General features: G+C 37.4%; 3 protein-coding genes, 1 long non-coding RNA gene and 1 other non-coding gene across 6 annotated transcripts; 1 reads left to right on the top strand and 4 right to left on the bottom strand.

Moving 5' to 3' along the window:
• Positions 1 to 21,677: 21,677 nt before the first annotated feature.
• On the bottom strand, positions 21,678 to 29,957 carry LOC139734156 (uncharacterized). Its single transcript, XM_071644961.1, has 6 exons — positions 29,929 to 29,957; positions 28,977 to 29,177; positions 27,757 to 27,972; positions 24,653 to 24,868; positions 23,949 to 24,060; positions 21,678 to 23,211 (listed from the first exon to the last, which is right to left on the bottom strand). The coding sequence occupies exons 2-6, from the start codon at positions 29,098 to 29,100 to the stop codon at positions 21,678 to 21,680; spliced, it is 2,202 nt and encodes a 733-aa protein (XP_071501062.1). The 5' UTR covers positions 29,101 to 29,177; positions 29,929 to 29,957.
• Positions 29,958 to 30,072: 115 nt separating this feature from the next.
• Positions 30,073 to 37,372, bottom strand: LOC139734123 (uncharacterized). Of its 2 annotated transcripts, XM_071644939.1 has the most exons (7): positions 37,149 to 37,372; positions 36,054 to 36,378; positions 35,407 to 35,649; positions 33,246 to 33,323; positions 31,333 to 31,617; positions 30,649 to 30,858; positions 30,073 to 30,144 (listed from the first exon to the last, which is right to left on the bottom strand). In XM_071644939.1, exons 1-3 carry the CDS (start codon positions 37,246 to 37,248, stop codon positions 35,559 to 35,561), a joined length of 516 nt encoding a protein of 171 aa, XP_071501040.1. In that variant the 5' UTR covers positions 37,249 to 37,372; the 3' UTR covers positions 30,073 to 30,144; positions 30,649 to 30,858; positions 31,333 to 31,617; positions 33,246 to 33,323; positions 35,407 to 35,558. The 2 variants fall into 2 exon arrangements, with proteins under 2 accessions (XP_071501040.1, XP_071501039.1); XM_071644938.1 differs by lacking the exon at positions 30,073 to 30,144 and having other exon boundaries at positions 30,258 to 30,858.
• A 7,254-nt stretch (positions 37,373 to 44,626) lies between these two features.
• Positions 44,627 to 47,434, bottom strand: LOC139734189 (uncharacterized). The gene is made up of 2 exons (XM_071644993.1): positions 47,374 to 47,434; positions 44,627 to 46,213 (listed from the first exon to the last, which is right to left on the bottom strand). The coding sequence occupies exon 2, from the start codon at positions 46,114 to 46,116 to the stop codon at positions 44,863 to 44,865; it is 1,254 nt and encodes a 417-aa protein (XP_071501094.1). The 5' UTR covers positions 46,117 to 46,213; positions 47,374 to 47,434; the 3' UTR covers positions 44,627 to 44,862.
• Positions 47,435 to 51,796: 4,362 nt separating this feature from the next.
• Positions 51,797 to 51,869, top strand: Trnas-gga (transfer RNA serine (anticodon GGA)). Its single transcript has one exon. It is a non-coding gene; the product is annotated as a tRNA-Ser (tRNA).
• A 2,258-nt stretch (positions 51,870 to 54,127) lies between these two features.
• LOC139734124 (uncharacterized) lies at positions 54,128 to 57,825 on the bottom strand. The gene is made up of 3 exons (XR_011711137.1): positions 57,753 to 57,825; positions 57,002 to 57,301; positions 54,128 to 54,263 (listed from the first exon to the last, which is right to left on the bottom strand). It is a non-coding gene; the product is annotated as an uncharacterized lncRNA (long non-coding RNA).
• Positions 57,826 to 64,248: the final 6,423 nt, after the last annotated feature.

Below are 64,248 nucleotides of genomic sequence, written 5' to 3' on the forward strand. Positions count from 1 at the left end.
AGATTAAACTGATATTAAGCATGCCTCACTAACACATTCTGTCCATAATTAATGCCAACTTTCAAAGCAGTAGCACTATCCTTTCAAAAGTTATCAGAGTTAAAAGTGAAGAGTGTGGACAAGGTTTTTTAGAAATGAAAAAGGGATTCTAAAGACACACCTAATCACACTATTCTACCAAAAATGTTCGAGATAAACTGCTAAAAAAACACACTTTCCTGCCCGTTTTATGATACCAAATTTTAGCATAATGTAAAAGAAGACCCTCTCTTTCAGAAAATATGAAAAAGTCAAGTTCGGCAAGGTTGACCCATTTCACTTATTTTCAGTCCTCACGCAAAATCAGTGTGTGCGACTTTATGTTCGTTTTGAGGTGCACGGTCACATATGATAATTTCAATATTTTCTTAGTGGCAAGGTAATATCGTTATATTTGCTAACAAAAACAACAGCAACAACAACAACAACAACTACAAAATATCTGTGGAAAGACACCTTCTTATCACGAAAAGTGCTAATGAGATTGAGCATTTACGTTTAACCGGTAGGCAAGATGGAGCTGAAGCGTTCCAAACTGGTGGTCGTGTTATATCTGATGTCGTCACACAGAGCAACGTCGCACTACCATTGGGGGCGTATTCTTTATCACAAGTCAGGGTTACCGTCGATCCAAGCTTCATGGTACTGAAATTCCATACACCGTGCGTTACATTACCAGGGTAACTACATTTCGGCTCGTTAACTAGAAAAGACGGAATGATTATAAAGGATATCAATATGAAATCGAGATAGGCTGGCCTACAAGATAATTAATAGAAATGATAGTACTAACAAATAAATATTTTTTGCATCTGATTGACAAATTGCCCTGCATCGACGTAAATAAGCACTGAATTGATCAGTGTTTTAGTAGTAGCCATGATAAAAATCATGGGCGTACATACTCGAGCAGGATTCGAACCTACGACCTCCTGATCACCGGACAGGCGTCATCTCCACTAGACCACCGAGCTTTCGCCCGACAGCAAGTGTTGGTTCTAATCCTTATAGCATGCAGCGGGTACTGCTTTGTTATTCAAATTCATGAAATTCTTAAGTCGAGATGTTTTCATTGCAACTGATTGACAAATTGCCCTACATTTACGTCGATGTAGGGCAATTTGTCAATCAGATGCAAAGAAAACGTCTCGACGGAAGAATTTCATGAATTTGAATAACAAATAAATACTTGTAATGCTTTTTTTTGGGGGGGGGGGGGAAGGGGAATACCCTGTATCCCTAAAATGTCGCATGTTCAGGAGAGAAAAAAAATGGCAACCAATGCAGAGTAACAAAAGGGATTACTTCCTCTACGTGAAGCGGTGGCTCGAGTCCATTTTCGCTGGCAAGACAGCTAAAATCTCGATAGGACATCTCTTAACTACCAGTAATTACCTGACAAAAGATAAAAGAAAGTGATTTTACAACGTCTTGTCACCCTAACGACAATATAGACCGGTGAACAACCTGCCGTGACTGACTTGTGCAAAGTTCGAGTTGGTAGGCCTACTTCAGATAAGCCCTCTTTTAAAACTATAATTTTATTAGACTGTGAGTGTTATGTTGCTGTGTGTCTCCTATTTTGTTCCGTCTTGTCTTAAATCATACTTGTGCTAAGCATACGCAAATAAGTATTTCGCTAGATTTTTCTTGAGTGGTTCACAATCTACAAGCTTGCTTTTTAGTGGACCTCTCAGTTCTTTTTTTTTTTCAACTGAAACATAACCTTGCATTATTTTGCGTATACCTGCATAATTAATATGTAACTTTATTATTGTATCATTTGATATCATTTGCAAGTTGTATGTATACGATTGTGATATGATTCCTAATTTATACTGTGTTGTGTTCTGTTGGAAAAAAAGGAGAAGAATGAAATAAAATGAAATGAAATGAAATGAAAAGTTTCACAGAACATCGCAATGTGTGCATCATACAGTATGTAATTAAAAGAAGAGGCAAGTACCCTGAGATTTGGTCGGGCCAGCAACGCAAGTTGGAACTGGTGCATTCCATGCAGGTAGATTGGCGTCAGGAGATCTCATACATCGCAATGTGGCACTGCCCTTGATGACGTAACTATCAACGCAACTGAGAGTTACTGAAGATCCCAGTGACGTCACGGTCGAGTTCCATTCTCCGTTAGATACGTTACCAGGCTGATCACAAAACATCGAAGAGGCTGTGAAATGGGAAGTGATGTAGATGAGAGAAAGCAACTGCGTTACATAAGAAATTTAACTGAATTAACTAAATAAGACCATTCACAAAGAGTATGAGGCAGCGATATTCTTTTTCTTTTGTCCACACAAAAATCATTAAAAGCAATACCTCTTCGATTGATCAGATAGGATGGCACCAATAAATGCGAGAGACATCTTCGTCGATTTAAAGAGATAAAAGGAGATTAGTAAACTAGTGTGAAAATTCTGACCGCTAGAAGTTAGGTTGCTATGAGGTAAACTGCTCTATTATCCCATGCTTTTTATGGACAGTAACATAAGTGTTTTCTGAGCATCACCATATCGCTACGTGTCTGTCCGTCTTTTATTTCTTTATTATAGTATCAGATGTCATCGATTGTTCCGAGACAACCGAAGTGTGCGAAAAGTCACGGAGTGATTTTATGGTTTAGATGACATAACTTTCGGTTCTAAAATTGTTCTGCGGCAAGAACTACTCTATTGCATGGAGTCTTTTTCACTCTTACGTCAGCTTTTCTCCTCGAGTTACGCATGACAGTTGTTTGATATAAAGGGAATTAAGTTCCTCGGGCATAATGTATGTATGGATTCAAAGAAATAAGAATATCAATACACTCATTGAAGGACTGAAGGTTGGAAGAAAATCTATAAAGATTTCCTTAAAAGCCTTGAATATCCACAGATTTTGTTTTGTCCCATTTATTTGACAATAGCAACACAGCATCATGTCTATGTGTGCGTGAAATGTGAATACATCACTGTAATCTATAATCATATGTACACCTGTACGTATTTACTGTGAGTTTGATCTGGCAAGCCTGGTATCGGAAGGTTTCTATCACCCTCTTTTTCCTGCTCTTTCTGTCTCTCCTATTATCCCCCTAACCCGCGAGCATCATGTTGGACCCCTTTCTTTTATTGCATTAACGTATTGTATTATCGGTTGCCAAAGGGTCAAGCTTATAGCTTATTATTGGCGACCGTTCTGTATGGTAATTCGTAACACATGTATTGTAATGTTGTCTTAAATGCATTTGTAATCAAAATTGTTGAAATTGTTGAAACTAGCTATAATGAGTTTCATATTTGTATATCATTATGTTTGATTATGTTGAAAAAAATGTAAATGTTGCAATACGGAGAATGAATAAACCAAATCCCATGTGCTTCCTGGTCTACATAGAATCTCTACAATAATGTGTGGTATTGTCTATGAGAGCGATTTCAAATATCCTCAACATCTTTATATTAAATATATGCCTCAAGCTGGACGGTGCTAATAACAGATGACAATGTATATTATCACGATGCCTTTTGATGATCCGGGTATCACAGTCTTTGTGGTGTCCTAAAATATCATTTATATACAAATTATGTATGCATATTTTATAGAATAGGCTTCCAATATAGACAAAAACATGGTTGCGAAAACTTCTCCATGAGACTAAAGTGAAATTGCGACCTTTTTAAAAATCAATAAAGGATTTAGATCCAGGAGAACGTAAGCGTTTAGGGGAAGAGTACTCTGAAACTGAGATCTTACAGCAAGATGGCACCGACGAGTTCCAAACTGGGAAGTACGTCGACCGGCCAGGCAGCGCCACGCACTGGAGTGTGGCGCCACCTTTCATAACGTAACCTTCCTCACAGGTGAGAGTTACCATGGAACTAAACCACGTGACGTTGGAATCCCATTTTCCATTTGGGACAATGTCAAGTTTGTCGCAAAAACCATAGGAAACTAAAAAGATTGGAAGTAAAAAAAAGAGTCAATTTTACTTGCGCTCATAAGACGTTACACAGCCACACGTCACACGTCACACATACCCACAAGCAGAAACACACACACACATGCACACACACACATACGTACGTGCAGACACACAATGGACATCGATGTCCGCAGACTCTAGTTTTCATCGATGATGACTGCGATGATGACATCTGAATTTCAAGAAAAGTTATCACATTATTTTGTTTCAGTCACAGGCATATCTTCACAATCATACGTGTTCCTCGCAGTGATATATTAAAATCATTGGTTAAGATTGCCTGGTGACGTGAGTAATGAGCTGAATACCAGATCTATGAAACAAAGTCGTTAATGACCTTAAGATATAGTGTTAAAAGATGATGGCATTAGCAATTAGATTCCACACCATGTACATCTTGATTATCGAATATAGACCAAATAAAAAAAAAATGGTAGAGGATTCATCTCAACCGTACGTAATTAGAAATTAAAGAAATGTTAACGTTTCATACGTTTAACGGTAAAATTTGAAGAGGCACTGAACTTCTGATAGCCGGAGTTGAATAAATACTGCATCCAACAAATGTTTGCGTATTCTTGACCGGAAAGGTGTCTTCTATACATTTTTTTCCCTGAGTCAAAAAAATTATCCTGTAAGCCCTGGTCACAACTCGCCGTGCGTGCTTTTCGTCCGTACGTTCTTGGCGGAGGCCACGGCGTTCACGTTTTTTCTAAAAACGTGGGGAGGAAGTGACTAGCGTAGGGAGGAAGTACGTCAACGCACGACACTCGCACGGTTGCGCAGGATGTAAGTACGTGGCCCGCGCGCCACGCCTGGCAATGAGGGGTTACGTGCATCGTACGTTGTGCACGTGGTAAGTGAGTTGTACGTGCTTACAACTTACAATCTGCGTGAGATTGCTACGTTCTCTTGCGGAGGCTGTAATTACACGTGCTGCTCACGTAAGGTATCCCTACTCTGTCGCATGTTGTAAGTGCGTGCAAGTGCGATGATTTTTTTTCTTCCCGTCAGATGCTACTAGGGGTAAGCCTAATTATAGGACCACCTTCCAAGGTTCTTCAGATGTATAATCATACTTCTTCTCCATGGATGTGTATGGTAGTTTAACCTTCTGTGTGTCATATTCATTTCATGTCTATAGGTTTTTATATATTCTGTTGAAAGAAATGAGATTGAAATAAATAAACTAAGTGAAATATGTGAAATGTGTGCATATTTGACTCATTGACAGAGAAAGGGTTAATAGGCTATATCAGGTATAGGACCATAGAGCTGTACAGCTCTATGTATAGGACCTAGGTTACATCACGTATAAAATGACATTGTATACTTGATGTAGGCTTATATGCTAATGTCAATATCAGGTATACAATGACATTGTATAACATTATTTGGATTAAAACATCCTAACACATTGGCACTTGAGGTAAGATGCGTATAATTTGCTGTTATTAAGTCTGCCATCTTTATACCCAGTTTCAGAGGTGGTGGCATTTCAGACATGGAAGCATTTTTTAGCTAGATTTATCAGCATATCAATAAAACAATGAATGTAGGCCTATGAGTTTGCAGTTTCATCTGAGACTAAAGGTGTCACGTTTGCAATTAAGGCCCTAAAAAGGTAATACTGTCATAGAAAATTCTTCCTTGCTTAATTTCAAAATATACACATTCTCAATTTCAGAGAATGGTACTGACTTTATCACTGTTCTGCATATACAATGATGATCAATGCCTTTAAACACGCTTGTGCAGATCTTAAATGTAACATTTTTTTTAAACTCCAAAAATCCTGTCACTTCATGCATTGACCATTCAGAGCTCAAGATTTCTATATGTTTTGCTTCTTCAAGAAGTTTTTTACTTTGTCTTATGTGCCACAAAATATGGTACAAGTGTATACAAGTGTGTGTATATACATATATATAAATATATTACTAATCGCCTACCAGGCAGAAGGGTCCTATAACATAATAATTTCGATTTGTGACACAATTCGAAAGAGTTTTGAAAGCCCTTTCAAGTGATATAACAATCATTTTACTGTGTATGCGATTTTTTCGATCCTATAATCCTTACAGGGAATTTCTGCCCGGTAGGTGAAATAGAACAGTATGAATATATGATTGCCATCATCATGACATCTTGGAGACGAAAATGATGATACTCGTCCGTCGGCTCGGTTCGTGTACCTTGCAGAGATCACTGCGCACAACTTACGTTTTAAGTGCGGAGCAGGTGCTTATTCGGCAAGTTCGGTACAGTCTGCGTGCTCTATTGAACAGTTGAACTCAGGGAAGTGTCGAATAAGCACTGGCTGCGCACTTATTACGTGCTCAACACGTACGTGCTACGTGCGCCGTCAGCCGAACAAGTGACGGTGGGAAAATTTAAAAAAACGCACGGAGTCAGTGCGTTGTACGCACGTTCGCTGTAGAGTGCACGTACGTTGCCCGCACTTAGGGTGAATCCGTAGCCCGAACGCAGCGAAAGTTCCTCGGGTCCTAAAAGTGCTACGGCGTGTCTGCGTGCTCGAAAATTCGTGCGGAGGCGGTACTTACTACGTACGGATCCCCAAATTTTGCCCACGTTTTTGTAAGTAGACAGCACGCACTTGCAAGTACGGCGAGTTGTGACCACGGCTTCAGAGTTTGAACAGATTTAAAAGTTGATGAATCACGGAGTTAGGCATGAAATCGTCTTTGGTTTCAGCGACGGGTTGTGAAAACTACACGTGTAAGCCAAATTTTCTGATGAAATGCAACACAAACTGTTAACATTTTGGTGGAATTGATTTGATTGTTATAATTGACTAAAAGAATTATTAATTGTCTTTGAAGTATATGTTCTCAGGTTGCTTTATAGCTTCCCCACAAGTTAACCGCAAACAATGTAGCTTAAGTGATTCATTCAGAAACGTACATACGTAGTTATTATCCTTGCATTTTTGCGCAACACTCACCATTAAATGCACTATTCAAATCATTACTGTTCTTAGGTTCAGTGATGCTTGAACATGACCATTCGTGACGATAAGATTCAGAAGAGGATATAACAGCAAATATCTCTGATGGAACGCACACACATACGCCTTGATGGATAACTGCGATAACATCAGCGACCTCTCCTTGTTGTCGGCATGTGGAGACGCATTCTTTTTCGGTCTCCACGGTTCGATTTGGCAAACCCCAAAGAAGACTGTAGTTTTGCAAGGCGGGTGATTTCACGTAGCATCCAAGAAAACCTGGTTCTGCGATAAGAAATAGATAAATACTCCATGATACACCCCCTGAATATGAATCATGCTTTCGCCATGCTGATGAATGACTATGACTATATGACGCTATTATTTCCTCCATCAGATTGTTTATTCAAACTGGCCTTTTCACTGCATTCATTCGAGAGCCTAAACATGCTAACCAGCACACATACGTACCAGTGTAATCTCTTAAACAATCTTTTTGATTTCATAACTGACACCGATCTTATGAAGACTGGTGTATGATTTGCATTGTGTCCACAAACATCAACTGATTTTCATGTGAAAATGTTCCTAGTTCTACGAGAAAGTTAATGGTCTCTTAATTCATCTTCCCAAAAGGCAGCATGGGTACGACCACTTGTTTCCTTACCTTGGCACTTTAGCTTTACTGTTGTACCAGAATTACATTCGGCATTTGTCCAAGAACAGCTCATCATACTTCGCGAATCTGTGATACGAAAATTCAAATGCATCTCGATGAATTTTATCAATCATCAAGAATGAACATTATACTAGATATTGAATTGATTAAGCTCAAACTGCTTTTCCCAGGGTAACAATGGGCAATACTCTTCCCGACTTTCATGATATGTGAAGTGCATTACGATAGCATCAGCAGAAGCACCATATTAGGAAGTCTAAACATCCTAGAATGCAATTATTGTACAGTTGATATTCCGGTGTCAAAAACAGAAAAATTTGACTTTTTGTAATATTGATGTGACATCTATCAATTTTCAAAATCAGTATTGAACAATTAAAAGAAAATCCAAATTAGCGAGATTAATAGACTGTGCTGGAACAGGGACCATTTTCTTTCCAAAGATACTATGGCTCCTGAATAGATGTGACGTGCTGCTGAAAATATTTTTAAACGAGACAGCCCATTTACAAAGCAGTTCATAGATATCTTACTATAATGCCGCGATTTGAATGGACGTAAATCAGACCATGTCAGTACATTGTCACTTTCGAAAAACTGATTACAAGAGGCATTTGAAATGTGTTATGTAGACTATGAGAGGTGTTTTTTTTTTTAAATCTAGTTACAGTTGTTCAAACATATCATTCTTTATAGTTTTGCATTGCTATTCTTATTTCCTTAATTCTGATTTATGGCAAAAATATGAAATGTATCTCGGCAAAATGTTATGCCACATTCGTGTAAGATCATGATGATCAACTGATAATGTACTCACAAAGTTTAGTATCGAAAATTAGTCTTGAAACAGGAAAGAAAATTGAGAGGACTCAGGAATCAATACGAAGTCATTTTTATTTATAAACATTAAATGCCCACCATACAATTTGTATCTGTTTACAAAGTAACAAGAGAAGTTTTGTCATCGAAACTGCGAGAACATTAAAAAAAAAATTATATCACTAGTCTATTGGAGAGTTTGTAGACTTAGATAGCCTGTCATTTTAGTGGACATAAATAGACTTCCTATACATCATAAACTTAGATTTTAGTTTGATTTCAACAATAAGCGTAAAAAAAGCCTCCTCATTTATTATTTACGCTGGAATGTTGAGGTGAATTCAAAGTTGAATAAGGAAAAAAAATCCCAAATAGTGAGATGACTATAATAAAGTCATCTCACTATTTTGGGATTTTTTCCTTATTCAACTTTAAATTTACCTCATTACATTACATTACATAATATTACGTATTTACATAAGGAATAAAGAAATCAGGTTCCATTATATATTGATTTCAATAGATGTCTTTTTACTTTTATATGACCTCGTGTTTTTCATCATTTTTTTCATTCCATTTTATACTTCTACCTCAAGAAACGCAAAAAAAGCCTCCCATCAATGCCTTGCATCGATTTACTGAATAAAAACATTATCTGTGACATTTTCTTTCGTAATGTATAGGCCTACTGCCTGGTGAGAGAAACAAGGTGATGACCTATATGTGTTGCTTTTCCCTTCAATCACTTTCAGGCCTCGCATATTCGAGGGTACATGGCAAGGGAAAATAAAAGTCTCTCCAGCGTGCAATCAGCTATATTTCTTTTTTCGTATACAATTTTAGAAAGGACGATACATTTTGCCAAGTTTAAAAGATGTTGTGTGTATGCGTGTCCGATATCGCTAGTTATCAGAGTGGAACAATGAACATACATGAAGCAAATAAAGATTTTCCGTACGTGGATGTAAAACAGGCAACATTCATCATTAGCTCACCAATTGCATATTTTTTAACTTCATTTAGATTGTATGACATGTGCATGACTGTAGTCACTAATCCATGTTATATAGTTTGATGCGTGCACGACAGATTTTTAGAGCTATGGGCGGGATAGGGAACTATATGATTATATACGGCAATTTCTGCCAGTAAGAACGCACTATACAATATATCTGTTTTTGTCATGTTATTGTTGAATTACTATTGATAACGGGAAGTCGCAAAATTATGGCTTGTTTGTTTGTTTTTTCTGTTTTAAAATGAACATGAATATTATCTTCTACTTTTATTTTGATAGTTTTTTATGGGTACAGAAACAGGATATCCTTTCCGAATCTATGAATAGTGAAATTGAATTGGTGATAACCAAATAATTATGTTCAAGGCATTATTTGCTGTTGTCGATTGAAGCATAATAGTACAAAAGAAACAGAAACAAACGCCAAATGTTTTCTCTAAATTTACAAAGAAGCGGTGATTATAAGTTTAGGATAAGGTATTAAAGGGTATTCTCTCTTTTTTTAAAACGAAACAATATTCATATTTTGCATTGCACTCAGTTAAAACTACAGGTACTGTAAAATGGGTCACTTACATGGCGAACAATCTTCGACCTTGATCCAGTTTGTTGCATTAAGATGAGAAGGTACAACTGAGGCAGAAAAGGTATGAAATGCTGGGAATCCGAGCTCTCCACAGATGGAATGTGCCATGCGGTCAGTGAAGCCGTCTCTGCAAACAAAGTTGTCCGTAGCTGATCTCAAAACTACAAAACCGCCGAGAGGATATTGTCCGCCAATCAGTTTCATGGCCGGTTCACCTTGTTTTGAAATAAACATAATATAGAATAGAATTTGATTTTAACATAGGAAGCTGAGTCTAACATAGACTCATGGACAAATTCAGTGTAAGGCAATAGCATCCAATATAATTTCTATGTTCTAGATATGTTCATGAAGAAAAGAAAGATACATAAGTACACTCCTTTTAAACGATGGAACTCATTTCTCTTATCCGTAAGAAGGGTACTGTTTGCAAACAGCTTTTTCAACAGCCATTCGGCCTTAACTTTGGAATTTCTCTGAAGCATCATGTTTTAACTAAAAAAAAATCACGTTCTATTCCGCGTATTCAGAAAGTCTGCTAATGGTAGCGTATTCACATATGTAATGCATGCTACTTTCTTACGTATCTTCCATTCTACGGCCCCTTTGCATTATCCTATTCATGGCTTTTTATAGTGGTGTTTTTATTTCGTATCTTATGCTGAAATCGTTACACATTTAATTTGAATTCGTGACTATTTGTTTCATCATACAGCAACTAAATTCACTGCTCGAGTTTACAGCCTGACTACATAAATCCCTAACAAAACACTAAATGTTAATAAGTGCATGGTAATAAAACATACATATTCGCATAGATTTGTTACTCATGAAATTGGTCTTTAATCATTTCGTTTTCTCCTTATAATTTTTCTCCTTTTCTGATGTCCAAAGAAGTTTTAGAGCTACTTATCTACACTTAATTGAATTGCTATAACCATGGGGTATTCCCTTCGTGACTGATCTTAGCAGAAATAGAATTCACATAGAGCTCCAAACTGTTGCTTAAACAATGACTTGGAAACACTCATGATTTACACACTGTAAATGCTGTAAGCACTGAAAACAAAAACGCTTTAAATCAACCTTTTTTAACAATAAAAGCCAAAAATCCTCACACAATTACTTCTGAAGCCTCACCATTGCTTTGTGAATATTCAATCACAACATTCAGTCATACATTATGCCAAGTCCTATACAATGTACTGTCCATGCATGTATAAGGTACATGTCATAAATTTGGACTCCCAGAGTTATGCAACCCACTAGTCATAATAGCCTAAGAGTCATACAGCTTACGAGTCATAACAACTCACGAGTTAGACGCTAAGTGCACAAGGCCCGTGAGCTCGACATCAATGAAAATAGGCCCATGAGCTATACGGTCCACCATCTCGACAAATGAGGCCCATGAGCTCGACACGACCACATTCCAGCACTGGCCTTTATGTACGCAATGTCGGTCTCGTTATATCATAGACCTGTTTGCCTAATGTTGACCTCGTTGGCACTATAGAATGTCTGACTCACGGACCTTTTTTTTTTCGACGTCGAGCTTGTGGGATGAACTATAAATAGCTATCCTTCCCTTAAGTAAGAAGATATTAGCGACATTTGCTCATGAATGCATCTAACGGTCACCATAGTAATCCGCGTAATTCACCTGAAGTCTGCACACTTTGCACATGTATTTGACTTGTTAGTATTATACTGAAGACAAATTACTTCTGACATAAACATAAAACCAGAGCGATCACAAACCTAATCAGTATGACATAATTCATCATTATTTCTGCAATGACATGTCAATATACCTGCAACAGGTTAGGCTATCGATCAAATGACTATACGTGGCCTCGGTTAAGATTGATTTGAATTGAATTGAATTGAATTGAATTGAAAAGATAGTAATTGTTTATGGCAGTAAGTCGTAAACGGCATGCATATCCATTCACATTATGAAAACCAATATGTCATAGTGTCAATTACTTTAAGAACTAAAATCAAAATACCTTTTAAACATGAGGCGGTGACGTTGACTCGCACTGGATATATGTTTCTTGAGATTGTTTTTATATAGTTGAAGTCTCAGCTTGTGTCCAAATGAGAAGATGGGCGGAGATTTTTTATTATTTGTAAGCAGAATCACACTTTTGGTGCTTGCTATTTCATCCTCTGCGGATAATTTCACAAACTCATTGTTTAACGATTGCAGCAATAGAACAATCCTCTGGCCCTCGTATGCTCGTATTTCCCACGTGTTAGCAGCGGAACTGTTCTGATCGTCTACTCTCAACTCGGTGGTTACATACATCGAACAGTTGATGGTAAGACCTAAAATCAGAATAGCAGAAACACAACACAAGTAAATTTAAAATAAAACAAAACAATAACATGATTCATCATGACTTTTATAGTAACCCATCAGTAGACGATAGACGTACTGTACAGAAAGTGGTTGATACAGAATACAATTTTTTGTACACATTGTATGTAACTTCAACACAGTCCTTGGTATTAAAGTGACAATAATTGTGTAAACTCTTGCCTAATATATTTTAGACTAAGTAGATTTCAATGGGTCCATAATTATGATAGTATCCGTTGGGATTCCTCCATCTTAAATCTTTTTTTTCCAAGTGAACTCATGAAACACGAATGAAATAAAGATGGCTATTTTCAATATTCCAATAGTTAGAACTATTGACTTTTAATTTGAACGACGAACTTATCCGTCATTTTATAATCAGATTATCAGAAAACTCTGGTATTTTTTGAAGTTCATTCAATTGAATCAATGATGAATTCTCTGAACTACGGTTGGACTTCGAAGTCTGTACAGAGACACAGTTATTCGAAAATTCTCCCCCTGCCTTCCGGGCTAACAGGTACAATTTTTTTTTCTTCTAGTAGGAATTGTTAGACATCTTAGAAGAAAATAGGGGGAAGATTTTGTTTGAACAAGGAATGACACTTAAGACTACTTACCTATGAGTTCCGATAAGCGTAAAGGAGGAAAAGACAACATGATTATCACCAATATCCACTTGTTTAGCAGGGGCGTCACCAGCTTTTTTTCAAGGGGGGTGCGTTTTGACACTAAATGTTTACGAGATTTTTTTGACAGACATTTGGAATATAGGAAGCTCTCAATCCCTAGACTTTTACTGTTTTTTGAGGGAAACCAAGCGGGGAAAGGGCACCGGCGCGCCGGTAGCTAGGATTTCATCTTAGGGGGGGGGGGGGGGGGGGGGAGGGGTTAGTATGCGAGGGAGCGAGCAAGGGTGGGGGGAGGGTGTGGAAGTGCCGGAGAGGGTTGTACCCCTTATAAATGGATTATGGAATGACGGTGTGAAACGACAAATTACTGGCAGCGATATCAGGAGAACGGCATCACGGCTACATGCGAGCGAGCGGAGCGAGCGAGCTTGAAAAATTTGACATTTTACAGTTCCAAAACTGCCGTTTGTAGCCATATTTTTTGCTTTGTAAATTAAGGGGGCGCACCGGGCGCAACTGCTGGCAATTACTGGCAGCAACATCAGGTGAATGGCATAATAATTAAATGCGAGCGAGCAAAGAGAGCGAGCTTGCAAATTTTGACATTTTACAGTCCAAAAACTGCCATTTGGAGCCATATTTTTTCGCTTTGGAAATAAAGGAGGGGTGGGGGCGCAACGGGCGCAACTGCCGGTAATTACTGGCAGCAACATCAGGAGAATTGCATAACAATTAAATGCGAGCGAGCTTGAAAATTTTGACATTTTACAGTCCAAAAACTGCCGTTTGTAGCCATATTTTTTTTTTGCTTTGTAAATTAAGGGGGGAGGGGCGCAACGGGCGCAACTGCTGGCAATTACTGGCAGCAACATCAGGTGAATGGCATAATAATTAGATGCGAGCGAGCGAGCGAACTTGAAAATTTTCACATTTTACAGTCCAAAAACTGCCATTTGGAGCCATCTTTTTTCGCTTTGGAAATAAAGGAGGGGTGGGGGCGCAACGTGCGCAACTGACGGTAATTACTGGCAGCAACATCAGGAGAATTGCATAACAATCAAATGCGAGCGAGCGAGCGAGCTTGAAAATTTTCACATTTTACAGTCCAAAAACTGCAAAAAAAAATAACTGCCAAAAACTGGCAGCAACATCAGGGGAATGGCATAACAATTAAATGCGAGCGAGCGAAGAGAGCGAGCTTGGAAATTTTGACATTTTACAGTCCAAAAACTGCCATTTGGAGCCATATTTTTTCGCTTTGGAGATAAAGGAAGGGTGGGGGCGCAACGTGCGCAACTGCCGGTAATTAGTGGCAGCAATATCGGGAGAATTGCATAACAATTAAATGCGAGCGAGTGAGCGAGCGAGCTTGAAAATTTTGACATTTTACAGTCCCAAAACTGCATTTTGTAGCCGTATCTTTTTTTTTTTTACTTTGGAAATTAAGGGGGGGGGGGGGGGCGCACCGGGCGCATCTTACTGCTGGCAATTACTGGCAGCAACATCAGGTGAATGGCATAACAATTAAATGCGAGCGAGCGAAGAGAGCGAGCTTGAAAATTTTGACATTTTACAGTCCAAAAACTGCCATTTGGAGCCATATTTTTTCGCTTTGGAGATAAAGGAAGGGTGGGGGCGCAACGTGCGCAACTGCCGGTAATTAGTGGCAGCAACATCGGGAGAATTGCATAACAATTAAATGCGAGCGAGTGAGCGAGCGAGCTTGAAAATTTTGACATTTTACAGTCCCAAAACTGCATTTTGTAGCCGTATCTTTTTTTTTGCTTTGGAAATTAAGGGGGGGGGGGGGGCGCACCGGGCGCATCTTACTGCTGGCAATTACTGGCAGCAACATCAGGTGAATGGCATAACAATTAAATGCGAGCGAGCGAAGAGAGCGAGCTTGAAAATTTTGACATTTTACAGTCCAAAAACTGCCATTTGGAGCCATATTTTTTCGCTTTGGAAATAAAGGAGGTGGGGGGGGGGGGGGGGGGGGCGCACCGGGCGCAACTGCCGGCAATTACTGGCAGCAACATCAGGAGAATTGCGCATAACAATAAAATGCGAGCGAGCGAGCGAGCGAGCTTGAAGATTTTGACATTTTACAGTAAAAAAACAAACAAACAAACAAACTGCCGTTTGTAGCTATATTTCTTCGCTTTAGAATTTATAAGGGGGCGCATCGGGCGCAACTGCTGGCAAATACTGGAAGCAATATCAGGAGAGCATATTGATTACATTCGAGCGAGCGGAACGAGCGAGCTTGAAAATATTACATTTTACAGTCCAAAAACTGCCAGTCTTTTCTTAGCCATATTTTTTCGCTTTGGAAATTAAGGGGGGAGGGGCACCGGGCGCAACTGCTGGCAATTACTGGCAGCAACATCCAGGTGAATTGCATAACAATTAAATGCGAGCGTGCGAAGAGAGCGAGCTTGAAAATTTTACAGTCCCAAAACTGCCGTTCTTAGCCATTTTTTTTTTTTCATTTTGGAAGTTAAGGGGAGGGGGCGCACCGGGCGCACCTGCAGGCAATTACTGGCAGCAACATCAGAAGAATGGCATAAAGATTAAATGCGAGCGAACGGACCGAGCGATCTTGAAAATTTTTACATTTTGACAGTCCCCAAATTGCCGTTTGTAGCTATATTTTTTTGCTTTGGAAATTAAGGGGGGGCGCACCAGGCGCAACTGCCGGCAATTACTGGCAGCAACTTCAGGAGAATGGCATTACGACTAATGCGAGCGAGAGGAACGAGCGAGCTTGAAAATTTTGACATTTTACTGTCCAAAATCTGCCGTTTGAAGCTATATTATTTTTTTTTTCGCTTTGGAAATTAAAGGGGGGGGGGGACGCCCGGTGAGCCCGGTGCGCCCCTCTTCCTGGATCCGCCACTGGTAGTCAAGGGTGTGGGTTTATGTTCATGACTGGGGGAGGTAGGACCAGCGAGGTGGCGTCGAAGTGACCAAGCGGGGAAAGGATGTCCAAAATCTGCACTTTAGAGCATCCCGTAAACTAATTGTGCGTGTTTGTTTGTGTGTGTGTCTTATATGTACAAGGAAAAGTTAGGAATTAGCCCAGGGCAAGTCTTTTTATTGGCAATGCAAGACATTTTTACATAGACTAGTATGTATAAAGCAACACTGCAAAATCAATGATCTAGCTTTGATATAACGAAGAGTAAGGTACAAAAGTATACATTCTACATCACATTGCGCAACATTGTAGCGACTCTTCGTTCGGATGTACTGAGTACACTGCGCACATCCTGCTTATAATTATGCAGAATGCCAACCAGGAATCACGCTGAATCACAATCTTTTGTCGGGTCCGGGCTTTTTGAACAATGTTTCACACTATACCTATCTAATTATGGTTAAAAGGAATCATAGAAAAATATCTTATTTCTTGATCACCCTTTCATTCAAAAGCAGTTTACTAACACTTGAATCACTATTTCGGTAAGTCTTTTATTTTGCCAGCGGATTGGGAGGGGGGGGGGGGGGGCGCACCCCCCTCCGTAGTTACGCCACTGCTTTTGGGTGAACTAATTGGACAGATTTCTTGAATTCTAACAAAAAAGCAAGAAAATCTTTTCATTGCGGGAATTATGATTATGTGGGATGGGGCAAACGTGTATAAGTGCTCCGTATCGTACGGATGTACAGTACGGTCGATAAATAGTAAACACTGTAGAATACTAATAGATATGTACAAAATCAGTGCTGCCAGGTGACCAGGGTGCGAATTATTATTATTGTTATTATTATTATTATTATTTTTTTTTGGGTAGTTGCTTGCAGTTCAACTTTCAACTTTATTTTCACCTCCATCAAAATGAACAAAGAACTTTATGTACATTGCGTATACACGGGATATTTGTGATACAGAACAAAACTTGAAAAGGTACATAAGAAAATTATGAAAGTGAAAAGTAGATGTGATTACATCTTTGTTAAATACATAAAGCGTATAATACAAGTCAACTAAGGATGAGGATGGAAGTGGAGGGTCCCACTAAGAAGCAAAGCTTGTACGATATGGGACCCTCAGAAAAATACACAAAACATCAATATAAAACACAATAAACGAACCGATGTCAACTGACATCAAAATGATTGGGAAGAGGAAAAAGAGAGAAAAGGAAAGGAAAAAGAAGAGGAAAAAAAGAGAGGAAAAAAAGGGAGAAAAAAGAGGGAACTACAGCATGTGCCATCGTGGACGCAAGCAATCTGGATTTCATAATGTAAAATAAGTGATAAAATACAAATACATACAAATATTTGTGTGTGTGTGTGTGTGTGTGTGTGTGTGTGTGTGTGTGTGTGTGTGTGTCCCTGGTGCAAAATATAAAAACAAATTAGAAAAGAGTAATTATTTAGCGTCCGGCGTTGAGGTCGCTCGCAGACTGATTTTTTTTTTTTTTTTTTTTATAGATCTGAAGGGGGGTGCGTCCGCACCCAACGCACCCCCCCTGGTGACGCCCATGTTTAGAGTGACAGTCATGACTTTGGTCTTCATCTCTAGTTGAAGTATATGAAATACCGCGGAATGGCTAGATGATCCCTCAGAGAAACATGTGTTGCACCAATATTAGTGACAAACAAAATGGCGTCAGTAAATGCAGCGCCCAAGTGAAGCTTACGCACCTCAGACAAATCAGAGTGACAGAATCTCTCACAAGCTTCCTTCCCTTCGCGTGATAGATTAATAATAATAATAATAAAACATAACAGCCCCTGGATTGTCACGTATCACGCGATATGAGACAATGGCCAACTATCTCTCTCTCCCTGGCGTGTCCGATGCGAGATGAAAGCGAAAATTAACTCCATGCTCAAGTGGTATGTATACACAATAGAAAGTGAACATTAATGGGGAAGTTATAGAACCAAGAATGACGTTGCTTTACAAGTCTCCCATTAGGCTGCACGTAAAATCTTGAATGGACGGCACTCTTACATTATCGACTTCTTTTCACTTGTCAAGGTAGTCACCTTATTGATAAAAACGTGATACGATATCATACTTAAGCAAGGAATAATGGATGAGTGGAAAGGAGATGACAGCAAAATCACAATTAGTTTCAATTGATGTGATTGTCAGAGTCCTCACTGTAATATGTAAAATGTAAAATCGCAGGTTAATTCAAAAGAATAGAAAAATATCACTATTGTACAGTGACAAGTTTTAGCAACTGTGAGATTCAGTGGGATCTTTCTGTCGCGGTAAAAGAGATAATACAGTCTTGTAATAATTCATTACACAACCATACTTACAATGTACATTATCTGTTATCTGCAGAGTTGATGCTTTTCATAATGGGGCTCTTTGATTGCAGTAATTGAAACTCCAGGGATCTACTGAGACGAATAGCTCATATTCCAGGTGAAAACACAAGCAGGAAGTAAAAAAAAGAGAAAAGAAAAGAAAACGATTTTGAGCTCAATGGTCGCCGTTTAGTCAAGGGTTCAGGAAACTAAATTTTCTACCTCTTAAGCGCTGCATTGACAATAAGTCTCATGAAAACCACATACACGAAACCCATTATAATGCAATTAAGAACCGTGAGAAACGATATATGACATAGGTAGGCATTAAAAAACAATTCAGACAATTCTCAATTGAGCAAACTGCACCTTTTGTCCTGGAAAAAAAAATCCTTTCCAAACGGTCATAGTGCAGACAGTGGAATTGACACTCAATGCTCCGGGTAAAGCTAGATTTATTGATATTCGTCTTGACAGTTCATCTGACAGAAATCTCTCGTCACTTTGCGTGTGAAATTGGGCAACTCGGTGGAAATTGGTGTGACTGTAGTCAAATAGTGGAAGCACTTTTACCAGGAAAAAAAAAAATGTCCTATTGGCGTCTGTTGAGTTGTTCGTGAGATTGAAATATAAAAGAGTAAATGCATTCAATTTCAAAATAGCCGTTCTTTGATGTTTTTGATGAAAACAATCACCATATATATATATATATATATATATATATATATATATGTCTATATAAGTTATTATGATGTAATTAACACACATTGTATTATGAGTTTTATCGCAAAAAAAGTTTACTCCATTCTTGTTTTATTGAGATATTAAGACATATTAGTAAATAAAGCTGCTAAAACAAAGAAGATAATAAGAAAATGCAGGATATCTTTAATCATAACTTCAAAACTATTCCTTGTTATGTTACAAGTGAGTTATTACTGGAAAGGTTTAATTTTGCTCTATCTGATGATGGACTTACTTTAAAATGTTTAAATATGGCGCTTAGCTCATTTTGCAATAAAACTCTTCATAAATATGTGTGTGTTTGTGTGTGTCATTCATCTTATATAGCGCTTTGCTTCATCTTCTAAGAGAGTAATAACACTTTTTTGTGTAAACAAATTTAACATTGTTAGGAGAATTGAATATGCCAAATAGGCTACTTATAGTTCTCCTCTACCCCTCTATTATTTAGTTTCGTTTTATATTTTTACGAGTAAGAGTATATCAAGAGGTGTTTTATAGTAATAATGATCGCCATGTTTAGTATCATTAACCTTATCGAACCTTAGTTGTCAAAATCAAGTTATTCATAGACAGTGTTCATATCCATGTTTCCTTGATGAAATCCCACCATTCAAGGTCGTATGTCCGGTTTTTTTTTCTCTTGTGTGTAATACACGCACACGCACACACACACACACACACACTCATACACATCCACGTGTGTACCCTTTCTCTCTAAATGCAATTTACATTAAAAACTCAGCATCAGGAAAACATCTTCACAGTGAGTGACGGAAAGTGCTTGTACGAAGAGAAATGTGAGAAGTAAGTTGAAAATCACAAAGTTCTCAAATGTAAGATAGAAAGAGACAGAGAGTGGACGGAGAAAAATGAACAGCAAACATTAGTCATTACCGCACTACGCAGAACAGAAACAAATGTGAACATGCTGTCTCGAAAAAGCCTCGTTAATTATGTTCATCATGTAATCAATGATCACACACACTTTATGAAAGATAAACAAATCATACCGATGAATCGTGTTTGGTCAATTCATCGGACATACTAATCACAGGATTGACAGAAAATAAGCCGAGACGAACTTGTCTTACTATACGCAGTGTATTTATTCGCAATGTTGCAACAGTGTTTCATTCTAACTCTGGGGAAATTTTACTCTTAGTAAAAGAATCATAACAGCCTGTCGTGTAACGTCTGTACAAAGAAATTGTAGTTCCATTCAGAGATGAATCTGATAACCACACATTTACAGATTCTTTATTTCATTTCTACTGCTGTAAAATGTCTACATAAATAACGGAATAAGAGCACGTTATGAGGCAAGCAAAAGAAAAATTGAAATCGCAGATCATTGGCATTACAAAATACACATTACAATTACCATCTGGATTACGGTGTATTTTTAAGATCCTCGAAGAAATGAGCACTATATTCAGAAGACTAAAAAATGTTGATTTGATTTTTAAAATGAAAAGCACATGAAGCTCACCCACACATTTCGAGGAAAAAACCCGATTTCTTCTCTTCTTAAAATATTTTTAGACTCACATCTTATGCAGTGATGTTCTCTTTCTTTCTCTTTCTATCTCTCTCCCTCTCTCTCTCTCTCTCTTATGTCAGTGTAGGTTAATTATATCGACTCAGCGGTGGTATTCCGGATGCATTTAAGATCCCTTTTCGAACGCTTCGTGCTTACTTTACAGATACAGTATATACATGAGGATGAGAAACATATATTTATGTTCCTATATGTGCAATGAGACCCATCACAATTCTGCACCTAAATATCATTGTCTCTTTCTCAAGTCAGTATAAAATCGTTTTATTGATTCAGAGGTATTCTCGGGACTCATCTTGATAAGGTTAGTGCTTACATCTACATGCATGTTCTTTTTTTTCACATAATATATGAAATAAAATGTTGTACTTACATAACCGAATACAAACTATGTACAATTATTATACAGTTTTGCAAATCCTTATTTCAGTACAGATAACATGAACATGTGTTAACATTATGAAAGAAAAAATGCTTTTTAAGAAAGATACATATTTACATGATTTTGCGTGTGTATGTGTACTGTACACACTGGTACAAGTATCTCCTAAATAACTATTTTTCTTCTGTCGTTTGATTTCCAATATGTTTAAGCGCGTGCGTTTCCTCCTGTGCTCGCTGAAGTGCGTTTTTAAGGGGGTAAAGGTGTAGCCTCTAGACACTTATTCAATACTGAAACCGATTCTTCAACCAGCTTCAACAAATCAGAGACATGTACACTGTACAATATAAGAAGAAAAACTAAACGCGATGGTCCCGAGAGGGATATTTGAAAAACAAATTAATTATTCATTAGTAGATATTCGCCCTTCCCTTATCCACGTCGGCATAGAATTCAGCAAATGCTGTTTGGAGTTCATTTTCCCTTTCAATAGTACCTTGATGCCCATCAGTGGAACCGATTGCCATTGAACGTCCGAGTGTCTCCTTATTCACATTAATATACAGTTGATCGCGTCTAGGTGCTGACACTGAACTAGCTGCTGCATCGCAGAGCTGCTCTCCTCTCTCATCTATCTCTTCGTAGATTTCAGAGGGTGCATTAGTGTGTCTTTTTCGTCTTCCGTTGTACCTTGGGTCACGTCAGTAGAACCGTTTCCCATAGAGCGTCCATCTCTCTGCTTATCGACTTTGCCATACATTTCCTCGCGCCTACGAACTGACGAAGAACGATTCTCTCTGTCGAAACTTTCCACTCCCTTATTCACCTGCGCATAAAGTGGTACAGGTGCAGCTTCGGCGTCCTTTTCGTCTATTGTGGTACCTTGGTGTTGTTCAATGAATCCGTCTCCGTTCGAGGGCAGATCCCTTTGCTTATTCACTTTGGCGTATAGTTCCTCCTTTGTAGACACAGAACTATCCTCCTTTGAAAACATATCTCCCCTCTTGTCCACCTCTGCGTAGAGTCCCATGGTTGCAGTATTGGTGACATCATCATATTCCGTGGTGCCTTGGAGCTCGTCAAAGGAAGTGATTTCTGTAGAAAATCCATTTCTCTGAATCTCTGCGTTGGTATACAATTCCTCGCAACTCCGCGGTGTAACAACAGAAGTTGCTGAACTATCGTCCACGTATTCATCATCCTTGTAAATTGTCATATCGTCTCGGCGACGAATCAGTAGGCTGCAGTCATCCGAATTAAATGCTGAAGAAAGATTTGGTGTCTGGCTACCAACGGTTTCACGAAACTCACTTGAGTCCACCTGTTCGTAGACAACTTCCCCAGGCGTCAAAGGGTTATGAGCAATGGAGACAGGGAAATTTGCGGTCAGCGAATCCCCCTGTAAGCTGTTATTGGAAGTGGATTGGGTAGACGTCAGCATTTTCGGTTTGTCGTTTGCTGGGCTAGCTGTATCGATGCTGTTGTATTCATTTTCGCCGTAAGAAGCCTTCCATTCTAGAACTTCAGCAGGTTGTCTCGTCATGGTGGAATTCAGTGACCTTTCTTCATTCGTGATGTTAGTGTTTCCAGTGCAGCTGGTGGGCTCTGTGGCTTTGCTCACGTGCGGTCTCATCACATTTCGACCAACGTCAGGACCCACAGTAGATTCAAGCGAGTTGTACTCTGTCTCGTCAAATAGACGGAGTCGCTGCAGCGTTGTGTCTCTGCCGGTTGTGACACTACCGATACCCGCCGTGTGCGCGAGGTTGTCATATTCATATTCCTTAGCTTCCCTGGAAGGCTTCAGATGCGAAGTTTCCAGAAGTGATTGCTCACTTGTTACCAGACGCTGAGAATCGAACGAGTGATGATTGTCTCCGCCTTCTACTGAAATGGCTCGTTCAGATATTCCATGCATCTCTGCAACATCTCTGCGAATCTCTTCAGCATCTTGGTAGATATGATCGTGATCAAATGTAGAATCTTCAGCTCCTACGGGGACCGGGTATCCTCCAGCGGTGATGGAATTGTCGACAGGAGGCACCAAGGTATAAAGTGAGAAAGTACCACTGTTGGTGCCATTTCCAGGAAATCGAGATTGGACTGAAGATTGGACGCCAGCCATACCACTATCGATCTGGTTGGAATTGAGCGAGGTTTTATACCTGCAATAAGTAGAATAGCAGAACTCTGTCTATCAGTTGTCAGATCTTTTCTCATTAAATCAAGCTGAGAATGTCAAATAATTAGTCATCACACAACATACTGCAATCAGTTTATTCACAATGAAAGTCGGACCTCTAAATCAGTTGTTCATATGTATCTACATTCCGGTAGTATTTGACTGCATCTATCCGTATTCGTAGGGATGTTTGTACATACACATAGATATTTATGTATATTCAAATAACAATCCCTATCATATCCACTACGCTTCCACCTTTCTAGAAATCCCTTATAGATAAACTTACATTTAAGAAATAAAGAAGTAATTTTAACTAACAAAAGAGAGAAAAAAACATGTAATGACTGGCGTCTTAATTGTCCATACATTGTATTCAGACGGGATGTCGATGCCCTTTTTTGTCATCAAAGGCAATAGTTTATGAGTGTACTTATTTTTTCTTTCAATTTCTGTGCTATGATTTATGTTAATTCTGATGATGATGTCCCGCGAACTTCAATCCAATGGAATCGAATGGAATCAAGTGCTTTATAATGTACCGACGTATGGCATCAAAATGTGGAAGGATGCTTTTTCATGTGTTGGGTCCTGTTCTAATCGATAAAATTAATGGCTCATCATCTCTACTTTCAAGCTAAACAGTTTGGGCAATGCACTTTAAGACTACAAAAAATGATTTTTTTTTCACTCATATTACCACACCATTCCGAGACCCACCTCTGTCTCCGATAAACGCACCAAACCGCACAAATTAGGGATAGCATTGTGAAGAAAACCGCAAATGAAACTATCGGGTAAATCAGCCAAGGTTTGAATGGATGGATAGCGGCTGTGGATGAAAAGCATGGAAAGATTGTGAAGTTAAGAAAATGCTGCAAAGAACCAGATACAAACTTTGCAAATTTGCAGAGCAAATAAAATCCAGCGTACATCGAATAAGAGTCATACAATACGGGTGATGTTAGGAATGTGATGATCTTCTCTTCTTTAGTTATGTATCCACACACTCATTAACATTATGGTGATAAGATGTGTATAACTTCGCTATGCAAAAACATTTAAGCTCTTGTCTGTCTTCAGAGTCGGCACTGTGTCAATTTCTGGAATTTGTGATATAAACTGTGTAAGAGATGAGCTATTGTCACTCAGTGGATAGTCCTGTGGACTATCAGTCTTAAAGTACTTGTTACCATTCGAAAGCCACTCTGTAGTCATTTCAATTGGTCCCTCGCAGAAAATTCAAAGCTGTAAGTCAACGTGCAAAAACTCAAATTCATAAAGAAGAGCTAGTTTCATGGATGGCAGTTCGGAAATACTATGTTAAAATGCTGACAAGATTTTGAGTGTTTGCCCATAAAAAGCATTACGTAATGAGAAATACCTAGTACTAAAGCATCGTCATTGTAGTCGTTAAAAAATACCTTCGGCTGCTTGGCAAGATGGGGTTGATGCGTTCCAAGATAGTTTGTGTGTCGACGAACCATTGTCGAATGACGTCACACATAACAATGCTGCACTTCCAGTGAGGGTGTAACCATCATCACAATCCAGGGTTATTAGGGATCCAGGTCGTGTGATGTTTGAATCCCATCTTCCATGCAACACGTTACCAGGGCGATCACATTTCGACTCTGGACCTAGAGAGGATAGAATGAGTTCAAAAGACAGGAGGTGCTTTGGGTGATGGGGATAGTCAGACATAGAGTTCAGTCAATTAATATTTTGAAGGCACGAAGATTCGGAGGGAAGATTGGAAATTGGGGGTGGTGTTGCTTTTTTTTAAGAGCACGGTAATGTGTCCTTTCGAAACAAACAAGCGAACGAATATCCAAAGTCTTTTCAATACGTTAAACACCTGAAAGGTATGGAAACACTACTCGTTGATGTACATGACTTTCATAATGTTTTTAATACATTGATGGTAAACCTTTTCTTCACATACGACCGCACACAGTGAGGATTAAGGTGAAGATGAAGACCAAAGCTTTTTTAAATTAACTTGAATTAGACTCCGACGTTTTTAAGTGCTTACGACGACGACTATCTTGAAAGACCACCATTTTTGATACATAGCCAGTGGACGGTGAAGGAAGAATCAGTTTAATGTGAAAACATGTTCACCTTATAATTAAGCAATAGTAGGTTTATTTGTTGATTTTATTATTCTATTATTAGTTTAATTATCAGACAACGAAATTATATATGTATATGCACATACACGTGTATATATATGTGACCCTGCACCTCAAAACAAACAAAAAGTCGCCAGACATGAATTTATAGTTAAGACCATATTCTGAAAGAGCAGACTTTAAGCTTTAAAATGATGTATAACTCAAATCAAATGGACTCTCCTAACCTATCTAAATATTGGAAAGAAAGCACAAACTCATGAAAAGTGTGAACTGAGAAAAGAGGCTCTGCAGTACAGTGTCTTTTCAAGCGCTTAATCTTTACCAAACCGTGCTGGCTGTGCGATGAATGGGACAAAAAACAGGATGTAAACCACCAGAGTAACAACAATGGAGGGATTATCAGATTAAACTGAAATTAAGCATGCCTCATTAACACATTCTGTCCATAATTAATGCCAACTTTCAAAGCAGCATTATCTCTTCAAAAGTTATTAGAGTTGAAAGTGAAGAGTGTGGACAAGGTTTTTCAGAAATGAAAGAGGGATTCTAAAGACAAACCTAATCACACTATTCTACCAAATTTTAGCATAATGTAAAAGAAGAGCCGCTGTTTTAAAAAATATAAAAAGTCAAGTTCGGCTAGGTTGACCCATTTCACTTATTTTCAGTCCTCATGCAAAATCAGTGTGTGCGACTTTATGTTCGTTTTGAGGTGCACGGTCACATATATATATATATATATATATATATAGACACGCACATCTAGAATTATCCCTTATGGTCCTTAAACTTTAGAGAAATGCTTGAAATAAACGTAGTATAAGTATGTATAAGTATAAGGGAAGATATCTCTTTCTCTCGCTATCTGTCCGTTCATCATTTCAAACAATCAGTATATAAACGTTGATGTGGTTTTAGTGAATGATACAAGACACGAAATCCTAAACATTCCAGCCTTTGTTTTCCACCTTATGTCTTTTATTCCAAGTGGTGTGTGTGTTGTATTTTTTCGAAATCAGTGACAATTAACAATAAGTTAGCTTCCTCTCTTTCTTGTATTGTCAGTTTTGGACTCCCAGTCTCGAGAATTGATTTAATTCCAATAAGAACAACAGTGAGAGTCCCGAGATAAGCGCATTATCATATAAAGTACGAAGACCTTGGAATGATCATTGAAGCTACCAGTCCTGTAAGTGTAAATTTATAAGCTCTTCATTTTCTTGTCAGTGGCAACGTAAAATATTTCTTCTCGTTAAGAAAACGAAAGAATCCCTGCCAAGATATGAATGTATATATGCTATTATGCCACTATTTAGTGATATCTAAAAACATCAGATTTATTTAGTTACAACGTCGGCATATTTATGTATAAATTTTCTGTCAAGGAGTTACCCTATGTTTTTTAAATACTCGCATGTTCAGGAAAAACTATTTGATTCATAATTATCCTACCCGCCAAAGTGACGCATTTCACCTTCCACGTACTCGAACAATTTTCGCTAAAAAACCCGATAATGTATACGGGCCCTAGATACTAGAATGACCTCTCCCCCGAAATAACAAGCTGCTCGTCTTTATTATTCCTTTAAACGCAAATTAAAAGAGTCTTTATTGAGTGCATATCTTGCAGAAACTGAATAATTGCAATGTCTTATGTAATATTGTGGTATGTTATTGTCCGATCAAACATTCTTGACAACTCGCTGCAGATTCCATTTTGGGTCTTGCTCTCCGAATTCATCATTAGCAATTCCACATTCTACTTCGTTTCCCTCTCTTCCTCTTTCCCTCTTCCTCTCTCTAACTTTCTATACAGAGCTTGACGGCAGGCACCAAATAGCTTAAGTAGCTGTACATGTTACTTTTTGTGTCTTACTGATCACATCCTGGCGATAGTTTTAATGCAACAACAGTTTATAGTGTATATACCAAAGTAGACTTTACGATTATGCAAATCATGTTGTACTCCTGAAACCAATGATAGCTCGGTCACAGTAATGGTTCACATTCTAGATTTTTTTCTTATTTGGCACCATTACATCATCTGGTCTTATCTTCTATCCTTCTCCGTTTCTTTTTCACAAACCCTGATTACTCGGGGCTTACAGCCAAACAAGCTTGTTTTCATGTAGGTCCCGTCATACTTTTCTTTGATCAACCCCATCTCGATTTCGATTTTGACCATTTATCATTTAATACATAATATATCACTGTGTTATCACCATGTATATTGTTTGTGTTTTGCACATTGTTTACAAGGTAAAAGAACTTGTTTGATTTCTGTTATAATGTCCATAAATGAGAAGTATGGAAATAAATGAATTGAATATCCTTTGGATATGCGCTTGGAAGTTCCTAGAACAGCGTCAGTAATAAGATAAAAGATTTACTTTTGTCCGGTAGGCAAGATGGAGTTGATGAGTTCCAAACTGGTGAATGTGTTGATGAACCATTGTAAGATAGCGTCACACAAAGCAACGTTGCACTTCCGTTAAGGGCGTAGCCTTCATCACAAGCCAGGCTTATTACTGATCCAAGCAGTGTGGTGTTTGAGTCCCATTTTCCGTTTGGTACATTTACAGGGTAAATACATTTCGTCTCATTACCTGGACGCAATGAATAATGAAAATGGTTTCAAGATATGGAAAGACATGAAAGACATGAAGACCATAATATCTGATTTAAGATGTTGGGGAAGAAGGAAAGCCAATGAGAGGGGTAGATAAATTGTGTTTTAATGTAAGAGCACGACACTGTTTCCCTGAAATTTGAATTCGTAAATTAGAGTTAAATTAACCTAAATTACCCAGAATGTTGGGAATAAAGGGTGAGTGAAAAAAAGAATTGAACATGAGCCTCAGATTTAAGAGAAAATCTGTTTAATTGTTGTGCTTTTATAAAAACGCTACCACAAACTTCTTGTCTATTGTCATAGCTACTTCATAAAGGAATACATTTCTAATTGTATCAAAGCTCCATGCTCTTAGGTGTTTTCAAGGCTGTAACAAACTTTTAAATTGTAGTCCGCCATTAAGTTGATGGATAAAGGGTGATTCAATCGAGACAGACATATTTACATCTCAAATAACAGAATCCGATTACCGTTATATCTGCAGTGAAGCTTTCATCGAGTATTCTTGAATAGGTATGTCGTTGTTGTTTTTTCTCGCACTTTGCAGGTAAATGAATACAAGAATAATATGTGGACATAGCGTTGATTGAAAACGACACCACACCTTTAAAGCTTAGTCTAGCATTGCTTTCTGCACGTGAGCTTCAATGTAAGTTATAGTTAACATCATACGTCTGGAATTAAGTTCAATTTAGTCTTGAACTTAACTTCAGTTAACCCATTCCGTACGGGAACCTGGTGGCCTGCATATTAAGTCTATGGGTATTTTAGAATTCAGTATGGAACGGGTTAATTGTCACAGGTTCAATTCCAATGAAATCATGTCATGAAAGGTACTGAGAGTTAAAGACTGCCACAAGCTGTTAGCACTTGACCCTTTCAGTAGTGTGCAGAGAAATCATCATGTACCTACTCATAAACAGAGTTAGCAAGACAAATTATCAGATGGGGACATATTATTTAATGTTGAACACTTACTTTCATCTTCTAGGCAAGATGGGATTGATGTGTTCCAAACTGGACCACCGTTGGATGACGTCTCACATATCAAAGTTGCGTTACCAGTAAGGACGTAGCCTTCGTCACAATCCAAGGTTATCATGGAACCAGTTCGCGTGATGTTTGAATCCCACTTTCCGTGTGATACGTTACCAGGGTATCTGCATCGCAACTTGTTACCTGGGAAAAAAGGAGCATGCAGTTGTAAAAGTCGTGGAGTTTGATAATAGCCAAGAGTACAATAACATTTTTGAGGTTCTTCTTTGTTGTTTTGCACAAGGGTAGTGAGTCCATGATACTCAATCATCCTTTGTCTTGGTTGGAGAAGGGAGAAGACAGTTGTGGGAAAGACGTTGTCTTATACTTGTAATGAGGGCAAGGAACTGCACACTTGAATTAAAAAAAAAGAAATAAAATAAGACATTACAAAAACGAAACGAATGTATTTTCCTTGAAACTTATATTGAATGCCAAGACGAATGAATAAAGACAACTTGTGATGATTACGTGCATGACACGTATGATTACGTTTTGAATACAACTCAAAGAACTTATTTGATAAACGTATGTACACGCAAGAATATTTTAGGCAAGCATTATCTACATACTGAAATAACATCTGATCAAGAATTTAAAATTAACTTGTGTCAATCATCTGACAGAAGTAATACATGCTTAAATACTTCATTGTATCAGACAAACACTTACATGTATTTCACATCCATAAGTTCCTTTGTTACATGTGTGTTTGTTTACTAAACACGCTAAAATGAATATAATCTAAACGAACCAAATCATCCATTTCAAATTGTAGCTCATCTATAGTGATCCAATTTCTATATTTTCTTATTCTAATGGTGAATACTGTATTTGCGGTTTAGCTGTAATTTCTTATTTAGAAGGACAAGACAGAACAAGCAAAATAAAATACCATCTGAAGTTGTTTCGACTATCTGACAAGTTGGGACTGATGAATTCCAGATAGGTCGATTCCTGTCACTAGATGACACACATTGTAATGTGGCACTCCCATTGATGACGTAACCATCATCGCAAGTGAGAGTTATTGAAGATCCTAGTGACGTTACGTTGAAGTTCCATTCCCCGTTCGATATTTTACCAGGATGATCACATAATTCTTCAAAAGCTGATAAAGCGGCAAAGTAGGGAGAGAAAGAAAGGACTGTGTCAATCACAGTCATTATGCAGCTATAACAATTAAATGAAATATAAAAACATTTCGTCTTTTATAGGGTCATGTTTTATGTGATGATGACATTTTTTAATTGCTCTAGGGTGAAAGGGCAATAAATGCCCAAAACTCAACTGAAGATTTCTTTCCCATATCAATTTATTCATTTTGTCAATAATTTTCTATCCCTAAGTGTATTTGTGGTCTTAATAATTCCATTTGAAGAGAGATTTGTCGGGAGGCATCCCAAGCGTGAGAAGAAAGGGCACAGTGATTCCCTGGTTTCGATGGGCTAATATGTTGCTGAGTTTGCTTAGAATTTGATATAAACATGCTCACCTTTATCTATTGTTTCTGAGCTGTGCAAGGTAACACCTATTTTCATTTAAAGTGAGAGCGCCATGCGTTCAGTGTGTGCATGCAGTTTAAAAGAAATTGAATATGAGACTGGAAACACACTTTCCACTTCTTCGCAAGATGGTACCGACGAGTTCCAAACGGGGAAGTAAGTCGACTGTCCAGGTAGTGTCACACACTGCAGTGTAGCACTGCCATTGATGGGGTAACCTTCCTCGCAGGTGAGAGATACCGTCGAACCAAACCACGTGATGTTTGAATCCCATTGTCCGTGTTCAACGCTGTCAAGTTGTTCGCAAAAACCATAGGAAACTACAATAGGCAACCGCAGGTGAGAAAAATTTGAATGAAGGTATGAGGCTCAAAAACATGTTTTGAATCACTATTACACAAGCTATAAATTTGATTACTGATGTCCATATCACATGTAGCCACACAAAGTTTCTGTTTGAATTAAAGTTTAGTGCTTAGAATGAGCAGCTCTTCAGACGGAATGTTGATATTTCTACCAATTCTAAACAAAGGCATTGGGGCGATAGAAAAGTTAAGGTAAAACGTGATGGAATATAATTTGGAAGAAAGACGCTTAATTCAAAACACAACGTCCCTAAAATATTAAAGTAAAACACTCTTACGCCCCCCCCCCCCCAAAAAAAGGGAGGAAAATGGATCGATATGATTAGAATGATTGATATTAATTACTTACTTTTTTAGTAGATTCGACCTATCTCTTTGATGTATATCGAAACGTATGCGAATTCATACAGCAAAAACACTTAAACTTACCATTAAACGCATAACACACAGTAGATTTGAAATCCAGTTCATCTCTATCAGGACATGTCCACTCGTGAATTTTGTTTTCAGAAGAGGATATGCTGGCAAATGAATTCGATGGGACACACACGCAATCGCCGCGATGTAGAACAGCTACGTCAGCAAATTGTCTTTGTTCTCGGCACATGGAGACACACTCCAGGTCGTGCTCGACGGTATGTCTGGGGAAACTCCGACTTAGAGTATTCACTTGCGAACTCGACAGTTTCTTGTAACATCCGAGATACCCGGGCTCTGAGGGGAAAATACGTATAGGCAAGAATATGTTTTACATGTATGTTTTATTCTCGAGGTGTTAATGCACACGTTTCAAAAAGTACAGTACTTGTATACAGCTTGACTGGCAATAAAAAGAACTTTCTTTTGTTTGGGTATTTTGGGCATAAGAAATGTGCGATTTCTCAAACGAAAACGTCATGGCTAAATTGACGTGAAAAGAATGAAAATTTAAAGAAACCACACGGTACAATTCAAAATGTAGGCTATTATACTATTACAGTTCTATAGTGTTCATTTGAGATCGATATTGAACTTTCTGACAAGGTTAATAATATAGTATATTGATATTATAATCACACTGATTTATACAGTTATATGCTTATAAATTTTACTACTTTTCTTTCAACTTCCAAGAGTTATTTTTGTTTTCTTGTGATCGAAGATATTAGTTTACAAAAACAACAACAACAAAATCTGTAATGTCCTGATTCCATAGCCAATTCAAACTCGCTCCAGCAAATTTAATTTAACACTAACCGAAGGAAAGAATACGGAGTGTCTGACCGAACTGTTAATGACTTGTTCTCGAATATATCATGGACATCATTCCCACATGATTATCTGAGAGGCACTTTGGTTTGTGCGTGTTTCAATGTGGTTGTGTTCCAGTATATGAGTGTTTCATGGAATTAAAACACATATACATAACGGTTTATGAAACTTATAGTACCGTCTCAGACATCCTGCAACATTGGATTTGTTATAGTAATCAGAGTTGCAACTGTAACCCTGCATCGCAAAACCACAAGTTGGCAGTCATTAATCGTTAGTATAGAGTCTGAAAAAAAAAAAAACACTCTAAGCCTTAGGATAGCATATAACTCAATACATTTTTTTTTCATAACTCATGAAAATAACGGAAAGAATGTACAGCCTCTGTAAATGTGCATGATGAGAAAAGACGCATTCAAGTTTAAAGTTTATAATGCAAGGGCTTCATCACATCCAGTGGTGCTCAGTGCAATGAATAGGACAATAAACAGGATACACGTGTATGAATCTCCTTTGCACTCACAATGATAGGATTATCAACTTAAAGGGGTGGTATGGCATTAGTTGATGTGAACATTCAGCATAAAACACTGCGAGATATTTCGAAACCACTTTGTGAAATGTCAGGGAGCATACCATTCTAAGAGGATTCAAACTTTATTTGATAAAAATCAGTTTTGAACTGTCTGAGCTATCCAATAACAAAGTAAAATAACAACACAATTCTAATACAAGGTAGGTCACATCTTAAATTAGGATTGCTTTGTTTAGGATATCTCAGACATTTTAAAACAAATCTTCATCAAATTTACTTTGCATTCCTTTGAGAATTATGCTCTGTCATAATTACATTTCTCATAATCTAAACACACACACACACACGCACACACACACACGCACACACACACACACAAAAAATCTTCAAAAGACGTTGGAAATCTGAAGCCCCATCTCAACCGAAACTGTACCATCCCTTTAAGCTGATAGTTGGCACACTCATCAAACACATTCTATTCATAGTTCTATACCCTTTTGCAACGCATCATGTAAAGACAAAAATAATCTGTAAACGTTTCAATACGTTTTCTCACCTCTGCATTTCAAATACACTGCTCTCTGAGACGGACATTCAGTACTTCTCCACAAGCAATTAACCAAACTTCGCGAATCTGTGTAACAAAATTAAGAAGAAACTTATTTTTTTCTTTTTATTTCTTCAGCAAAGATCGAGTTCACATAAACTTGGAGGCTTTTCATGTTGGAATTGCTTTGACTATTGGAAGGGCAAAAAACTGCACGTGCTCTATCCAATGCGTATAAAAAAAGGGGTATTCCTACTTTGGAGAGCTACTATTTCATAGTTGTCAGCTATGGAGGGCACAATGTTAGTTGTGTGGAAAGAAAATAAAAATCTTCTTCTTTCCATTGGTGCATATTTTTGTCGACAAAATGTTATGCATGACTGAGCATATGGACTTTAAAAACAACAATGACAAATTGCACTCTTTCCAAGTTTGAGTGTCACAATTATGAAGGAACAATGGATATCTGTCAATGAGATCTGTCATTGAAAGAGACCAAATAAATAGGTCAACCTGTATAAATGCAGGTTTGTGTTTGATATAATGTTTCAGGTTTTTTCTAAAATTTTATGGTCGTAATCTGTAACAAGGCCAGCTGTTCTATAAATTGGTCACTTCCAAAAAGGCCAACCCTCACCGTTCATTTTCCTCTGTTCACATTCAACACATAGCTTGCAGTGAAAAAAACATGTCTTGAATATAATATGAAGAGAACAAAATGGACAATGGGTTAGCCTTTGTCGGAGCGACAAAGTTATCAATAACGTGGCCATGTTGAAGGTTATCTACCATAAAATGTTCGAAATAACCCTAAATCCAAAGGTTACAGCTCGTTATTCCGAAGGTTCGTTATTCCGAATGTTCGTCATTCCGAAGGTTCGTTGATCCGAAATGATAAAGGGTCCGTAACAAAAATTCGGAATGACGAGCTTTGTTTCATTTTCGGATTAACGAACCTTCGGAATAACGAATCTTCGGAATAACGAACCCTATTTCATTTTCGGATTAACGAACCTCCGAAATAGCAAACAATTATTTCATTTTGGGATAAACAAGCCTTCGGAATAGCGAACCCTATTTCATTTTCGGATTAACGAATCTTCGGAATAACGAACCCTCAGAATAACGCCACAAATGTTCGGATTAACGTACCCTTTTTCATTTTCGGATTAACGAACCTCTAGGTACAGGGAATTTGTGTGTTTCGGATTAACGAACCTTCGGAATAACAAACCTACGGACTAACAAACAGCACCCAACACGTACATGCAGTCATGCAGGCTGGCCTTTTAATTTGACCACTTTCATTGAAAGATATCATCCATCCATTGATACATTCATTGTTCCTTCACGATAACACTCAAACCTGGAAAAAAGTGCAATTTGCCATTGTTGTCTTTCAAGTTCAGCCGCTCAGTTATGCATGACATTATTTTATCAACATAAGAAGGTATCATTAAAAAGAGGCAGAGTTCCCATTTCCACAAAACCAACATTGCGCTCTGCATGACTGACATGAAATCGTAGCCCTCCAAATTTGGATTACCTTCTTTTTTTACGCACCACCGTATTACACTTACGTAGTTTGAAGAGTTAGGTTTATGTGTTGAAACATTTAAATCTGCAAGGAATGAAAAGTTGTTGAAGGCTTAGAGTGTATGATACACGAACAGCATTAAACTATTCACAATATTCAATGAATGATAACGTTACCATCACATTATCTTCCAGTTGTATAGTTTCTCGATATGAAAATCCAAAATTTGGTAAAATATTATGTTTGCATAATTTTTTCATAAAACCAATAGAGATTTGTTAAAGAAAAATAAATATCATCTTATTTGTCTTTTCTTTATTTTCTCCATTTATTAAGACCTCAATTTTGATCAGTCTAATTACACTGAAATGTTTATTACAATGTATTCGTAATGTAACTAGTGATGGAGAAATCAGGTAGAAATGTTGTTTCAGGACAATTTCCCCCTTACAAAATATTTCTAAACATGTACCGCTTCAAAGGTACAAACGATATAAATTTATTTACACAGTTCTATAATGACCTACAGTATGTTTTGTTTTCTTTTTTTTGTTACCACCAAACTCTGTCCTCTTTTAACAGCCGCAATCAGGAGCTATAACCGAACACAATTTTGGGACAAGTTTCACTTACATTCAGGACAACTTTCAACCGTAATCCAATCTCCTTGGTTGATGTAGGATGGCAATTTGGCGCTAGAAAGCGTATGATATGAAGGAAAACCAAGCGCACCACAGATCAAATCAGCAACGTTTTCGGTAAAGCCATCACGGCAAACAAAGCTGTCAGTAGCGGATCGCAAAAGTACCAAACCTTCGAGAACGTCGAAAGGTGACTGTGCCCCGATGAGTTTCAGAGACGGCAAAAGTTGTGTACCTGAAAATTACATTATAAAGATAACAGTGGTATGTTCTTGTAAAACATAAACCCTACAGTTTCACTTGTAATAATGCGTTAGAAACGTTGTGACATGACGCGAATCCTGGGGACTCATAAATGCCAAAATGTTATTCAAGAGATAGAGTTTATTATTCATTTATTCTCAAATTAGTATGATCTTTTTTCCTTGAGGGTGGTTAGCGTTTATAACAAACAGTTCATAATATTTTATCAAACATGATTATGGCAGGGTACTTGTCAATTAACGGCCATGGTTCTATTTGAAATGAAAGTAATCGGTGTAAAACATGAAGGCGTTTATGATAACAAAACTACACGTGTAGTCATAACAGCAATAACAATAATATTATGTCTCGCCCATGAAGAAAGGAACAAGTTACCTGTTAAACACGTTGCGGTGATGTTGACTCTCACGGGATATATATATCTCCGGGTCGGATATATATAGTCTAAGTCTCAGCTTGTGGCCAAGTGAAAAGATGGGAGGAGATTTGCTGAAATTTTCGAGTTCAATCTCACTCTTGGTGGTAGAAATCTCATCCTCCGTAGTAACCTTTATGTACTCATTGTTGATAGACTGTAGCCATACAACCATCCTTTGACCCTCTGGTGCTTGTATTTCCCATCTGTCGGCAACTACACGTATCACGCTATCTGCCTGGATCGCAAAGGTAGTGTAGCCCATCGAACAGTCGAACGTTTTACCTGAAATCAGTGGGGAACATAAGTGAAATAGATATAAACAAATTTTACCTACGATATCTAACATTAAGTATTATTCATCATTTTTTTTTTCAGAAACGTGCCAAAAGAGGGTAGGCCTGTTACATTTTGGCAGATTTATTCTGTATAGAACAACGCGGCATGTTGCTTCGAGAGAGACAACAATTTCGAGTGTTATACAAGCACGTGTACTGCTTAGACTGCAACGTAGTTGGATACATTTTTTTTTTCTTTCAAACTATGCATCTTTCTTTTCTGACTCATGTTTTAGAGCGGGTATTTTAAAAGTGGCTTACCCAAAAGGCACCCGTCAGGATTCTTTTCGTTGAACTTGCCCGGATTTACAACAACTAGGACAGAATATCTAGACAAATGTGTAACCCTCCTTATACATTATTAATCTGCGAACTTAACAACCGCTTGTTTAGCATCGGGTCATTTGATGGCATTTTTATCTCTCTGATGAATTTTCCAATTTGCGCATGAAAGTGTATGTCTATGATGATACGTGAAGCTAAAAATTATCAAATTTCCGGTATGTCAGCTCTGCGATTAATTAGAAGTCCATTAATTTGATTAAAATGAAAATAAGTCATCGCTTTCCGTCTGACAGGAAATGGGTAAAATATATGTGCATACATTATATATATATATATATATATATATATATATATATATATATATAATATCCTTTTTAGGATAATTGTGGGGGTTCAAAAACAAACCATCAAAGAAAGTATATAAGTACATACCTATCACGTCCGATGAAATTTGGGGAGGCAACGAGAATCCTATCACCATTGTCATTAATATCCACTTGGCTAAACTGAGAGCCATGACTTCATTCTTCATGTTTGCTATTCAGAGTCAAACTCTACCATTAAGCACAAATATGATCTATTGGCGTGGAATAAACAACCTTTCTCCTCAAGCAGAATTTTCTAACCCAATATCTGTACTGAACAAGATGGCGTCTTTGTTCTGACTACAACTTGTCGCATCAGTAACTATACAACGCAATAATTGGACTGTCTCTCCCGCTCGCTCCCCTGCGCACGACAGTGCGCATTAAAGTGTCGACACTCAAGATATAGATCAAGTGACATGGTACAATAACAAATCATTGAAGTCTACTGATACAAAAGAAACTGTAGACAACTAAGCATTATAATAATTAAAGGTGATTTTAGTGTCAATTTGTAGTACAAGTTATTGGGAGGGGTTTTGAGAAGAGGATATCATTTTTAGAAGTGTTGATTAAAAACGTTCGAAATACGAACCTTCTTTTTTGTTTCTGATTATCAGGTTTGATGGGAATGGATTTTCAGAACGAAGTAAAAAATCAAGTTCTTTTCAAGATCGATTTGAAATTGAGGCTATATAATTGTAACAAAATAGAAGGCATCCATTACACCACAATAACAAACGTTCATCACTTCGTAAAATCAAAATTAAAGTGTCCTACCGATATTTTCGTCCTTTAAAGAAATGTAAACGATTTTCCATAGTAGAGCCTAAAAGCATGTACAATTGGCACTGCCTTAATACAGGACCCTTCAATTGCAGTCATTTCTGGAATCTACTTAAAAACAATTGTCTTATGTTTCATTATGAAACCACAATGATAACATTCTTCAAATCACGAATACGAGTCCCTGCATTGACACTCTTGTGAGGGCCATCATCCCTCTTAGTATTTTTTCGAGTACCATTATATACCCGCCATTGTATTCGTTTTTCATCACTTACGTTGGTTTTCCTAGACAGGAAGTACATAGTGTTTGACCCGTGGAAGATAGAAGTGCGATTTCTTTATATAATCACACCGACATTTCAAGACGAAAATATCGACAAAAATGGTAGTATTAACGAGGGGAAAATCTGTACTTCTTTTTCTTTTTCTTTTCTTTTTTTTTGCAAAATGCACCTTTTCAAACAGGAGATAATGTTTTGATTATCAATATAGTACAATCAAGACATCAATAAGATGAAATCCATAGTGGTAAGGAAAAAAGAGTGTGTGAGCAATTGGTGAATTAAATCCTCATTATAAAACATTGGCATGATCGGTGACGGACAGTGGCAGCATTCCGAATAAAAGTAATAATTTGGATAGTTTGGTATCCATTATGCTGTGAAAGTAACACCGAGAAGTTTTCTCTTGTAAATGGACAGGGTTTCTTCCAAAGCGATTGATTATTATAAAGGAATCTAGTGGTGTGTTGTTATCATGTCAGATACGTTACTTTCTGTTAACATATTTGTTTTGTTTTTACTTGACCGGGCAGTACGTGTGCTCTGATATGAGTAATTTCTACCTTCGTAATTTCTAACTTCGTAGGAATAGTCAAACCATGTAACGACATTATGATTTCTGAAGTCTGACCAATGATTCTCCCCTCCCCTCTTTTCTCTGAAAACATCCCAGTATTTGCATTGTTTCACAGCGTCCTAGAAAAATACTTCTTGAAGGGATGAGTAATTATGATCACAATCTATCGAAACTGAAACGGTAATGTAACCCGTAATTTGGCTGTATAGATAGTATAGCCCGTGATTACAGACACGTTTTCTCATAGTCTACATTACGTATTTCATTTCTGCCTACTTCATGGTCTTACTGTATATGAATTTGTATACAATGTATATATATATATATATAATATTATATGTATGTGTATGATATATATATATATATATATATATATATATATATATATATATATATAATGACTGTGTGTGAGTCTAGCGTGTAGGCCTACATAATTGCTGTTGGGGCGACAAAACCATATCCGTATGAGTATTTTCTTTCCATAACTCGGCATATCGGCATTTAAAGTGTCCTTTTAGCAGTATACTACTTTGATATCAACATGAACAGACAAGTTTTTTTTTCTCAAATTAATATATGTATCGACACATTTAGCCACCTTGCACCTTCAATTTCATCGACGTCACAGCACGTTTGACTTGAAATGAAACTGACATGAAACGGATATATAACATGTATACACTCAACCAAAAAAGTTTCCCCCTAGCACTTTTGGATATATCTCAAAAAGTATTTTCCCAATTTTCATAATTCAAACGGGAGTGGATAGGGAATTTTATTACTCATAACATGATATCTGGTGGCAATGATATGCCATTCATGTTATGACTAATAAAATTCCCTATCCATTCCCGTTTGAATTATGAAAATCGGTAAAATACTTTTTGAGATATATCCAAAAATGCTAGGGGGGACTTACTTTTTTGGTAGAGTGTATATTATGTGACCGTGCATCACAAAACGAACACAAAGTCTCACACGTTGATTTTGTGCGAGGACTGAAAATAGGTGGGATGGGTCAACCTAGCCAGTTTTGAGTATTTCATATTTTTTGAGAGAGTAAATCTTCATCTTTATTGTGCTAGAGCTTAGGATCATAAAACTGACAGCAAATTGTGTTTTTGGCAGTTTTTCTTGAGCACTTTTTGTAGGGTGTGTCCTAAAGAGTCCCCTTTTCATTTCTTAAAAACCCTTTGCACACTCTTAACTTTCAACCCTGATAACTTAAGAAAAAATAATGCTACTGCTTTAAAAGTTGGCGGTAATTATAAACAAAGGGTGTTAATAAAGCATGCGTAATTTCAGCTTAATTTGATAATCCCTTCATTGTTGTTGCTCCGATGGTCAACATCCTGTTTTTTTTTTTGTCCCTTTCATCGCACAGCTAGCGTGGCTTGGTAAAGATTTAGCGCTTGAATAGACACTGTACTTCAGAGCTTCTTTTCTCAGTTCACACTTTTCCAGAGTGTGTGTTTTCTTTTCAATATTTAGATAGGTTAGGAGTGTCCATTTGAGCTGAGTTATACATCATTTTAAAGCTTAAAATCTGCTCTTTCAGAACATACCCTTAACAAAAAAATCCATGTCTGGCAACGTTTTGTTTGTTTTGTGATGCAGGGTCACACACGCATATATATATATATATATATATATATATATATATATATATATATACCCGTTTGGTATATATCCGTCGGGAATATGTAGTTTGTTGAGGATTGAAAACTGCTCAATGCTGTAAAGCAGAGCATATTAGGCAAAGATTAAACACACCACACCACTTTGTCAGTCTGCCTGAGGATCGCGACAGCGTGAAACCGCCGGTAGCAGACAAGGCACCAAAACACAGGTACGCCTATAATATATATATATATATATATATATATATATATATATATATATATATATATATCGATCCACCGCGCCACATGAGCACAGAAACACACCACTTTGTCAGTCTGCCTGAGGATCGCGACAGCGTGAAACCGCCGGTAGCAGACAAGGCACCAAAACACAGGTACGCCTAATATGCTCTGCTTTACAGCATTGAGCACTTTTCAATCCTCAACAAACTACATATTCCCGACGGATATATACCAAACGGATATATATATATATATATATATATATATATATATATATATATATTATACTATATATGTGACCCTGCACCTCAAAACAAACAAAAAGTCGCCAGACATGAATTTTTAGTTAAAACCATGTTCTGAAAGAGCAGACTTTAAGCTTTAAAATGGTGTATAACTCAAATCAAATGGACTCTCCTAACCTTTCTAAATATTGGAAAGAAAGTACAAACTCAGGAAAAGTGTGAACTGAGAAAAGAGGCTCTGAAGTACAGTGTCTATTCAAGAGCTTAATCTTTACCAAACCGTGCTGGCTGTGCAATGAATGGGACAAAAAACAGGAAGTAAACCACCAGAGTAACAACAATGAAGGGAGTATCAGATTAAACTGAAATTAAGCATGCCTCATTAACACGTTCTGTCCATAATTAATGCCAACTTTCAAAGCAGCAGCACTATATCCTTTCAAAAGTTATTAGAGTTGAAAGTGACGAGTGTGGACAAGGTTTTTCAGAAATGAAAAAGGGATTCTAAAGACACACCTAATCACATCTACCAAAAATGTTCGAGATAAACTGCTAAAAAAACCACACTTTCCTGCCCGTTTTATGATACCAAATTTTAGCATGATGTAAAAGAAGACCCGCTCTTTCAGAAAATGTGAAAAAGTCAAGTTCGGCTAGGTTGACCCATTTCTCTTATTTTCAGTCCTCACGCAAAATCAGTGTGTGCGACTTTATGTTCGTTTCGAGGTGCACGGTCACATATATATATATATATATATATATATATATATATATATATATTCAATATGTAGAAAGAGAGAGAGAGAGAATTCATATGGATATACTTTAAGAATAGGGCAGACCGCGGCCAGTTTGCAGTATTCACAAGAGCGTACTTTATTCCGATTTGCCTTTTTCTTTATTATTCCAATATCACCGAGAAAACAAAAAGAAAGAAAGATAAGCCGTGCACCAAGTCCTGAAGTTTGTATTTTGGCATAAACAGTTGTGAAACTTTACGTAATACGAAAGAGAAGTTGTTAGAATCTATATACACGGTTGGGGTAGAATATGTTTCTTGGCGTTTTCACACGTGCTCTGCTTTTATGGCTGTTGTTTCTTGATTACAAGATACTAACTTACTAATTTACGGAATAAACTAGAATTCTCGTGAACATCGCAACTTCTAAACAAGAAAACATGCTCAGTAAATATTAAGGATGACAGTTTGCTCAGATTTTGAGTAGAAAGAGTCACTGTACTTGAACCACTAGGTGCGCAAAAGCTATAGCACTACTGACTATACGTTTCTAAGCTTCTGTTGGCAATTATTACAGATAGAAATGTCAGGTGGAGTGCACAAATACTCAAGCCAAAATCTATACATTAAAACATACGGTAATTCAATGGTTTTTCCTTTAAAAAAACAACAACAAAACAACCAATCTCGTACGAGCAATCTAACGCACTTAATTCATATCAAAAGCTTTACACGTATCATACAGACAGTGGAAAATGAGCAAAGAAAATGGGATTCCATCGGGATTCGAACCCGATACCTCCGTATGCTAGTCCTGTGTTCTACCGACTGAGCTATAGAAAGCTTTAGTTCAGTGTTCGTCCCAGAAACCCTAAATTCTCAATGCTCGGATAGTCAGAAGTTATAGCAGTGTGTTTGTGTGACACACACGCACACACTTAAACCTGGCATAAACCCGAAGGATAATTCAACTTGGGGATAAATGCGAGGGATCACCGAAGTGATGCAGCTTTTTGAGTATGTAACAAAGGTAAACAGAGGAAAACTGACCAGAAATGAATATGATTTATTATTGGAAAATTGAACAAAGAAAATGGGATTCCATCGGGATTCGAACCAGAGACCTCCGGATTGGTAGCCCGGTGTTCTACTGACTGAGCAATAGAAAGACCTAGTTCAGTGTTTGTCCCAGAAACCCTAAATTCTCAATGCTCGGATGGTCAGAAGCTATAGCAGTGAGCTTTGTGTGTGACACACACGCACGCACTTAAACCTGGCATAAACCCGTAGGATAATTCAACTTTGGGATAAATGCGAGGGATCACGGAATACAGACACATATATTTCCACATTATTTCTTTATCTTCCCATTAAACATCAAAGTAAACAGAGAAAATCTATTTTGCATTCCATAACCATCGACCTATAATTGAAAAGAGACCATGGCGTTAAGGGGATCAAGTCTCCCCCCCCCCCATAAACTTACACACAGAGGTAAAAATAAAAGCATTGTCAGTGCAACACTTTGCTGGTAGCTTCATTCTTACATGTTGGGAAATTCAAATATATACACAGTGGTTACTAACTTACCATTTGCTGACTGTACATCGCACAAGGTTGTAACATCTTGTCGATTGACAACTTAATTGTATCGCCTTTCACCTAGCGCCATTTTAATCCATTTATATTCTTCATAATTATAGGCGCCATGGCGGACCTTGTTTGTCATGCCATCGAGAATGAAGGCAGAAAATCAGGTGTTCCTCCATATCTGATAACATCAAATTCCACATAAATATTTCCGAAATTTAAAATGGCATTTACATGATTAGTAGAAGGTATGAACTACAGCTCTGCTCAACCTGTTTTATTGTTATCGTTTTACTCGTCTTGATGATTTACCTTAGCTCTAAAATATATCTATAAATTAGCCAATGTTTGATCATTTTCAATTATGTCATGATTGTAAAGCTGCTGGGAAAAAGTGAAATAAACTTTTTAAAAATTTTCATTCAGGACTAATATCTCACACCCCTCGCCCCTACCAGCACATAAAAACATTCAGCTGCCCCTTATAACAAGAAAGTCTGGGTGTCATAGGTTTCATTGTTTATATCAAATTATTACAGATTGTCCACTCTATAAAGAGAAAGAGATAAAAAGCACATCTTCATACATGCATGTGTCCGTACGTATTATCTTGAGTAAATAAAAAAGTATTTACAGATTAAAATGCATTTGAAAAGCAATCATTGATGAATATGAGTAGGGGAAAAAATATTTTTCTAAATGACCTTCACAGATCTTATGTACGCATACTCACTGTGATTATGATTTTATATACAACATCGTCCTAATAACCCTAAACCTTACTGATGATACAAATTGCTCATTATTTAAAGGACAAGTTCACCTTCATAAACATAAGGATTGACTGAATGTAGCAATATTAGTAGAACACATCATTGAAAGTTTGAGGGAAATCGGACAATCCGTTCAAAAGTTATGAATTTTTGAAGTTTTTGTGCAGTAACCGCTGGATTAGAAGACTACTGCAGTGTATGAATGACTTAGATGTCACATGCGTACAACAATATAAGGAAAATATAAAGAGAATTTCAAAAAATTTCATCTTTTGAAAAAAAGTACACATTCCCTTGACTCGTTACCGACATATGTTATGGGTAATATTATTCCCCCTGCCTTTAGAAAGAGGCAAGTCAAGTGGTCTTTTATTATGCGAAAAAAAAGTGAAAATATGTTGAATTTTCTTTACATTTTCTTTATACTGTTGTACGCATATGACTCACAAGCTTTAGTAGTCCCCTCATCCAGCGGTTCCAACACAAAAAAAATTAAAAATTAATAACTTCTGCATCGATTGTCCAATTTTCCTCAAACTTTCACTGATGTGTTCTACTTATATTGCTGCATTTTCTCAATCCTTATGTTTATGAAGGTGAACCTGCCCTTTAAGACAGTGCTTCTCAACCTTTTCTAACCCAAGGCAAGCTATAGCTCTTGCTTCTTTTGTTTTGCTTTGTTTTGTTTTATGCCAATTAGATCAAATGAGAATCTTTTTTAACCAATTATAGGCCGACATCGGGGTCCAACTTAGAGAACCTCGCGGCCCACCGGTTGAGAAGCGGTGCTTTAAGAGATGTTAACGTTCTCGTTGTCATTTGTCACTATACTGCAGAATTAGACAACTGCATGCTAACAAAATGGACCTAAGAGGGTAATAATGACGAAAATGCTTAACTACTCGGGCTACTCTCATCCTCTCTAGTCCACTGTTGCATAGAGCTCTAGAGCTGCGCTCTCCGAAATGTTTTCTTCTCCTGTGGTGCCCTGGTGCCCGTCAAAGGAGCCTCTTCCGTTTGAATTTCTATCTCTCTGCTTATTTACTTTCGCATAAAGTTCCTCGCACCCACGTGCCAACGGGAAACTATCCTCCTTCGGGAAATCTCCATCTCGCTTATCCACATTTACATAGAGTTCTACAGATGTTGTCTCGGCGCTATTTCCGTCTTTCGTTGTCTCTCCCTTCCTGCCGACGGAACAATTTTCCTTTGAACGTCCGTCTGTCTGCTTGTCCACTTTGGCGTACAGTTCATCGATCATACATGATGGAACAGAGTTATCCTCTTGGAGGAAATTTCCTCCTCTCATAATATCCACATTTACATAGAGATCTACAGGTGCTGTCTCGGCGCCATTTATGCTTGATTGGGTCTGTTCTTGCTCGCCAATGGAACTATTTTCTTTAGTCGACGTTCCATTTACCTGCTTGTCCACTTTGGCGTACAGTTCCTCAAGCTTACGTGCTGAAACAGTGCTATCCTTCTTTGGGAACTTATCGCCTGTCTTATCTACCGTTGCATAGAGTTCTTCTGTGGTGCTTTGGTGTGCTTCAGTGGAGTCATCTTTTTCAGAAAGTCCACCTCGTTTCTTCTGCACTTTGGCGTACAGCTGCTCGCATGTCCTTGGTGACGCAACAGAATTTGGGGCCATTTCTTCTGCGCTCTCATTGCTCTTGTAAACGCATCCTCTCCTGACAGACTGTTGGGGAGGATTCAGCTGGCTGTAGTCATCGGAGTCGAATGCCGAAGAAAAGTCCGTTGCATGGCCATGATGGTCGATAGTAGGACCCCTCGTAGATTTGAGTGAGTTATACTCTGTTGAGTCAAACAGACGGGCTTGCTTCATCGGAGTCCCTTGGCCAGATGTGACAGTGAAAGGGAATTTCAATTGTTCATATCCCTCATCTCCACTCGATGGCATTAGACGAGATGTTTCCAGTTGGCATTCTGCTCCAAGTGATTGGTCACTTGTAAAAGGTAGGTGTTCAATGGACGAGCCATGATTCCATCTGCCCTCTACCAAAACATTACTTTCTGAGATTCGTTGCGTTTCGGTAACTTTTCTGCGTACCTCGTCAGCATCCTGGTAAACGTGATCTTGATCGATTGCAGAGTTTTCAGCTCTTGCAGGGACGGGATATCCCTCAGAGCTAGCGGTATGGCTGACGGTAGGCATCAAGGTGTAAAGTGGGAAAGCAGCATTGTTAGCGCGACTACCAGGTCCAGGAGCTACGTCATTATCGGCCTGGTCTGGATGGGATGGTGGTTTATATCTACAATGAAAAATATCATAGTATATACGTGAAAAATGACATGGGAAAGAAATTACTGTCAACGAAACGTATCCTATGTTCAGATCTATTTATATCTCCAGGAGATCAGATCTCAGTTTAGAAACATTGCAGAATATCGACGAAACTAATATTTTTATGTGTGCATTATGTGAAACCGATATCCCAACAGTTTATTCGCCATTGCAATTTGAAAATTGACGAGCAACATGATTAATCAAATCAAAACGAATCACAACGGACAAGGACTTTTACAATGTAATCCCTGTAATCAATGCTATGTCATCAGAAGCTGAGTAAGATGCTGTGTGATTATCATGTTATGGTATGGTTCTTACGTAAAGAGATAATTTCAGCAACTTAACACTGTTTCCCTTCCCTCTCTCCCTCTCCCTCTTTCCGTATGTCAATCTGTCTGTCTGTCTGTCTCTCTCTCTCTTTCTCTTTATATATGCATATAATATATATAATATATAATATATATAATATATATATATATATATATATATATATATATATACATATTGAAACAAAGACAGGGAAAACTTTTGCCACTCTTTTTTTCCTCCACAGTTCTGTACACAATTTATTTTGCTCTTCTCTAATATTTTTCTCTGCGCTCAGAACGAAAAAGTAGTTTTATTTAATACCCTGACTTGTTCATGCATTCATTTGTTCATTTCGTTTCATTTTCCATCTGAAAAATTGGTTGATGAATGATTAAAGCTGGATCTTTAAAACGTATATGGCTTGTGACTCTCTCACACAATATCGGACCTCCACGTTATGTTCCATTCGACAGTCCGAGGGGCAAAATAATTTGCCTTCAGTACAGAGGACGGGATGATATCACAAACATTGCTCAGTAGGACTAACTCGTAGGTGAATCATAATCTAGTGATTCGCTAGGCATTCGCTGATTTATACGCTATAGTGTGACGGGGCTTTTTATCCGCTAAATTCAAGGCACTCTACTGCTGACGTTTTGCTAAATATTCTGAAGATGACTGAAATAGGGTGTTTCTCACACCAGTGTGACCAGAGTGACTGGTCAACAGTGTGACCAGCGGTCTTTAAGATGACTGAATCACTGACAAGAACTGACTTAAACCAGACAAACAGATTTAAAGAAAAGACTATACCTCTTTTTGCGATATAAACAGCAAGCCGTGATAAGGAAAAGCAGGCTGATGAATATCAGTATTGAAGCCGTCAGCGGTATCAGCAGATGGGGAACAGTTTCTAAAGGGTACAGAAATGGAGATACATTAGACGTTTGTCCTCATAATATGTCCATTATATTCATGTTTATTTAGTATCTTCCATTGTTTTACGCTTTATAACTGTCAAATATATTCATACCACTTTCTCCCTGTCCTGAAGTCGTTATGATAAAATCACACTCAATCAATAAATTATGTTCATTATTCCATAAGACTTTTTATGTTCGAACTTCTATTCCACCCATGTTTGTATAAACAGACAATCAAGCTGAGGAAGATATTACAGGTTGAAAGCTGCTACGACCCAGCTGGTATCCTACTACATCCATTGTCTTTAATCTTCTCGAGATGAAAGCGTTTGGTACACATTATCAGCATCATACCATTATATCTTTAGATACACAAACACACTCACACGCAGACACTCACTCACTCACGCACACAAACACACACACACACACACACACACACATAATGATTCATGTACTTGTATGACACTGCGAGTGTATGAAGTTGAGTGCCACACTAAACCTGTACTACATGATACAAATTTTAAGGATAACGACTTCACGTGTCTTACATCACATCGGATAATAACGACATAGTTAATCACATGAAGAAGTGCCAGTACTTTACTCTTTTCGAAAGCGCTAGTATACAAGACAAAATGATGTCAATGCCTGTGAACATGGTGAACGGGAGTTAGTGAACGGGAAGTTATGCATTCTGGAACTTGCAGTTTCCAGTTTACATTTAGTTCACTTATAAAGAGAAATTTTTATAAACATTAGCGGAACTCAAGAGAAGCTATTTGTAAGTCAGTGGATTAGGCTGCCGACATGTTAATCTTGAAGCTATATGTTTTGCTTTGTTTTGTTGTTGTTGTTGTTGTTGTTGTTGTTGTTTTTACATCAGTAGTGCGCCCATCATTGCCAAGCCATTTCTTGGCCCTTCGAGGAGGACTAAAACAGAAGTCTGCGAGTGTACTTTACTTGCTTTCAAGCATCTAACCCGATATTTAAATTCTCATGCATTATGCAGGAGTCCGGCAGGTTCTTATAGAGAACAGGTGAAGTAATGGAAATACTCAACACACACACACACACACACACACACACACACACACACACACACACACATTTAGGAAACGACAAGCATCAATTGAAGGTCGAGTAGGTTTTGATAGCAGCTTCACATGAAGGCGTCTATATATCTGTACAATACTTTATATTCCAGTAAATTTACGTTCAACTGCTTGACAAATTGGGATAGATGCGTTCCACACTGGTTGGTGTGTCGAAGTGTTGTCATTGGATGACGCCACACACTGCAATGTAGCACTGCCACCGATGACGTAACCTTCATCACAGTCCAAGGTTACTATGGATCCAAGCCGCGTGGTGTTCAAAGCCCATTTTCCGTGCGAGACGTCACCAGGATGACCACATTTCGGTGTATTACCTTGTACTGAGAGAATGATTATGGAAGGCATTGTGAATGCCCCGGTAAATGACGTGGTTAATCCTATGTAGAAGGCAAGATTATAATTCTAAGCACTCTCATATTTGTCTGCTGACAATCGTGCATGCCAACATATCTATAGTCCTTCTCAGTGTATAACGCCGTGCCCAATGAAAAGTGAAGAAAGATTCAATGCTCTATCTCAACATGTTTTTTTTTCTCGAAAAATCAATGAAACTCGTAGGCCTATACAATTCGCGTACATTACGCTCTAAAATGCTTTGCATCTATTTGTAATTACAAGTTCTCACCTCAACTAGTCCATATAATAAGGATGACTGAACTGTATACCTGAATGGCATTATTATATGATAATAGTTGCAGTATAATGTTTACGAACATTTAACGCCCTTCAGAAGTTTCCTCAATTTCAGCACAATTATGCTTGCACGTAAAGCAATGAAGACATTGTATTAAAGGGAAAATCAAGTTCAAATAAAAGTTAGTCTGATAAGAAAGAGTAAAATATTACGAGTTCAACGGTATAATTCTGATCGAAATCGGATGAAAAATAAGGCAGTTATGGCATTTTGAAGTTTCGCTATTTTCTTGTGTGTGTGTGGGGGGGGGACATTTCTTGAACAGTCAATATCATGCAAATGGCAAGGTGAGCATGTCATTCCCTCAAAACCTACCATATAGTTTGTAGATAAAATTGTGAAATTTCCAGTTTTTCATTCAAACGAAATTATGCCCGAGGCTCAAATCCTCGTATATCTAACTGATCTGTAGTTATTCAACCAGGAATAACATCAATATTATTTCAGACTTCAATGACAGAAACATTGAATTTGAGTCTTTTTTTGTACACGATCAATGGATAATTGTGAGGGTATGGTCAGCTCACTCATTTGCATAATTATCATTCACTGTACAAGAACTGTTTTGCAGAAATTAGCAAACTGCAAAATGTCATAACTTATTCATTTTTCATCCGATTTCAGTAAATTTCTTACCGTTGATCTCGAAAATATTACTCTTTGTTATCAGGCTAACTTTTATTTGGACTAGATTTCCTCTTTTACTTCTATACCTCTTGTCTCTCTTCTTCATTCTCTCTCTCCCTCTCGGCGTGCATAAGCATCTTTACTCGATTCCCGATTGTTAATAATCACAAATGTTTAACTTTTATAGTTTTTCTCCTTTATTGTCAGCAAAAGCCCACATATTTTCATAAATCTCTGGAATAAAGTTCCCTCTCTGTTTGACGACTACAGCATAAGGTCCTTCTTCAAGTTGTCGTACCATTTAATGGGCACATTATTACCTTCAACTGGTCGACAAGATGGGGTTGATGAGTGAGCGGGTGGACCATTGTTGGAAGGGTCGGTGCACAACAATGTTGCACTACCATTGAGGATATAACCATCATCGCAGTGCAGGGTGAATACTGTGTATCCATTCAGTGTCGTATTTGAATGCCATTTTCCGTGCGATGCGTTACCAGGGTGATCACAATTTGACTCGTTTTCAGGAAGGGACGGAATGTCTATCGCAGACATTGGAATTTGTGAAAGTTGATATCACAAAATTAGTAGAACCAGGGACAATTCAAGTATATAAGGTATATCACGATATAAACGTAATTCTACAAACAATATTGATAATCCTCGCTGTTGTTAACGACCTTATACTATAATGGCAATTCTGAAAATCAAATAATTTCATTTAACGACACTGGTGGGCAGTTAGTTTGATGTAAGTGTGATATAATTTTCTTTTATATCTATTAAAATGTAGTGTTATTGTGGTTGCTGTAATGAAATAATAACAAATCTATAAATGTCCCAGTGCAAAGCCACAGCTCTATTTCATGCATAGAAATAGAGAGACACAGGTGTTCGTTAATGGGTGTATGTGGAGCTCCCCCTCTGTCTGTCAGTATCAACATGATCAATACCAACGTAAGCCAGAATGGGCAAAGGATAGATTATGATATAACCAGTCTTTTTTTCTTTTTTAAGAGGCTATATCACTCTGAAGAATTTTCCACATTCAAGAAGTTTCTCTTTGGAGTGTCATTTGGTTGCACTAATTCGATTGCACATACAATAGGCGGTATATAGGCGGTATTAAACTAGGCGGTAAATTCGTCGAATTTCTATATTTTAGAAATAGGGGTGTGTATACAGTATTATCAATAAAAAATATAATACATCAAGACATTATTACATGATTTAGATTTTGTTATGACATTAAACTCCTGAAAGTCATCATTTAATTCTGATATTTAATTTGCTCGCCACTTTCAAATCGTAGTCCGATTCTGAGCCCCTTGTTTGTAAAACTATTCCGTGTATTAAGGCTATGTGAACGTCAAATGGAAACGTTGTCTGATAGGTTGCATATCTACTTTCAACTGCTAGGCAATAAGGGGTTGATGCGTTCCAGACAAGGGAAGATGTCGTTCGACCATCATCAGACATGTCCATGGACTGCATACACAGCAAGGTTGCACTGCCATTCAGCACATAACCATCGTCACAGTCCAGGGTTACCATAGATCCAAGCAGCGTGTTGTTTGAATCCCATTTTCCGTGTGTTACATTACCAGGGTGACCACATGTTGACTTGTTACCTGGATGGGAGAGAATGCCTACAAAACACAATATGACTGATTAAGGAAATCAGGGGTAGATGGACAACATCATTAATATTCAAATTCATGACATTCTTCCGTCGAGATGTACGTCGATGTAGGGCAATTTGTCATTCAGTTGCAATGAAAACATCTCGACGGAAGAATTTCATGAATTTGAATTATTACGCAGTACCCGCTGCATGCTGTAAGGATTAGAACCAACACTTGGTGTCGGGCGGAAGCTCGGTAGTCTAGTGGAGATGACGCCTGTCCGGAGATCAGGAGGTCGTAGGTTCGAATCCTGCTCGAGTATGTACGCCCATGAGGGCTACAACTAAAGACAATTATTACCATTACATTAGTATTATATATCATTAGTATAATTATTATAGAGTATAAGACATCGAGACATTGTTAAAGACTTAGTTTTTTTTCTGAGTGTTTTGCTATGACAACACGCTCCCGAAAGTCATCATTTAATTATGATATTTAACTTGCCCGCCACTTTCAAATCATAGTCCGATTCTGAGCCCCTTGTTTGTAAAACTATTCCATGTATTAAGGCTATGTGAACGTCAAAAGGAAACGTTGTCTGATAGGTGGCATATTTACTTTCAACTGCCTGGCAATAAGGGGTTGATGCGTTCCAGACAAGGGAAGAATTCGTTCGACCATCATCAGACAAGTACAATGACTGCATACACAGCAAGGTTGCACTTCCATTCAGCACATAACCATCGTCACAGTCCAGGGTTACCATGGATCCAAGCAGCGTGTTGTTTGAATCCCATTTTCCGTGTGTTACGTTACCAGGGTGACTACATGTTGACTTGTTACCTGGATGGGAGAGAATGCCTACAAAACACAATATGACTAATTATGGAAATCAGGGGTAGATGCACGACATCATTAATATTCAAATTCACGACATTCTTCCGTCGATACGCAGTACCCGCTGCATGCTGTAAGGATTAGAACCAACACTTGCTGTCGGGCGGAAGCTCGGTGGTCTAGTGGAGATGACGCCTGTCCTGAGATCAGGAGGTAGTGGGTTCGAATCCTGCTCGAGTATGTACGCCCATGATGGCTACAACTAAAACTATCAATTCAGTGTATATTTACATCGATGTAAGGCGATTTGTCAATAAGTTTCAATCATTATTCTTTCTGTGTGTTCTCGTCTGTGTTTGTGCTCCAATTTGTGTGTGTCCACAAGTAATTTTAAGATCAATGGGGGAGGAGAAGGAGGGATTAGAGGTGAGAGAAACGTTGGATTACATGTCTAGAAGAACAGGACAATGCCAACACGAGAAAAAACAATATTCTGCCGACTAATTCTTTCAGAATACAATTATGTTCATTAAGATTGTTTGTTACTGCTAGGAAATGAATTAAAAACGTTTCGATTACGTGCCTGTGGTTGATGCTTGTGATTACGAAGGTTAGCTCTTTCTAAAACGCAAAACTTGTACATCTGAGGCTACGTTAATCCGAAAGTGAAAGAGACTTCGTTGAATAATAGGAATATTTATTGCAGTCATCCTCAGTGGAATCACATCTGTTTGATATATTGTATAAAAAGGAATACATACTTCTTCTTCTTCATCATCTTCTTGTTCCCTTTCTAAATCTTTCAGTACTTTTGATGAATTGTTGCGCTATAGAAGTTGACACTATTACTGTCATTATTGGTATAATTGTATTTATCTTTCTGTATTATAAGAACACAGATATGCAGACTACTCTGAGATCTATTTTCCACCATAATTGCATTTATAATTCAGTCAAACAGAAGAATATATATCCTCTCGACTATATAGGCTATCATTCACGCAGTGCACTGGCTCATACACTCTTAAGGCACAATGTTGTCCAGATGTACAGAAATTTCTTCATAGTGACATACAGAATAGTTCCTCTGCAATTTCCTTGAAATACATGTAAGCGAATACCTTCATAATATACATGTACATTTAAGTGACTGACTGCGAAATATCGTCTTCTTCTTTTCAGATGAAACGTTCCAAATGTTCCAAATGTTACTGTCCGTTATTTTTGCCTTTGTCTTCTCCAGTATTCGTTGTTTCTCTCATAATTTTACTGATGAAAATAACATAATCCATTTTGTGCTACTTAACTTAATCTTGATAGAGTAGATCACTGCGTTGAATCTTTAACAGTCCATTCTGTTTACATACATTGAGTTCCTGCAACAAGTTGCTTCGAAAAGATCAAGCTCTTTGGTTTATTGCAAAACCCCTGTGCTCTCAACACATTCAAATGTCAGATTCAGATTACTCTAATACACAACTTTGTGTAGGTTTCATTTTCTTGCCATAAACACTTATTACGCTGGAATTGGTTGTGACTTCAACTGAGCCGAGTGGTCGCGGACACCTATCTACTTTTATCAGTGTAACTTGGACTTGTTACTACACAATCCAAATGGATTGTATTTTCAGAAAATCTAACTAAGAGTGTACGAAAAAGGACTCACTGTCAACCGCTTCGCAAGATGGGAGCGACGAGTTCCAAACCGGAAAGTAAGTCGACCTTCCAGGTAGTCCTACACACTGCAGTGACGCGGTGCCATTTATGACGTAATCTTTATCGCAAGTGAGGGTTACTATGGAGCCAAACCATGTCATGTTGGTATCCCATTGTCCGTGTTGGATAATGTCAAGTTGCTCGCAAAACCCGTAGGAAACTACATCAAAGGCAACCATAAATTACTTCAATTAGTATGAAGGTATGATGATGCACAAAAACGTAATTTGAATGAACATTACGCGAGCTGCTTGTATTGGAGAATGTCTATTGGTTGTCAAAGTTATGAAGAAAACTAGATATAAAGTCCGCCAAACAACCACATATTCATAAGGTTAAATGATGTACAAGAACTTCCTTGGAATCACCCTATCAAGTCGATCGCAAAAGCCGGAGGAAACTACATCACAGACAACGATAAATTACTTAATTTGTATGAAGGTTTGATGCACAAAACCGTATTTTGAATCACCATTATGCAAGCTGCTTGTATTGGAGAATGTTTAAGTGGTTGCCAGAGCCATAGAAAACTAGATATAAAGTCAACCAAACAACCACTATTCATAAGGTTGAATGATGTAAAAAAAAATGCAAGACCTTCCTTGGAATCACCCTATCATGGCATTACAGAAACTCGTCTGGACTTTTAATACCGAATGCTCAAAGAACATGACGCAGAAAACAGGTCAATCAATGATTATGATCTCGTCGTGTTCACTGCCGCATTACATTATGTCTCTGCATATTTTATAGTTTATGCCTGAAAACCATCCGATAATTTTTGTTAGCATCCAACTCGAGACGGTAAGATCATGTGTGCAGGACGATGGCCATGGTTTTAAAATACTGTGTTACATAGTGAGGTCATGAACACAGAATTTAAAGTAAAAATCAACAACTATAATGAAATAGACACAAATATCATGGAAAATTTCAGGAAAAAACACACCATATCGTTGAATGGGTGGAAGCAATGAGATTATGATAAACAATGGATTACACGTTAACTGTTTCAATTTGAGATTTTTTTCTCCAAGTGGCAGATAGAAATATGGTCGTAAACATGTATTTATAAAAAAAGGCATCTCAAACAAATGTCAAAGTAAATTGCTTTTCCTGCGTTCCCGTTTTTGTTTTTGTTTGTGTGTGTGGGTGTGTGTGTGTGTGTGTGTGTGTGTTTGTTTTATTAGCCAGCCCCGGCTGTATATCTCCCGCCTCCCACTTAAAGATTCAACATTTTCCTGTCCAACTTTACTTTTGTCTTATATGTAAAAAAAAAAAAAAAAAAAAAAAAGGGGGGGGGGGGGGGGGGGGCTAAGATAGGACGAGATGAGAAATTACATAAAGAATAAACACAACTCCCATTTCCGAGGGTTCCGTCTAGAGATTCTTCCCGTCTATAGCAGGGTGGTTGGGGATGTGGGTGGAGGTTACCATTGAATCCCCGGTCCGCTGCGCCACACCTTCCCCCGACACCTTTCCCCCGCCATAAGCATTAAATAAAAACAACAACAACAACAACAACAACAAAAACACACACACAAAACACACAACAAAACAAAACAGAAAGCACACGTTAAACGGATAGAGTAGGAGATGCTTTGAGTTGGAGTCTGTGTGCTCAATGACATGATAATCTTCATTATGCCTTAAAGTTTTCAATTGTACAATCGCTTCTAACACGTTCCACGAATCTGGCTACCTGTCTCGCAGTCGTACTTGCCCAATGTCAGTTCCGCGACGTCAGCATCCCACTCATAACTCCATGTTTCGAGTCAATGGAGTGACTGTTGTCTTTATTTTTGACACTTTTTTCTCTGACCTAATTCAGTCATGCATATAATTTACATTAACGATAAGTACAGTTTGAGATGGCCAAGTAATCAAACCGCAATTCAAGTAATTATTTATCGTTCTTCCAAACACGTCCCGCGAATTATTTTTTCTATTCTGCCAGGACTTGTGTACAACATTAGATTTGCTTTTAAACATAACATAACTGAAAACTATGGGAACAGTATACCAGCTAGTGTTTTCTTTTTAAATGTTAATCTTAAAGAGATGTCTTAGAGGCAATTAGCATGAATAACATTGGAAAGTTCTACATGACAAGTGTATTTTGAAACTGCTCGTGTGCATTTTTTGTTGTTGTTGTTGTTTGGGGGGAGGGGATTCCCTAAGACAATATTTTGTAAAAAATGAAAGAAAATTGGAAGATGAAAAGATAATTTTCGATCTAGTAATGGAACAATATTTCAGAAAGACCAAAAGGGAAAAATCCATATATGTGATTTTTATTTTGAACATAATATGCATAAAATACAACGTTTACTTCTGAAGTTTATGGCAATGAGCATTGAAAGTTAGCCAGTATGACAAAGAAGAAATTGCTTAGACACAATTATTTTTTTTTAAAGTTGGCTTGCCATATACTCCAGCCATCTTGCACTACAGGCCTCACACCTGTAAATCAAATGGAACGTCCCTGACCGCTTCACAAAATCGTACCAAAGATACTAAAATAAACGAAGAAAAAAATAATAAAAAATAAAAAATGCAGTTTGGCAAAAAACTGAATATCTGCAGATATCAAGCATGAATTCCTCAACAAACTTCATTTTGGTCAGAAGATGAAAGCTTCTCTCATGGAATTTGAAGGGACTATGTTTGATTGGGTGCATGTATAATGAAAATAGGTGATATTTTGAGTGAAAAGAACATAACAATGGATCGATATTATAAAATTGATTCCAATCTACAAGCTAGGAATGAACATCTAGAGTGTTCTATGTGAAAGTATCTTGTAGGTTAATGAATGCCTCGAACGGAAATCCTTATAGACCATCAATTTCAAACTTACAAAGAATTTTTGTCAGGATATAATTGCATAAAACTCACCAGTAAATGCATAATACAGATCAAATCCAGATTGCAGGTCGGACATGCTTGGACATGACCACTGTTGAAGAAACCGGTAACCTCGATGAGAGAAAATGCGATCAAGTGTCTCTGTCAAGTCTGTTGACAAGCACGAGCATGCTCCTTGGTGTATAACGGCTAAACCTGCAACTTTTCTTCGCCCTCGACATATTGAGACGCATTCCATTTCACTCTCCACGTTTGACTTCGACAGGTTCTGAAAAGGACTGTAGTCTTGCAAGGGGGGTGGTTTCACAAAGCATCCAAGAAAACCTGGTTCTGAGAGAAAACAATGCATACCGTATGATGAAGTTTCTGATAGATGAAGAATAAACCATGTTCTTAGAATATCGATTAATTATCATAACATTCTGTTTTCATTAACCAGGTAATATAGTTGTTACGGCATTCACTCCATCATAAGCTAATCAATCAAACAAGCAAACAGAAAGCTGCGTTTGCCTTCTTGTGTTTCTCATCAAATAAATGCATAATTTTGAAAATTAAAAAAAAAATCATAAAGCGTTTCTAATGCTGTATTGTGGGAGGACTTACGCACGTTTCGGAGGGTGATCTGATGTTGGTAACGAATATGGGTTTCATGTTGCATGATGCGCAAACACATTTTTCATTCTTTAAATCTATGAGCAAGTGAAACAATTTTTAAAATCTTTGCTTCACACAGGCAGTGTAAGATCCATAATGTATTTGAATAGCAATATTTCTTCACCTCGGCATTTCAGCTTCACGGCACTGTTAGAAGGGCATTTTGCACTTGTCCACGAACAGTCTATTAAATTTCGCGTATCTGTGGAATGAAATTTTAGCAAATAACCAAATAGACATTAACCATTTCTAATCATCATTAAGAAGTATTCTATCCTTTTAACCTGCTTAAATCTATAAGTGATTTCAGTGTATTTTCACATTCCTAAACATATGAAAATGAATATAATTTCAGTCCATTTCAGATTCAAATGAGATCGCGATTTATGCTGTTTTGCTGTTCTTGCAGGTCATAAAAATAATGTATGATTATTGTTTGCAAATGTGTACCTTGCGCCCTTTATCAATGGTGTTGTAACAGTGTATAGTATTTTGCCTTGTACTTACTTGCCTACGGGAAGGTAGTAACCGTTAAATGTTCACATGCTTTCATTTTAAATCAACAGAAATAAAGTAGGTTATATGTTAAATGCCAAACTTCATTTCTTTTAACTATGATTCAAGGTTGCTATTCGAAGTACGATTACAATAATATCTCACACAGTTTGCAAAACTCTGAAAACCTACGAAAATGAAATATATACGTACGATCGAATACTGGAAATCTGGATAATATAAGCATGTCCAAAGGAATCGATTTGTAAATGATATGAAGAGATTGGAGGCAAAAATTGATAAATGCCATTTCCAAGGTTTTAAAGTTTAATGCCATTAAATAGAGAAAAAAATATATATATTTTTTTGTGATGACAGTGCACTCGTCTTTCTTGAGGACTATGATATTTTAAAGTGGAACGCTTGTTACGACTATCAACTATTGTTAGAATCGGGTGATCATTTCATGAACCGTTTTTTTTTTGGGGGGGGGAGGGAACTTACAAATATACTTTGTTGGCTACTGCTCACAATATAATAGATGAATTAATGATAATTTACCTATTTTGTAGTTAGGACAACCCCAAAAATTCAAATACGAAAAAGCAATATCAATTTTTGAATTCTACTACAACAAAACCCGCAACTAAAACGGTCAATGTTGTCGATGCTGTAATTCATTTTTTTTTTATATGAAATGAAGTGTAGGATGTTGCTTGCGAACAAGCCCTAAATAAATACATCGGATGCTGACCTGAGTTGTTGCCTACAACATAATACTAAAACCATAGAACCATAATGAAAATGCTGTTTTGCTACTTTGCGTAATTTGAAGTGATCACGAAGGTATGTTTTCACATTTTTTATATATTTGTTTGTTTTTGTTTTTTCATTTTGAGTCCTCCGTAGAATCGAGGTGTGCGACTTTTTGTTGGTTTTGTGATGCACGGTCGCATAATATTGCATTTCTTACACACATTTGCTATACACTGTAAACCCAATCGACACGGATTATACGCAAATTTTGATACCAATACTGTGTGAACATTTCCAATAAAAATGCAGGGACCACTAACAGTCAAATAAAAAAAAAACAGGGGTAAGTAAAAACAACTAAAAAAAAACTGAAATTACCTTGAGGACAACTACTTTTGGCACTGATCCATTTCGGTTCGTTGCTGCGTTGCTGCGTTGAAAAAGAAACATTCTGAGAAGCAGGGAAGCCGAGTTCTCTGCAGGTCGAATCAGCAATCTGTTTCGAAAATCCATCACTGCAGACAACGCTGTCTGGGGCTGATCCCAAAACTGCAAAGCCCTCGAGAGGAGAATGTCCCCCGATGAGCTTCACAACAGGTTCATCTAATGTATATTCGAACAAATTAATTCTTTATTCATGAGCGTGTGAATGGCATTGACGTCAGGTCTTTTAAAAGACACAGATCATCTGCCCAAAATCATTTACTACTCAACCAGTCATCAACCAGTCATACGTCGACGATAGTAAATAATCCCAAGGAAGAGCTTAAGAAGTAGCTATCACATAATAACAAGGAATGGATGATTCGAAGCTATTGCATATCGCATCATTCTGAATTCAGATTCAGATTTTATTCCGTTTGTTGTATTGAACATCTTTCAAACGAAATACAGCCACGTTTACATTTACCAAAAACAATGAGATGTATATTCAGCACATTCAAACAAGCGAAAGTAATCATGCAATCATCTGATAGCAAAATGGAAACGTTTCAGAGATGTCGATTTGAGCAATCTAAAGCTAAACCTGCAACTTTTCTAGATCTAAAGAGAAATAACCGGAGATCTAATTGGTTCATGGCAGATTAATTGGTGGGATTGGAATGCGGGAGACACTCGGAGAAATGGTTTGGAGAGATTACAGCCAGTATATTTGCACTATTGTTTGCATGCATATGATTTTATATTTTTAACTCCGCACAATTATAACTGTTAGCAATATTTAACCATCATCACTTCATAAGACCTGTATGTAATTTTTGAAGTTTCGATATTCTGAGATGAATAAATCATTTTTGTTTTTGTTTACACGTATATCACATTTGTTCAGTATGCGTTCATGAACTATTCTTTCATGTTTTATGTTTTAGAGTATGCTTTTCATTGCGTTACTCATATAGGGGCCTAGATCACACATACTTAAGGCTGTCACGAAATGTGTTGATAGATAAAACAGTTTTATTTGTGTTTTTATTATATTTTATATATATTTTTATATCTCTTAATATGAAACAGACAAGGATAATATGAGACCATGCATTACAAAACCAACACAAAGTCGCACCCCTTGATTTTACATAAAGATTCAGAAAATGTGAGACGGGTCAACCAAGTCAATCTTGAGTTTTTCATGTTTTCCTAAAAAGCTATCTTTCTTCTACATTATTCCTGAAAATCCGTTGAACACTCTTCACTTTCAACTCTAATAACCTTTGGAAAGATAATGCTGCTGCTTAGAAAGTTGGCATAATTCATGTACAGAATGTGTTAATAGAGCATGCCTAATTTCAGCTTAATTTGATAATCTCTTCATTGTTGTTGCACCGGTGGTTTACATTGCATTTTTGTCCCAATTATCGCACAGCTAGCATGGTTTAGTGAAGATTAAAGGGATAGTGCATTATTGGTGGAGATGAGAATTGGGCTTTTAACTTTTTGTGAGATACCAAGAAAACACTTATGAAATAGTACAGAGCATACCATTTTAAGAGGAATTCAAAGTTTATTTGATGAAAATCAGGTTTGGAATGGCTGAAACATCCAAAAACAAAGTAAAACAAAGCGTTCGTAATAAAATGTGGGTCCCACACTTTATTGAATCACTTTGTTTTGGATATCTCAGCCATTTCAAAACCAATTTTCATCAAATAAACGTTGAATTCCTCATGGAATTACATGCTCTTTCATATTTCATAAGAGGTTTCTCATTATCTCAACAAAAATGTCACAAACCTGAACGTAGGTATCAACCAAAACTATACATTACCTTTAAGCACTTGGTTAGACCCTGTTCATTAGAGCCTCTTTTCTCAGTTCACACTTTTCCAGAGTGTGGGCTTTCTTTCATATATTTAAATAGGTTAGGAGAGTCCATTTGAATTGAGTTATATATCATCTCAAAGCTTAGAGACTGCTTTTTCATAATATGTCCTTGACTACAAATCCATCATTAGGGACCTTTGCTGGTTTTATGATGCAGGGTCACTATGACTCTGATTTGCACTATTTTTTTTTGGTATTTTTTGTGTATTTCATTTTTTTTTTTGTATCTCAAGGATAGCAAGGCTGAAGACGATCGTCATGATAAAGATAAGGCAATGATGTTACTTTCCAAAAAAAGAAAAAAATATAATGTGAATATTCATAATTATATATATTCGAACTGCATGTATTTCATTGATACCGAGGAGATGTTGAAAAGGTACAGCCGACTAGATACCTGTTTTAGACGGTCTTTGATTAATCTTGTAGCAATAATAGCATGTTATCTTTGATATAAACGGAAGTTCTAATTCCTTCAAGCGTCCACCTTAACACACCGTATAATCAACTATATTACATCCAATTTAGCTCATATTTAAAAATGCACCGCTTTCTAAAACTTTTTTTTCCTAATTTAGTGAAATATCCGGGTTTTTTTTTTCTGAAATACCTAATCCGGAATCAGAAGCGGACATGAAACCAATTAAGCAATTTCGAATATGTGTGACACAATGATCGGAACTATTTTTAGTATGATACATCTTGATATACGTGAACGGATTTATCGGAAGAACTTGACCATGCAAGAATAATCCACAAGGGTAAGTCATGCTACATAAAAAGTCAGGTTTTGTTTTGGTTTAAAGATTATTTGCTAAAAAAATTCTTTACTGTTAATCTCATGAATAACAATGATTTCATATGTAGTATACTTTTGATATCTTTGTTAGGATCCTCCACTATGAAATGGTATAAAATCTTCCCAATTCATTAGTGTAGTCATTCTCCATCTAATCAATTTGCATTTTCGTTTAACATTGTACCCTATTGTCTTTGGAAATCAGTCTTTAACTTGATCCATCTTGTCAATAAGAAATGAATTAAAGATAATGAAATTATTTTATTTTACTACGAAATATTTCTAATAACAAACAAACATATTCGTCACATCGAGGAGATTCAAGAGATGGGAGTTCCAACTGGCTATAATTGTTCAAATATTTTATTTTCTCAGTTTTGTATGGATAAAAAAAAATAGTTACAGGTGCATTTGTTTTGTAACTTCCATGATGAGGATTCATTTATTACTGTTATTTTATTCATAACATCTTTTAACGGGAACATTCCGTTCAGATCTGCTGATATCCAGCAAACCTGCTTTTCAAGGAAAGTATCAATGTGATAAGGAGGCACGTTCTCGATAACTTCTAAAATAGTTTACAGTTGGTTTTAACAAAAGGCCTATTACCTGATATTTTGTAATAAAGAAGCGAAATAGGCGAAGAACCTCCAACTTACACGTACACATTTAGCTTTAATCCTTAGTATCATCTCATTCTGACTCACATGTACACATACATACTCTCATACAACGTCGTTGAGGCGCTATTCTCATTTCTAAGCCACACACTCAAACACATACCTTAGTAGACATAGGCCTACATTCATATACAATGTTAGATGTTGCAATTTTACGTTTTCCTTCTTTGCCTTTTCCTTCAAGATATAAATGAAAGGAAATGTACAAGAAATGTAAGAGTAGATGTTAACATTGTGTATAGTTATTGTTGGAGCTGTCATTAAATCCAAACTCTGGGTATGACTGACCTCTCCTATATTGCTATTTTCCCTCTTGCTATCAATTTTATTTGCAGTATGTCATTTTGCTATTTTTCTTTATCAGCAACACTCATCACCGGTCTGTCATGATATTTGCTATAATTTCCACACAATATCCCATATCCTCACTAGTACTGTCACGCTTGATATTATGTAGGCCTATGTTGTTGTTTTTTAATCACTCTATCTGCAGGAAAAATACTTCAAAAATTAAACCGAAGCAAACCGAAGTTAGACAATTCCTGTATTTCTACAATGTCAATCAACCATTCTTATGACAGGCTAGGATTTCGAGTTGATAATCATACTGTATACAAGAATATAGTATAGCTACCGAGTTAACGGAATTGTAACGTAATTAATAAAACGATATTAATATCAAATTGACTATGTGTTGTACATAATATAACAACGAACAGTTACCTCTTAAACAGGACGCGGTAACGCGGACTCTGACAGGGTATATATATCTGCGGGCCAGATATATATAGCTGGAGTCTCAGTTTTTGGCCAAGTGAAAAGACAGGTGAAGATCTGGTGTTATTCGAAATTACAACTTCATATTTCACGGTAGATAGCTCATCCTCTAGGGTTACTTCCACGTGCTGATTGTTGGTAGATTGCAACCACAAAACGATTCTTCCAGCAGCTAGTATTTCCCACCTGTCGATAAAAACACTAATCCCGTCCTTTGCTGTCATGTAAATGATACCTGCATCCGCCGAACAGTCCAAAGTGTGACCTGTGATAAGTTATGAAAGACAAATAAGAATTTGAAAAACTGACTGATCAGTTACTTCACCTCAATGAAAAATGCAATATTAAACAAAGACACTTATTGTAGAAGAATATTCGGCCCCTCACCCCCTACTCCATTTGCTCAGAACCAAATGAGCGGGAGCCACTAGTCCAAAATATAGTTATCCCTTTGGAAACACCAAAGAATTATTTGAACTTTTCATGAACCTTGAGTTTTTACAGGTCTGTTTGTCATCAAGAATTCACGTTTTCATATTGTGAAAAAAAATGCAAATGAGGGACCTATGACCGTAAAAGGTCTGTGATTTAAAAAAAAGAAGGAATAATCCTTCCAAGAGAATCGTTCGGAGTGCAAAAGCAAACTAACGCAATAAACCAATCTGAAAAGGTGTCAACCTCAAAGAATACTTACTTATCAATTCGAATGAATATTGTTGAGGGAAAGAGAACAGGATTATCACAAATATCCAATTATTCAGACTGGAAGCCATGGCTTTATCCAAAGTCAG

Source organism: Diadema antillarum, unplaced genomic scaffold (genome assembly GCF_040938485.1).
Source record: "Diadema antillarum isolate AM-2024a unplaced genomic scaffold, OU_Dant_1.0 seq00000512_RagTag, whole genome shotgun sequence".
Classification (NCBI taxonomy): domain Eukaryota; kingdom Metazoa; phylum Echinodermata; class Echinoidea; order Diadematoida; family Diadematidae; genus Diadema; species Diadema antillarum.

Bases quoted from the DNA above. Each gene is read 5' to 3' on its own strand.
- LOC139734189 (XM_071644993.1), bottom strand. From the start codon at position 46,116: ATGCCTACCGTCAGCCATACCGCTAGCTCTGAGGGATATCCCGTCCCT.
- LOC139734156 (XM_071644961.1), bottom strand. From the start codon at position 29,100: ATGATAACCTTGGATTGTGACGAAGGCTACGTCCTTACTGGTAACGCA. The intron at 24,869-27,756 runs GTAAATCTTTTA...TATCCTCTCTAG, and splicing joins ATCTTGCCTACCGGACAAAA to GTCCAGAGTCGAAATGTGAT. The intron at 24,061-24,652 runs GTATTTTTTAAC...TTTCATCCACAG, and splicing joins ATCTTGCCAAGCAGCCGAAG to CCGCTATCCATCCATTCAAA.
- LOC139734123 (XM_071644939.1), bottom strand. From the start codon at position 37,248: ATGAAGAATGAAGTCATGGCTCTCAGTTTAGCCAAGTGGATATTAATG. The intron at 36,379-37,148 runs GTATGTACTTAT...CACTGATTTCAG, and splicing joins AATTTCATCGGACGTGATAG to GTAAAACGTTCGACTGTTCG. The intron at 35,650-36,053 runs GTAACTTGTTCC...TGTAATTTTCAG, and splicing joins CACCGCAACGTGTTTAACAG to GTACACAACTTTTGCCGTCT.